Genomic DNA, 72089 nt, shown 5'->3' with positions numbered 1-72089 from the left:
GATATACAACATTAGCTTGTTCTACAATCAATTCTAGTGTGTACTAATTGTAACAGGATTGACTTGTCTTGTCGAATAGACACATACAGCACGGTAACTACTATGTTTGCGTTATAAGTTTTTCTGTTTAATAGTCAACATGCTTCTCTTCCTGGATGAAGACATACAGCATTTGCTTGTTCTACAATCAAATCTAGTGTGTGCTAATTATAACAGGATTGAACTTGTCTTGTCGAATAAAAGCAAACAGCACAGTAACTACTATGCGTTATAAGTTCTTTCCTGTTCAATAGTCAACGTGTTTTCTCTTGCCCTCTTACGCCCCGTCAAAGGAGGAGGAGGAGGAGGAGGAGGAGGAGAAGGCTATAAGACCCTATGTATAGCCAAGATGAGGAGCCCTTTTGCTATACGGATGAGGAAGATGAGGAGGTGGAGGGCGGTTGTGTTCCGTGCCCTTTTGCACTTTTGCTATACGAAGAAAGAGGAGGAGGGGGAGGGCGGCTGTGGCTTAAATGTAAGCAATGTATTTCTTATAGTGCTACGCGAACTGTTTATTTCACCTCCTGCTTGAGCTACGTGCTTATAACCCATACCAACAGATTCAAATAATATATTTCCGAACCGAAATTTCAAGTTACATGTTTATACGACAATTTGTTCGACTGCTAGGGGCTTAAATGTAACCAATGTATTTCTTATAGCACTAGATGTTCTGTTTAATTTTGCTCCTGCATGAGCTACAAGCTTATAACCTATGTCAACAGATTGAAATAATACGTTTCCGAACAGATATTTCATGATAAATGTTTATACGATAATTTGTTCGACTGCTAGGGGCTTAAATGTAACCAATGTATATCTTATACTACTAGGCGTTCTCTTTAATTTCACTTTCCGCATGAGCTACATGATTATAACCCATGTCAACAGATTCAAATAGTATATTTTCGAACCGAAATTTCAAGTTACATATTTATCCGATAGTATGTTCGATTACCAGGATCTTAAATGAAACCAATGTTTTTCTTATAGCACTAGGCGTTCTGTTTAATTTTACTTTCCGCATGAGCTACATGCTTATAACCGATGCCAACAGATTCAAATAGTATATTTTCGAACCAAAATTTCAAGTTACATATTTATCCGATAATTTGTTCGACTGCTAGGGGCCTAAATGTATCCAATGTATTTCTTATAGCACTAGGTGTCCTCATAAGAGCCCATCAATAGCTGCCATCTTGTGCAATCGCCCATGGCTGGCACCTTTCTCCATAAGAGTCCATGTACAGCCGCCATCTTGCGCAATCGCCAATAGCTGTCATCTTTCTCCACAAGAGCCCGCATGTAGCCGACATCTTGTACAATCGCCCATGGCCGGCATCTTTATCCATAAGAAGACGTGTATAGCCGCCATCTTGCGCAAGCGCCCATGGCCGTCATCGTTCTTCATAAGAGCCTATGTATAGCCGCCATCTTGTACAATAGCTCACGGCCGTCATCTTTCTCCATAAGAGCCCATGTTTAGCCGCCATCTTGTGCAACTGCCCATGGCCGGCATCTTTCTCCATAAGAGTCTATGTACAGTCGCCATCTTGCCCAATCGCCTATAGCCATCATCTTTCTCCATAAGAGGCCATGTTAGCCGCCATCTTGTGCAATCACCCATGGCCGGTATCTTTCTCTATAAAAGCTTATGTGTAGACGCGATCTTACGCAAGCAGCCCATAAGCCGTCTCATGACAGCAGCCACCAACTTGCGCAATCGCACATAGCCGTCATCTTTCTCCATAAGCGCCTATGTACAGTCGCCATCTTGCGCAAGCGCCCTTAAGCCGTCTCATAACAGCAGCCGCCATCTTGCGCGGTAGCCTCTAAGCTAGCTTTCTCCATATAAGCTTGTGAATAGTCGCCATCTTGCACAAGCACCCTTGGCGGTCATCTTTTTCTATAAGAGACCATGTATAGCCGCCATCTTGTGCAATCACCCATGGCCGGCATCTCTCTCCATAAGAGCCTATGTATAGCCGCCATCTCGCGCAATTGCCCATAGTCGTCATCTTTCTCTGTCAGAGCCCATATATAGCCGCCATCTTGCACAATCGCCCATGGCCGGCATCTCTCTCTATAAGAGCCCATATATAGCCGCCATCTTGCGCAATCGCCCATAGCCGTCCTCTTTCTCCATAAGAAGCCGTATATAGCCGGCATCTTGCGCAAGCAACCCTAGGCACTCTCAGAAGAGCAGCTGCCATCTTGCGCAAACGCCCATGGCCGGCATCTTTCTCTATAAGAGCCTATGTATAGCCGCTGTCTTGCGCAATCGTCCATAGCCGTCATCTTTCTGTATAAGAGCCCATGCATAGCCACCATCTTGCACAATATAATAATATGTTTTATTTATCCTGGCAAAGTTAGGGATGTACTCCCAGTCTTAACCTAGAACACTTGACAATAACTACTGATGACAATAATATGATAATATTAACAATAATAACAGTAATAGTATTGACAAAATTAATCACACTTTAAAAAATCATATCATCTATATAATACAAATCGTACGCAGAGTACATTCAAACTATATGAATAATGAGTACTATAACTAGTACTTAAGAGAAAGTTTAGAAAATATATACATTTCTGCAGTACACTGAAATATCGCCTTCAGTTGAGAGGGGAAGAGAAAGATTAGTAAGAAGAAGACAGTGATGAAGAAAAATAAGATGATCTGTGAAAGGGAGAGAGAAATAATGATGGAGAGGCAGTAGGAGGAGGTGTTTTCAGGTCATAATTTAATGATTCATGCATGTTTACCTAGTATTTAGACACAGGTATCTTTAAAACCTGAGCTGCTGGACATGCTTCTGACGTCCAGTGGTAAGAGATTTCATTGTCGGGCTGCGGTAACGGTGAATGATTTCGTGTAGATTGCTGTTCTGTGTACAGGAAGGGATAAACACATGGTGCAGCAGGATGTTATGGTCTGTGCAGATGAGCTTCATCGATCACGGAGATAGGCTGGTTGAGAAGTTTTAAGAATATTATGCAAAAAGCAAAGAGTGTGAAGTGTGCGTCGTTTTTGCAGGCGAAGCCACCCGAGCCGCGTGTAAGACGGTGTGACATGGTCAGCGTAACGAAGTCCACAGATAAATCTTACACAAGCATTCTGAGCACACTGTAATTTTCTTCCCCAGTCTACTCCTAGGTTGTTATAAACTATATCGCAATAATCAAAATGAGGTAATGCGAGTTATTAAAAAAGAATTTTCTTTAGTTTAAAAGGGAAAGTGAATTTGAATTTATTGAGACAGTGTAGCGTTCCGTATATTTTTCTACACACAGATATACTCTGGGCAGACCAGGACAGATGTTCGTCAAGTATTATACCAAGCTTTCTTACATTTTAGCTATACTGTATGGGAGTACCAGTTATGGACAACTGTGGTAACGCTGTTCGATTGAGTTTGCAAAGTAATTTAGGGTAACCAATAATTATTGCCTGGGATTTTGATGGGTTTAATCCGTGATTTCTGGCCCATATGTCTATGGTCATCAAGTCTTCATTCAGGTGACGTGTTTCTTAGTGTTTGCTGTGTGTATATATCTGTAGGTCATCAGCGTATATGTGGTATTTACATTGTTTTAATCCGGAAGCTATGCCATTTATATACAAAGAGAAAAATAGGGGGCCCGGTACAGATCCTTGCTGTATTCCTACGTCAACCGTACGCCAATTTGAATATTCATTGTTATTATTAAGTACATACTGCCGGCGACCGGTGAGATAGGATCTGATCCACTGGAGTGCACTCGCGGAGAAATTTAACTATTTAATTTGGATATAAGTATGTCTCTATCAACGGTGTCGAAAGCTTTACTTAAGTCCAATAACGCTAGGACTGTCAGTTGTTTGTTGTCCATAGCTTGCCTTATGTCATCGGTCACGTCCTAATGCACTGCAAGGGCTGTGTCTCGGTCTAAAGCCGGACTGGTGGATATCGAGGAGGTTGTGTTGAGTAAGATAGTTGGTAATTTGCTTGTGAACTATGAATTCTAACGCTTTTGACAATATGCACAAGATGCTAATCGGTCTATAGTCACCGAAGTCCTTCGCCAATCTAATTTTCGGAAGCGGGCGAACTATGGCCATTTTCCATATTTCCTGATAAGTCCCCTGGTGCAGTGAGTAATTAAAGATATTCAGCAATGGATAAATGATGTGGTGGAGAATTTTCATGAGCATTTCATGCCCTATATTATCTACGCCCCTAGCCCTGGTCTTGATGCATTTTATTGAGACAATCACTTCTTGCGATGTGACGTGACTGAAGTAAAATTGATCTCTCTGTAGAGGTCGGCATCTCTCTCTATAAGAGCCCATGTATAGCCGCCATCTTGCGCAATCGCCCATAGCCGTCCACTTTCTCCATAAGAAGCCGTATATAGCCGCCATCTTGCGCAAGCGACCCTAGGCCGTTTCATAAGAGCAGCCACCAACTTTCGCAAGCGCCCATGGCCGGCATTCTTCTCCATAAGAATCCGTATATAACCGCCATCTTGCGCAAGCAGCCCTAGGCCGACTCATAAGGAGCTGTGTATAGCAGCCATCTGGTGCAATTGGCGTCGGAAAGGGCATCTTGTCGTAAAACTAAGGGTAGCCCCTTCAAGATGGCGGATGTGAGGTTAGGCTCGCTGCCTTAGGTGTCGGGAAGGGCAACTAGCCGTTAAAGTAAGGTTAAGCCCCTGAAGATATCGACTGTGATATTAGGCTCACTCTCTTATGCAAAATTTGCAAATCGGCTTAGCTATACTACTATACTAGGGGTAAATGACCTCTGGTCAATGACCTCGGAGTCGGAACCGGCCTAGGTATACTACTAGGGGTCAATGACCTCGATGCTGACTCAGCAGAAAAAGTGCTGACACAGCGTATTTAGAACCGGCAGAGCCCTACTACTCATCCTGTATAGAGAAAAACAAATGCTACTTGGATTGTTTGATATATGCGGAGGAGAGTATTGTCTGACTCATTCGCTGAATGGTCAGCGTTGAGGCCTTCGGTTCAGAGGGTCCCGGGTTCGATTCCAGGCTGGGTCGGAGATTTTAATCGCATCTGATTAATTCTCCAGGTCTGGGGACTGGGTATTTGTGTTTGTCCAAACTCTCTCCTCTTCATATTCATACAATATACTACACTACCAACCACCACAGAAACACGCAATAGTAATTACATCCCTCCATAATGGGTTGTCGTCAGGAAGGGCATCCGGCCGTAAAACATGGCCAAATCCACATGTGCTACGCAGTTCGCACGCGCGACCCCACAGACATGAGAAACGTGGTGGAAGAAGAAGAAGAAGAAGAAGAAGAAGAAGAAGAAGAAGAAGAAGAAGAATGCGTAGGACAGTATTCCCTAGTACTTCTTTTCATTTTTTGCTATTTCTTGTGATCGGCACTTTGAGTGGATTTGACTCAGTTTTATGGCTGGATGCTCTTCCTCCTGCTTTACGTGAAGGTATGTATTCACCATTGCGTATTTCTCTGGTGGTTGATAGTGTGGTGTGTTGTGTGCAGTTGAAAGTGTGAATTAAGACCAACACAAATTCCTAGTTCTCAGCTAGAGGATATAACTACACGCAGTTAAAATCTGTGATCCGGCCAGGATATAACCCAGAGCCCGCTGAACTAAAATCCCTCTACGCTGACCATTCAGCCAGACAAAAAAACTGAGTACAGTATATAATGCTTTGTCTTATTGTATGATTATTAACAAAATATATCATTCATGTGGCGTAGTAAATGTTAGATCAATCCCTTATCTTCCAATCGAATGTGATCAACCCATTCATATTCCACCCAGAAATATCCCCAAAACTTCCGATACAATTACTACAATTTTACGAAATCAAAACAATTGATTATGTTCCGAGGTTTTGGTGGATCAGCAGAGGTGAAAGAAGGTGCGGGCTGGAATGGGTCTAACTACAAGTCCGAAAGATGACTTTTAAAATTTAAATAAAGGTTATATTTCAACTGATAACAAGATTTAACAATTTTCACTAGGTGAAATAACAAAGAAAAATCAGGTACAATGCAACTTTACAAACGAAAGCACAATTTAAGAGGATATTACAAATTTTGGGCTACGAGCCCCAAGTCTGAGCACTCAGCTCATAACCACAAATTACCAAAGGGCAGAAAACCCCTCATTACATGGAGGACTTGCTCTCAACTTCACATCTCAAGCCTCTCTAAGGCACTTTTACCACAACATCATAAAGAGCTGACCCGCTCTCGATCTTTCGAGCCTATAAACGCAATAACAGACTATTACATTAAACTGCCATCAAGGCACAACTTATAAAGAAACAGGGGTATCTCGTACCCAATCTGCTGGGCCTTAGTGGGCAAATACTAGGTTAATTTAAATGGCCCAAAACACAAAAGGGACGGAGGCGTGAATTAGCACTCCTAAATACACATTTTTAAAACCTAAGTGGCGCTAGGCCGATTACACAGGGGCTAATCCCAAGCTAGGGAGGTGACTCGTATGAGAAAACTTTAATAGATTAAGGAAGAGAAGAAACGAGTATGAAAACGTAGTCACCTCAACTTCAAAATGAAAGGGAACTCGAGAGGGTAAAGCACTCTGTATCCCCGCTTTACAGTTAAAGAGATTTGTAGTTTTTACATAGACTGAAATGGGATTTACATTTTAAAACGGTTGGTTACATATTAAAGGTTTCGAACCTTTCCCGCGAGTTAAACTGCTGAGCTAGCAAGAAAAGATGTTAAACAGCCATTACCTTGATGAAGATCTGTTGCCGGAAGAAAGAGGTGCTTCCCGCCCCCTGCTACATATCCACACGCGAAGCTAGATGTTATTGAAGTGGCCCGGAGACAAGAAAATCAGCAGTTTTTATACCCTCGCGGAAAATTCGAGACCTTTCATGAATGATTAAGACCCGCCCACAAAAGTTTATTGGCTAACCGCAAAAGTTACACACAAATCGATGAAGAAACACCTTATTGGTGGGAAATTAATTACAGAAATTTAGGATTGGTTAAATTCAAAACAGGCGGAAAGAATGCTTAATATTGCCAACCCTCAAATGAAAGAACAAAATTTAGTAAAGACAAAACATATGAATACAAAATTTCTCCGAGGAAGTTCATTCCTTCGCACCAGAGTGCATTATCATAGTTTTTTAGTAGAGACACCTGTTAGAGAATGTCCACACTTCTTGATCAACAAAAGCAATTAAAACACACCCGGTGACATCTTCTGATAAACAGTTGAGTTGATTCCGTTTTTATAGTTCAGAGTTTCTCCTGTAGAGGAGTTTCAATTGGCGCAAGATTTGAACTTGCGTCGTAGAGATGTACCGCCCGGTACAGATTAGATTCTCAAAAAATAAAGGAGATTTTCAGGGGACTGATTACGTCACGTATGGGAGAGGGAAGAGGATTATTATTTGTGAATGGTTGATTTTTGGGCTGTGCATTGTTTTTCCTTAAGAAGAAATGACCGAGATCGATAGCTGCAATCACCTAAGTGCGGCCAGTATCCAGTATTTGGGAGATAGTGGGTTCGAACCTCACTGCCGACAGCCCTGAAGATGGTTTTCCATAGTTTCCCATTTTCACACCAGGCAAATACTGGGGCTGTACCTTAATTAAGGCCACGGCCGCTGCTTTCCCAGTCCTAGTTCTTTCCTGTCCCAACGTCGCCATAAGACCTATCTGTGTCGGTGCAACGTAAAGCAAAAAAAAAAAAAAAAAAAAAAAAAAAAAGGAGGAAATGAAAATAGCCCGGCCATTCAACGATATAAACTTCAGCAAAGGAAAAGAAAGAGACATAAAGGACGTGGAAATTAAAGGCTACCTAGGCCTCGCAAATCCTTTTCCCGACGGAGCTCAAGGGAGAAACACTAAATCATCGAGGAAGTGGGACTAAATGAGTTAAACACGTCTAATCTAATTTTACAATACGAGTTACTAGCAGAAAGGGCTTTTATCTCCTAAATGGGAAAAGTTAATTCTTCCCACTTATTTGTCCATTATCAGAAACCTTTCTGGACAGTAATAAAGAATCTTAGGAAGGGAGGGAAAAAGGAAATGAACAGTGTTTTGAGTAATTCAGGTGAACTCATAACAGATCCCAGGGAATCACTGGAGAGGTGGAGGAAATATTTTGAACATCTTCTCAATGTTAAAGGAAATCATCATGGTGGTGTTGCAAACAGTCAAGCTCATGGGGAGGAGGAAAATGATGTTGGTGACATTATGCTTGAGGAAGTGGAAAGGATAGTAAATAAACTCCATTGTCATAAGGCAGCAGGAATAGATGAAATTAGACCTGAAATGGTGAAGTATAGTGGGAAGGCAGGGATGAAATGGCTTCATAGAGTAGTAAAATTAGCGTGAAGTGTTGGTAAGGTACCATCAGATTGGACAAAAGCAGTAATTGCACCTATCTATAAGCAAGGGAACAGGAAGGATTGCAACAAATATCGAGGTATCTCATTGATTAGTATACCAGGGAAAGTACGTATTCACTGGCATCTGGGAAGGGAGGGTGCGATCAGTAGTTGAGAGGAAGTTGGATGAAAACCAGTGTGGTTTCAGACCACAGAGAGGCTGTCAGGATCAGATTTTCAGTATGCGCCAGGTAATTGAAAAATGCTACGAGAGGAATAGGCAGTTGTGTTTATGTTTCGTAGATCTAGAGAAAGCATATGACAGGGTACCGAGGGAAAAGATGTTCGCTATACTGGGGGACTATGGAATTAAAGGTAGATTATTAAAATCAATCAAAGGCATTTATGTTGACAATTGGGCTTCAGTGAGAATTGATGGTAGAGTGAGTTCTTGGTTCAGGGTACTTACAGGAGTTAGACAAGGCTGTAATCTTTCACCTCTGCTGTGTGTAGTTTACATGGATCATATGCTGAAAGGTATAAAATGGCAGGGAGGGATTCAGTTAGGTGGAAATGTAGTAAGCAGCCTGGCCTATGCTGACGACTTGGTCTTACTGGCAGACTGTGCCGAAAGCCTGCAGTCTAACATCTTGGAACTTGAAAATAGGTGCAATGAGTATGGTATGAAAATTAGCCTCCCGAAGACTAAATTGATGTCAGTAGGTAAGAAATCCAACAGAATTGAATGTCAGATCGGTGGTACAAAGCTAGAACAGGTCGATAATTTCAAGTATTTAGGTTGTGTGTTTTCCCAGGATGGTAATATAGTAAGTGAGATTGAATCAAGGTGTAGTAAAGCTAATGCAGTGAGCTCGCAGTTGCGATCAGCAGTATTCTGTAAGAAGGAAGTCAGCTCCCAGACGAAACTATCTTTACATAGGTCTGTTTTCAGACCAACTTTGCTTTATGGGAGCGAAAGCTGGGTGGACACAGGATATCTTATTCATAAGTTAGAAGTAACAGACAAGAAAGTAGCAAGAATGATTGCTGGTACAAACAGGTGGGAACAATGGCTGGAGGGAACTCGGAATGAGGAGATAAAGGCTAATTTAGGAATGAACTCGATGGATGAAGCTGTGCGCATAAACCGGCTTCGGTGGTGGGGTCATGTGAGGCGAATGGAGGAGGATAGGTTACCTAGGAGAATAATGGACTCTGTTATGGAGGGTAAGAGAAGTAGAGGGAGACCAAGACGACGATAGTTAGACTCTGTTTCTAACGATTTAAAGATAAGAGGTATAGAACTAAATGATGCCACAACACTAGTTGCAAATCGAGGATTGTGGCGACGTTTAGTAAATTCTCAGAGGCTTGCAGACTGAACGCTGAAAGGCATAACAGTCTATAATGATAATGTATGTATGTATGGATGTATGTATGTATCAACAAAGTTTTAATTGATAGTTCGCAACTATTTATATAATTTCTACACCTTTTTATTGTGTTCCCAAAACGGTAGCTATCTGGGAGATTGGGTAGTCAACTACGAGACCTCTGACTGTGCCTGGCATTGCTTCGACTTACTTACGACAGGACCATGATTTTTATCTTACCTCTCTGACTTCACTTGGTCAACTCTTCCGATCATGACGGTACTTGGTTTACTAGCACTGATAGGTAAGCGTTATTCTGCCCAAAGGCAGGTCCGAACCTTCGCAGAGGTGTTCCTGAGCCGGAGTTTACGTGCGGTAGGGTGGCCAGTTCCTTTCCGCTCCTCCATTCCCTTACCCCCAACCAACAGCGCGTGGCAACCCATCCAATTCCTGACCACGCGCAATGATGCTTAACTTCGGAGATCTCACGGGATCCGGTGTTTCAACACGGCTACGGCCGCTGGCATTTGCACTGAAGAGTCTTCCATTTTCACGCCCTACATGACACTTCCATTTCCTTGGCCCATGCCTTCATACTTCAAAGGATGGAACCTTATCTTTCACCTTATTAGAGTTAAGATGGCATAGTTACCAAATTTTAGTTCCCCTTAAAACAAAAATCATCGCTAATTGCGTATATCTTAGATAGGTGATTTTAAACCTTCTTTATAGCGAGGCATAAGAAATTCATGTTGTCTTGGCGTTTAGTTTGAATGAAGAGCACAAGATCTTGTCTGCAGAACAAGCAAGTTTTCGCTCCGACCGACGCAGTGCCATCAGCGAGAGGAAATTCATTAGCATGCGGCCACTCCGGTAGGATTTGAATATCTAAACAGACGTGAGGGTTGGTTCACGCTAATGTGTTTCTTCTTCAACAATTACACTTGGGACTTGGAGGCGTCACAATCAGAACGCGTGATAAAATTTCATTAGTTTCCAGATCTCAATATCCATTGCGCAGTTTGAGTCATCCCCTAAAAGAAGAGTTGAAATGCAATGAATACCTAGTACATTACTCACTAACTGTGTCTACGTGCGCACTTTGGAAGTTTACAAGGATTTTTTATAATGATAAAGTGAAGAATTAGGTATATCATTTCAGAGGATTATTCCACAAATATTTCAAAGGATTAGTACGGTTAACTGAAAATAATGTTACCATTATAATGTCTCTTTTAATCTGGGACGGACCCTGTTCTAATATTTACCGCAAACAAGGCTCTTTAGTATGCCAACACATTATTAAAATAATAATAATAATAATAATAATAATAATAATAATAATAATAATAATAATAATAATAATAATAATAATAATAATAATAATAATGTTTTGTTCTTTAACAATTTGCTTTATGTCGCACCGACTCAGAGAGGTATTATGGCGACGATGGGATAGGAAAGTTCTAGGAGTAGGAAGGAAGTGGCCTTGGTCTGAATTAAGGTACACCCCCAGCATATGCCTGGTGTGAAAATGGGAAACCACAGAAAAACATAATCAGGGCTGCCGACAGTGTGGTTCGAACCCACTATATCTCGAATGCAAGCTCACAGCTGCTCGCCCCTAACCGCACGGCCAGCTCGCCTGGTAATAATAATAATAATAATAATAATAATAATAATAATAATAATAATAATAATAATAATAATCATAATAATAATATTTCAGGGGCGTGTTAGCCGAGTGATACTGTCACTGGCTTTCCATCAAGGCGACTGCTGTTTGAATCAAAATCAAATTATGTGGTGTTTTTGAAATGAAAATTCCCATCATTGTGGATCGGATTACACGTAATACTGCAAGTCCCATAACTATTTTTTGGGTTAAATCATTCCTTCAAAGTAAGGACATCACACTTCAATCCTAAAAATTATATGCCAAAACACAGAAAACCATTATTTTATCGGACATTATTACCGTTACGAAGAAAATTCATATACTTTTTTCTGGTAAATTGAATTTTAAGCTTGCATGTTCTGCTCTGCTTTAGTGTTTGAAGGGATTAACCATTCAGGCAGCTTATTCACTTTTAAGGTTCCCAAGCGTACATTTTCCTCTGACTTGTTTCACATTTTCTTTCGTTACATAGTCCACATACAAGGTAGCGTGATATTAAGTAGTCTATATGTAAAAGAAAGGTATCAGCTATAAGCTTGCCAATTTTAGCTCCATCAGTCAAGTAGATTTTACATGAAAAATCACAGATAAACAAACATTATTAATATTATTATTATTATTATTATTATTATTATTATTATTATTATTATTATTATTATTATTATTATTATTTGCAAGTTGCTTTACGTCGCACCGACACAGATAGGTCTTATGGCGACGATGGGACAGGAAGGAGCTAGGAATGGGAAGGAAGCGGTCGTGGCCTTAATTAAGGTACAGCCCCAGCATTTGCCTTGTGTGAAAATGGAACGGAAAACCATCTTCAAGGCTGCCGACAGTGGGGTTAGAACCCACTATCTCCCGAATACTGGATACTGGCCGCACTTGAGCGACTGCAACTATCGAGCTCGGTCAGATTTATTATGGCTAATTTTTTCTCTCTCAGGAATCCTTGATATTCCGGGATGATACATAGGCTATGTTACGCGGAATGATATTATCTTTGAGATGGTGAAAGAAATGTCCAAATCGGACCAGTAGGTTCCCAGATTACCCATTACATAAAAATAAACTCACAGCACCTTTTTATATATTAGTAATATTTATTTATTTATTTATTTTATTTATTTATTTATATATTTATTTATTTATTTATTTAAGAGTTTTCACTTGAAGTCGCTGTAGATGGTAGGGCTGTTAGAAATTTAATTGGCAGCATTTAAACACGCTGGCATTTCTCGCCAGTTGAGTACTGTTAAAAGACATACATTAATATTAACAATACTATTACTATTAATAATAATAAGTATTATTATAATTATTTAAAGGCGAACGAGTCACTACATGGTTTACGTCTCGTAGCTCTCAGCTTGCATTCGGGAGATAGTGGATTCCACCCCCCCCCCCCCATTGTCGGCAGCATTTATGATACTTTTCTGTGGTTTCCTATTTTCACACCAGGCAAATGTTGGTGCTGTACCCATATGACGGTCGTGGTCGCTTCCTACCCAGTAATATCCCTTTCTAATTCCATGGTCATTATAAGACCCGTATGTGTTGGTGCTACGTAAATCAAATTGTTAAAAAAGTAAGTACAATTATTTTAGCACACATAACGCCTCTTAAGAACCAGGGTCACATTATGAGTTCATATTTGAAATCTATAGGTACGGATTTAGAACGAAAGATTTACAGCTTGCAATACTGCCCTTACTTATCTTTTTGTGGGAGGTAAATAACTTGTCTATCAGCATGCTAGCAGGATGCAAGAGACGGAAGATGATTTAAGCCGGAGGTGGAGGGGCTATTAGAGATGTCATTGCCAGTCGAAATCGCTATTTCTTTACGGGCTATATTTTCTGCAGGCTGAGAGAAGGACCTGTACTGATAAATCCGTTAAGATATTGAAGTGAAGGCCAGACTTGCAGGTGAAACTTGACTTTGCATGCTATAAAGGAATACGACTGTAAGAATGTGAGAACAAGTAGGGTTGTATTGTGTTTTATCGCTGTTGCTTGAGTACCTGCGATTCAAGTAAGCTCCCAAGAGAGCTCTTCAAGCCAACTAACAGTTTATGACATCACGTACGGTACATACGAGTTGATGAAACTCTACTCAATCCCTTGGAGAACATTTGACAACTTAAAACACTTTACCCATTGCCAGACATGTCGAAAAATAGGACTTAATAGCTCCATTTTAGAGGATAAATTTGATAAAATTAAAGCTTATTGGGAATATGACATAAACGTTTATTTTAAGGGTGTAGGTTTTAGCTTAGCTAGATAAAATTTATTATACCATAGCTCGTTCCACGTTAAGAAAACAGTATCGCTCTTATGGACCTACAAGCAGTGAACACACCCACTTTGAGACACCCATAACTTCTCGTGTTTAAGGGATATTATACTGTACTTTGTAATATATTGAATACCTACAACCTGTTTTCCAGTCATTGACCGGGTCAGGGATGTGATGAATGAAGCAGATATAGGCTATTAGTACGATGGGGTCGCCACTCCCAAAGTGATATATTAATGACTGATAAATGCTATGAAATGAGAATGGAGAGTGTTGCTGGAATGAAAGATGACAAGGAAAACCGGAGTACCCGGAGAAAAACCTGTCCCGCCTCCGCTTTGTCCAGCACAAATCTCACATGGAGTGACCGGGATTTGAACCACGGTATCCAGCGGTGAAAGGCCGACGTGCTGCCGTCTGAGCCACGGAGGCTCTCTTGTAATATATTATGAAAGATTATTAAGAAGGATGAGGCGCTTTTGCCCGTGAGTAATTTAAATAACTACATAACATTTTCTTTTTCATAAATATATTTGGTGGTTCATGATATGGGTTACTGTAGTCACGTCCTAGTTCGTGAACCATGGGCAACGGCTGAGTGGCCTAGTAAGTGGTCCTGAGTGTCGGGATACCCGTTGCTACGGAATGGGAGTGGGCATCTCGGACATATTCTGAGTCATGGCCCTCCTTGTGCTCAGGCGGCTAGGACTATACAATTCACCGGTGGTCCATAACCCGTTAGAGAAGACATCCTCACTTGGACTATGTGCAAGTGGGTAGCATCCTATTTCATGAATTTACCGAGCTCAGGACATTTTAAGCAGGCCTCGGACCTATGGGAGTAACAGAGTCCCACTCCCATTTGACAGGCGAGGGACTCCTTAGAAACAACTTGGCGAACGAAATGGAAAGCTATCAATATTAATGGGGCTTGTGGAAGAAAGAAAGTAGAACTGGCTGAGTAAGCAAAGAAGATGGATCTGGATGTGCTAGGAGTAAGTGATATTCGGATAAGGGGTGATAACGAGGAAGAGATTATAAAGTGTACTTGACGGATGTTAGAAAGGGAAGGGCAGAGTCTGGGGTAGGGCTGTTTATCAGGAATACCGTTGCACGCAACATAGTTTCTGTTAGGCACTTAAATGAGCAAATGATGTGGGTAGAATTGGCAGTTGGAGGAATTAGGACTAGAATTGCCTCCGTGTATTCACCATGTGAGGATGCAGATGAGAAAGAAGTTGACAAGTTTTATGAAGCATTGAGTGACATCGTGGTCAAGGTCAACAGCAAGGATGGACTAGTGCTAATTGGCGATTTCAATGCGAGAGTTGGAAATAGAACTGAAGGATACGAAAGGGTGATTGGTAAATGTGGGGAAGATATGGAAGCTAATGGAAATGGGAAGCATTCGTTGGACTTTTGTGCTAGTATGGGTCTAGCAGTCACGAATACATTCTTCAAGCATAAGGCTATTCACCGCTACACATGGGAGGCTAGGGGTACCAGATTCATAATAGACTATATCTTAACCGACTTCGAATTCAGGAAATCTGTTAGGAATATACGAGTTTCGATGATACAGACCACTATCTGATCTGTAGTGAACTAAGTATCTCCAGGCCTAGGGTAGAGGAAGTAAAATCTGTCTGAAAACGAATAAGGGTAGAAAATCTCCAGGACGAGAAAATTAGACGGAAATACATGGATATGATTAGTGAGAAGTTTCGAATAGTAGACAGTAAGCTGGTTCAGGGTATAGAAAGAGAATGGGTGGCATACAGGGATGCTGCAGTACAAACAGCAAGGGAATGCCTAGGAACAACTGTTTATAAAGATGGGAAAAGGCGAACGTCTTGGTGGAATAATGAAGTGAGAGCAGCATGTAAACTTAAAAAGAAGGCTTCTCAAAAATGGCTCCAAACAAGGGCCGAGGCAGACAGGGATGTGTACGTAGATGAAAGAAACAGAGCGAAACAAATAGTTGCTGAATCCAAAAAGAAGTCGTGGGATGATTTTGGTAATAACCTGGAAAGGCTAGGCCAAGCCGCAGGGAAACCTTTCTGGACAGTAATAAAGAATCTTAGGAAGGGAGGGGAAAAGGAAATGAACAGTGCTCTGAGTAATTCAAGTGAACTCATAAAAGATCCCAGGGAATCACTGGAGAGATGGAGGGAATATTTTGAACGTCTTCTCAATCATCCTGGTGGTGTTGCGAACAGCCAAGCTCATGGGGAGGATGAAAATGATGTTGGTGAAATTACGCTTGAGGAAGTGGAAAGGATGGTAAATAAACTCCATTGTCATAAGGCAGCAGGAATAGATGAAATAAGACCTGAAATGGTGAAGTATAGTGGGAAGGCAGGGATGAAATGGCTTTATAGAGTAGTAAGATTAGCATGGAGTGTTGGTAAGTTACCTTCAGATTGGACAAAAGCAGTAATTGCACCTATCTATAAGCAATGGAACAGGAAGGATTGCAACAAATATCGAGGTATCTCATTGATTAGTATACCAGGGAAAGTACGTATTCACTGGCATCTGGGAAGGGAGGGTGCGATCAGTAGTTGAGAGGAAGTTGGATGAAAACCAGTGTGGTTTCAGACCACAGAGAGGCTGTCTAGATCAGATTTTCAGTATGCGCCAGGTAATTGAAAAATACTACGAGAGGAATAGGCAGTCATGTTTATGTTTCGTATATCTAGAGAAAGCATATGACAGGGTAGCGGGGGACAAGATGTTCGCTATACTGGGGGACTATGGAATTAAAGGTAGGTTATTAAAATAAATCAAAGGCATTTATGTTGACAATTGGGCTTCAGTGAGAATTGATGGTAGAATGCTTTTTTTTTTTTTTTTTTTTTTTGCTACTTGCTTTACGTCGCACCGACACAGACAGGTCTTATGGCAACGATGGGACGGGGAAGTGCTAGGAGTGGGAAGGAAGCCGCCGTGGCCTTAATTAAGGTACAGCCCCAGCATTTGCCTGGTATGAAAATGGGAAACCACGGAAAACCATCTTCAGGGCTGCCGACAGTGGGGTTCGAACCTACTATCTCCCGAATACTGGATACTGGCCGCACTTAAGCGACTGCAGTTATCGAGCTCGGTGATGGTAGAATGAGTTCTTGGTTCAGGGTACTTACAGGGGTTAGACAAGGCTGTAATCTTTCACCTTTGCTGTTCGTAGTTTACGTCGATCATCTGCTGAAAGGTATAAAATGGCAGGGAGGGATTCAGTTAGGTGGAAATGTAGTAAGCAGTCTGGCCTATGCTGACGACTTGGTCTTAATGGCAGATTGTGCCGAAAACCTGCAGTCTAAAATCTGGGAACTTGAAAATAGATGCAATGAGTATGGTATGAAAATTAGCCTTTCAAAGACTAAATTGTCGTCAGTAGGTGAGAAATTCAACAGAACTGAATGTCAGATTGGTGATACAAAGCTAGAACAGGTCGATAATTTCAAGTATTTAGGTTGTGTGTTCTCCCAGGATGGTAATATAGTAAGTGAGATTGAATCAAGGTGTCTTAAATCTAATGCAGTGAGCTCGCAGTTGCGATCAGCAGTATTCTGTAAGAAGGAAGTCAGCTCTCAGACGAAACTATCTTTACATCGGTCTGTTTTCAGACCAACTTTGCTTTACGGGAGCGAAAGCTGGGTGGACTCAGGATATCTTATTCATAAGTTAGATGTAACAGACATTAAAGTAGCGAGAATGATTGCTGGTACAAGCAGGTGGGAACAATGGCAGGAGGGTACCCGGAATGAAGAGATAATGGCTAATTTAGGAATGTAGTCGATGGATGTAGCTGTATGCATAAACCGGCTTTGGTGGTGGGGTCATGTGAGGCGAATGGAGGAGGATTGGTTACCTAGGAGAATCATGGACTCTGTTATGGAGGGTAAGACAAGTAGAGGTAGACCAAGACGACAATGGTTAGACTCGGTTTCTAATGATTTAAATATAAGAGGTATAGAACTAAATGAGGCCACAACACTAGTTGCAAATCGAGGATTGTGGCGACGTTTAGTAAATTCTGAGAGGCTTGCAGACTGAACGCTGAAAGGCATAACAGTCTATAATTATAATGTATGTATGTATGTATAAATACATTTGTAGGGAGGAAGCACAATGGTAGCTTCGTTGCCTTCGTTCATTTTCCTTCTTCTGTGTTGCTCTGGTACAAGCATCCTGTCTTCCCTCACTCTATAAACAGAAGTTCACTTCTGTAGTGAAGTCACCTACAGTATTTATTTGTTGCGAGTGGGTTTTAGGCTTTAAATCAGTGCGCACTTATCTTGTGTTCAGTGAGAGTTATTTGATAAGCCTACGTGTGTGATTTCTTGTTTTTAAACATTAATGTTGTGGTCTTCTGTAGAGTCATGAACAGTATTTATTTGTTGGGTCGGTTTTCTAGCCTTTACTGCCTGGAGAAATTTATTAATTGCAATCAAATGCACCCCTCAGCCCTCGAGCCCATAAAAGTTATTATTTGTCTATTTTCTCCCCCAATTTGCCTTACACGTCAATGCTGAGGTTTTTATGTGCCTTAGTTTACCTCTGATTCTGTACAAACTAAAAATAGCCCCTGTAAAACCCCCGTCCCTCTTAATTCATGACAATAATTTGTAGCTTAGTTTCTTCCGCTTTTTGTCTTGAACTTAAATGCTGATTTTCACACATGTATGTGCCGCCATTTTCCCTTGATGGTGCTTAGCAGAGCCTTTCGATATGATAACCCTGCTGTCATTCGAGAACTACTGTTTGCTTAACATTGAGTGAGAGGTAATAACAAGTGCTTCTAGTCATGTTTTCTAAATCATGGTGATGCATTTGGACAATATATGAACATTCATTTAAGTGCAATGAAACTTAAAGTAATAATGTTGTTTCTTTAAACACGTGACCAAGAGAGAGTGAGGTATAGAATACATGACAAAAAAGTGATGAAGTGTCACTAAAAGAACAGAAAGAATGAGCGCTTAATATTATTTAAGTTTTGCGCAGCCACACATTTCTCAGAACTCAGAAACAATTGAATCTATAGATATAATATTTGTTCTCTGTATCCACGGGGTTTCTATCTACGTGAAAGGTGAATTTCATTTTGACAATAATTAAAATTGTCCACCTCTGTGGTGTAAAGGTTAGTACAATTAGCTGCCACTCCCAGAGGCTCGGGTTCGATTCCCGGTCTGCCACAAAATGTGTTAAGTAGTACGAGGGTTGGAACGTGGTCCACGCAGCAACGGGAGGTCAACTGAGTAGAGGGGGTTTGATTCCCTCCTCACCAGCTATCCTCGAAGTGGTTTTCCGTGGTTTCCCACTTTTGCTCCAGGCAAATGCCGGGATGGTAAATAACTTAAGGCCACGGCTTCTTCCTTCCCTCCCACCACCGAGCTCGATAGCTGCAGTCGCTTAAGCGCGGCCAGTATCCAGTATTCGGGAGATAGTAGGTTCGAGCCCCACTGTCGACAGCCCTGAAAATGGTTTTCCGTGGTTTCCCCATTTTCACACCAAGCAAATGCTGGGGCTGTACCTTAATTAAGGCCACGGCCGCTTCCTTCCCACTCCTAGCCCTTCCCTGTCCCATCGTCGCCATAAGACCTGTCTGTGTCTGTGCGACGTAAAGCAAGTAGCAAAAAAAAAATCTTCCTTCCCTCTTCCTTGTCTATCCCTTCCAATCTTCCCATACCCCACAAGGTCCCTGTTCAGTATAGCAGGTGAAGCCGCCTGGTTGAAGTACTGGTCCTCCTCCACAGTTGTATCCCTCGACCCAAAGATCACGCTCCAGGACACTGCCCTTGAGGTGGTAGAGGTGGGATACCTCGCTCAGTCTGTGGGAAAAACCAACCCTGAAGCGTAAGAGGTTTTTTTTTTTGCTATTGGCTTTACGTCGCACCGACACAGATAGGTCTTATGGCGACGATGGGGTAGGAAAGGGCTAGGAATGGGAAGGAAGCGGCCTTGGCCTTAATTAAGGTACACACCGGGCGAGTTGGCCGTGCGCGTAGAGGCGCGCGGCTGTGAGCTTGCATCCGGGAGATAGTAGGTTCGAATCCCACTATCGGCAGCCCTGAAGATGGTTTTCCGCGGTTTCCCATTTTCACACCGGGCAAATGCTGGGGCTGTACCTTAATTAACGCCACGGCCGCTTCCTTCCAACTCCTAGGCCTTTCCTCTCCCATCGTCGCCATAAGACCTATCTGTGTCGGTACGACGTAAAGCCCCTAGCAAAAAAAAATTAGGTACAGCCCCAGCATTTGACTGGTGTGAAAATGGGAAACCACGGAAAACCATCTTCAGGGCTGCCAACAGTGGGGTTTGAACCCACTATCTCCCGAATACTGGATTCTGGCCGCAATTGTAAATGGATTAAGAAAGAAAGAAAGAATAATATATTAGAATTAAGACTAATAAAATATTAAATAAAATAATTAAATAGTTACAATAAATAAAATAACAAAATAAATAAATAAATAAATAAATAAATAAATAAATAAATAAATAAATAAATAAATAATTAATATAGGTAATAAATAATTAAAATAAATTAAAATAATTAAATCTTTATAAATAAAGTTGTAGGGGGTCCGCTGTCTGTAATTTCGTTTGTTTGGCCAATTTTTCAGATATCTATCCGTTTTAGATCAACTCAAGATCGAATCGGTGGTTTTTATTTTTCGTGTCTGTTTGTTTGTTCCACCATCACGGCGAAACGGCTGGATAGATCTCAACCAAACTTCATATTTAGATTTTACTCATCCCGATGAAGGTTTCGATATGCATATGATTTATAATCTTTGAATAGACGGGGGGTTTATAGGAAAACTAGAACGGTTTCCCTCCATTTTCTCTTATACTATTGTTTTTCTGTAAATTCCGTGGACCGTATGTGATACGCATCTTTAGTATAAACAACTTTCGTTATGTTCGTAATTTACCTTACTCTTCAAATAACGGAGAAATTTACTATTTTCCGCTGGTATCATGCTCTACATTGAGTGACCGACAGACCGACACCGAACCTTTAGGTTACCATGGCAACGTCTCTGACTGCTTGCCAGCAGGGAAGTAACGTATTGCCACTTTCCTCATCATGCCTTTAAATTCGTGGTTGTTCCTTGAGTAGAAGGCAGGAGAGGCGTCAATCGGCCATTCTGCGGGATATTGGCGGAATATCGTTGGAGGTTATAACCATCCTCGAATAGCTTAAGTAATAACACCATTAGTCATCTTCTTATCTGTTTACCTAAGAATCCCTGCGCCTAAATTTCTCGTCTGTTACCGCTTCCTTATATCCATAACTCAAACCAGCATAATTTATTCACGGGCATTTGATTTTCCAATACATTAACTTGGTATTTACATATTTGTCGTCATCCGGCTATCCTCAGTTATAATCCATTTTCTATTAATGTCAGCTTTCTTAACTGTATTATTTTCTTCCTTAATTACTCCGTATGTATGCGAGTGCTAATCCCGAAAGCTGGACACTCTTTTCTTTGAGGAAATATTCTAAGCTATGCAAATGTATAACTTTTGGCCCCGGAAAATATCGAAATATGGATGCAATTTTAACGACGGTGCAGACCTTCGTTTCGGGATAATTGGTGGGTAATTGGTAATTCGTATCAAAAATCAGAAAGCACAATCGCCTTTCATTTTGGAGAGATCTACAACTTTGGTCCTATGACTTTTTGTCGTATTTCTATCCCTTATACGTTAAATAGAGCTATATTTCTCGATTTCAAGTTAATTTTGTACTTTTACACGTATAAGTTATCATTTGGCACACATATATGAAAGATAGAATCATGACATTCGGCACGCACATTGACATGACCAGTGGCCATGTTATAGCCAAATTTTATGATTCTAGTTGTCACATGAGTATCAAAAATATAAAGTAGTATGTGAAAACCGTAAAAACTTTCACCTCTTTCAATGACTCTAACTCAATCCGACCATAAATATAGGAGATACGAGAAGATGTCATGGGACCATCCATGTAGAACACTGAACGAGGCGTCTGATGGTGAAGTCCGTTTGTAGATATGTCGTACAGTTTCAATGCAGTAACTCTCGGAGTAAAGGTCTGCACTTCGAGAGTGTATCTGTACATTGACTATTTTGGCGACATTTCCGTACAGTTATCCGTTTCAATTGTAATAATGACCATCTGGTTATTTTTAGTCTTGGTGTCTGTGTGTCTGTCTGTTTGTCTGTCCACCAAACTTCATAATTTGGAATTCACCTGTCCATGGGTAGGTTTTAGTTCAAATATTGTCCGTTCCATGGCTAAAATGTTAGCATGCTGGCCTTTGGGCGCAGGGTTCCCGGGTTCGATTCCCGGCAGGGTCGGGAATTTTAACCATCATTGGTTAATTTCTCTGGCACGGGGACTGGGTGTATGTGTCGTCTTTATCATCATTTCATCCTCATCATGATGAGCTGGTCGCCTAAGGGCGTCAAATCCAAAGACCTGCACCTGGCGAGCCGAACATATTCTCGGACACTTCCGGCACTAGAAGCAGTACGCCATTGCATTTCATTTCAGGGCAAATATTGTTTCTAAATCCCTGAACTGACTGGGGGTTTATACGAAACCGAAACCGTGATTTTGCACTTCCACAAAATATACACAACCAAACTTAATAGAAATCTACCTGCCTTAATAGAAATTAATTACTAAACTTTTTTCTCATGCGCATCATTTCGATACGAAAATCAATAAGGGAGATATCATTAACCGACCGTTTTTCGGTACGAGTCCCACCGGACTTAACTCAAGAGCGGGTGCGTGTTAAGCGTATTACTTACAACTTACTGAAGATATTTGGATCAAACTTTATATTTAGCAGCCACCTGTCCAAAGGTAGGATTTAAAGGTCAATAATATTTCATGTTCCCTCAATGGACCGACGCTTTATAGAGAACCGAAGTGATGATTTTACTCTTCCACAACATATACCGCACAAGACCAAGCTGATTGAAAATCGACCCAACTTGATGGAAATCCATTTCTAAAACTTTTCATTTTCATGTGCATTTTATCAACAGGAGGATTAATTAGGGAGATATCATGAACGGTCGGTTTTGCAGGTTAAATGCAGCGGACATAGCCCAAAATGTGTTGTTCGTGGAGCAGATTCCTTATCTATCTATATAAATAAAATCGTAACGACTGTGTGCTTGTACATTGACTATTTTGGCGAAATTTTCTCACAGCTACCCGTTTAAGGGGTAATAATGACCATCGGCATATTTTTTGTTTAGTTTCCTGAAAGTCCTAATTTTTACCCGCCTCGCCCAAAATCAAGATTGCGGCATAATCTGCCAGACGAAAAAGAAAATTGAAATTTGGAAATATTATACGTTTTATCCTGTAACGGTCGGAAAACTTCCAAGATCTTTAAATTTATCACTCTTTAGGCCTATTCCCGAAGAATATCGAAATAAGGAGGCAAATTTAATGATAGTGCAGTTCTTCGGGAAGTATTGTCACATAACGGATGGCACAATCTCCGTTCAATTTGGAGTGATCTACAACCTTGGTCTTATGACTTTTTTTCGTATCTGTATCCATTTTACGTTTGATTTTTGTCTATTTCTCGATGTTAAGTAAATTTGGACGTTTCACATGCATAATTCATACTTTCAATCACTTATAGGAAAGATAGAATCATCAAACTCTACACGAAGATTGGTCCACCCAGTAGCCGTATGTGAGCCAAATGCTATGTATGTAGCTGTCACATAATTATACGAAAAGTAATGAAATGTGAGATAATCTTACAAAAATTTTACCCTATTCAACGTTTCTAGCTCAATCTGACCCATGAATAGATGAGATATCATTGGACCAGCCATTTAGGCCGCTAAATCTTGCGCTGAAGTCGGCGTGATCATCATCGAGGTCATCCTGGCTGGCCGGGGTGTCGGCACTTCCGGGGTGCCCGGTCGGGTGTCATCGCTACGTCCGCCTTCGGACATAATATCCGAAGGAGAAGACCTCTGTCGCAACTCTTGAGGATAAATGGGTTGGAGTGGCGGGGCTGCCCACAAGTTATCGGCTTCTTCTAGGTCCAAGCTCACTCAGTAGTCGCGGAGCGTATCCTCGATCGTCGGCTGGGGCGCGTAGGCGATGTACCTCCTCGTCGAAGGCGAGGGGAATCGCTCTATACGACTTAGCCCAGGCTCCTCCTCCGACCAGAGAACCCTACGCGCCCGTGATGTGGACGTCTCATGCTGACTCACGGTGGTATCCACAGAAGGTGACGGCCCATCGCTCCGCCAACATCCAACGAAGCTGATTTATGCGTACAGCTTAGCCTTTATTTCTTCATTCCGACTACACTCCTCCATTGTTCCCACCTGTTTGTACTAGCGATCATTTTCGCTACTTTCATGTCGGTTACTTTTTTTGTTTTTTTTTTGCTAGTGGCTTTACGGCACACCGACACACATAGGTCTTATGGCGACGATGGGATAGGAAAGGCGTAGGAGTTGGAAGGAAGCGGCCGTAGCCTTAATTAAGGTACATCCCAGCATTTGCCTGGTGTGAAAATGGGAAACGACGGAAAACCATCTTCAGGGCTGCCGACAGTGGGATTCGAACCCACTATTTCCCGGATGTAAGCTCACAGGCGCGCGTCCCTAACCGCATGGGCAACTCGCCCGGTCTGTTACTTCTAGCTTATAAATAAGATATCATGTTCACCCAGCTCTTGCTCCCATAAAGCAAAGTTGGTCTGAAAACAGACCGATGTAAAGATGCTAAATAATAATAATAATAATAATAATAATAATAATAATAATAATAATAATAATAATAATAATAATAATAATAATAATAATAATAATAATAATAATAATAATAATAATCGTAACAAAACATTGAGGATTAATAGTAGGCTTAAATTGCCGGCATAAAGCAAAGTTGGTCTGAAAACAGGCCGATGTAAAGATGCTAAATAATAATAATAATAATAATAATAATAATAATAATAATAATAATAATAATAATAATAATAATAATAATAATAATAATCGTAACAAAACATTGAGGATTAATAGTAGGCTTAAATTGCCGGCATTCGAATAACAAGACAGAAGGTGTGTGAATCTGATAGAAGGGTATTTTAGAAGAGTAAAGCTACTCAGCTCCATCTGGGTGGAATGAGCGGAATAAATATGTTAGTAGGTGCTGTTCCCAGTCCCAAGCCTGGACAGAGGGGAAGATAGGGCGTTGGTCTGGCTACCTGTCCCCATAAAGCAATAACCAGTAAAGGAAAGACGATTTCGCACCTAGTATTGACAGTACGATAATAAGAATAAGAATAAGAATAAGAATAAGAATAAGAATAAGAATAAGAATAAGAATAAGAATAAGAATAAGAATAAGAATAAGAATAAGAATAAGAATAAGAATAAGAATAAGAATAATACATTTCCTGTCCTGTAGATTTCGCGCGTATTACTTCCAGCAAACGTTTCTAAATATCGGTATGCCATCGTTACAAAGGCATTCCATATGATAAAATGTCTGGTGAAAATTAGGTAGCCTAATGATTTTACATACATTTATTGAGTATACAGTCTCTTCAATACATTATATTTCTATAAAATGACGTCATATTTTTAAAAGTATGATTTCTGCCCATGCCAGTAGGTTCTTTGATTAGTGATATCTCTCCACCCAGACGGACGACGTTCGAATCGCGGTAGATACCGAGGCGAAATTGTCGCCTAAAACATCTCGCGGTGTCAGGAAGGATGTCTGTCCAAAACTGTAATGAACCCTGGTGACTCCAGTGACACCAAAATAACTGCGATATGTTAAAGACATTTCCATTTTTCGATTGTATTTATACTGCAGTTGTTTGTGTATGTTGGGTATTCAGTCCGAAGGCTGGTTTGATCCTCTGCAGCTTCGCCAACAGCTGTCATCAATAGCCTAGGCGTCACTGAAGAGGCGTACTAGGGAAATGAGGGGTGAGGTAGTTTCCCGTTGCTTTCCTCACCGAGCCAGCCGTTGCTATTACATATCAGTCTGCCAAGCCTACTGAAATGCATGCACCAACCGACCCTATGAGCGATATTTTCACACCATTCATAACAGGGACTGGCTGCATAAGGAATGGTATTACTAGCATCACTCATACCTCAGTCACTTTCATAAAAAAATAATTAATTTCCTTTTCTAAAGCTGATGGAGTGTAATTAATTTATTCCATTGATGGTCTCTGAACTATTTGTCAAGGAATTAACAACAACGATAATAATAATAATAATAATAATAATAATAATAATAATAATAATAATAATAATAATAATAATAATAATAATAATAACCTACAACAGACCGACACTGAACCACTGATCTACAGACTGAGCTATGTAATCCATTCTACTATCACAGAATAGAAATAGCATTGTCTTGTTATGAGACGCTGAGTCAAGGAGGTGGCATGTCCGATACTCATTGTTCCATTCTCGAGTCTTACAGTCACTTGCGTTTCTCTTTTTTTGTCGCAATTCTTCTCCATCTTCTGAGCTGGCAGGTGGGATAACGCTTTCCGAAAGGTCGCTGTGCAGTGCAATATACTACTTCCGGAAGCTTTACTGCTCACCAAGTGACCTGTGGAGGAAAATAAAAATACAAGACCCTCGGAGATTGCTCTTTCTAAGCGTACAATTTCAGGTGGAATAGTGCCAGGAGGAATAGACGCAATGAAGCTTTTGCTCAGAGCTTCAGGATATTTTACTTTTAAAGGAGCGAATAAATATGGACTTGAGCAACCCTTTTTTCTTTAAGAATACCGTTGATTGCAAATGCAAATTCACTGCACTAGGTCTGTTGCATTTCGCTGAATATATTTTCATCATAAGAGATTACAAATCCTAAGTATTTGAAATGATCCACCTGTTCCAATTTGTTATTCACTACCCGGCATTCAGTCCTCTTAGGTTTCTCCCCAGCTGGCATCGCTTTAGTGTTGGAAGTGTTAATTTGCATATTATACTCTGCACTTCTTTTCAAACTCAAAGACAGTAGATCGTACGCTTCAAGCACACTCGGCCAGTAAGATTAAATATTCGGAATAGGCCAAACTTGTAATAAAAATACAAATAAAACACTTGTCTAATAAACATAAAATAAATAGAATTGTTAACTGAAATGTCCGGAATTTGGGCATCAGTGTTCTCCAAATTGGATCCCTTGAGTTTTACTAAGCTTGTTTTAATTGATGTGGTAGGACAATTTTTTTTTATTCTGGGTCATTTTATATACGTTTCGGTTTTCTTTCCTTTAACGTGCTTATATAATTATATGTGTATAGTTTAGTATTATAGTGTGTGTGTGTGTGTGTGTGTGTGTGTGTGTGTAATATATCGTCGTTGTCGGGGTAAAACCTCCTATGTGATAATATTTTTGGAGATATACTGACCCGCAGCACATACATTATGAAGAGCGAAAATGCCTTGACGATATTCACACGATATTGCACCTTAGATGACAGAACCTTACCGGCCAAAGTTCTAAGCTAAAATATTTTACATAGGAGGTTTTGTCCCGGCAGCGACGATATGTTAAACCGTATGTACATTACAAGACATGGTTTGGCGTAATAATAATAATAATAATAATAATAATAATAATAATAATAATAATAATAATAATAATAGAGGTCCCGAAATATCAACTTCACGTACAACAGTTCGTGGCTAAAGGTAAAACCGCCACTCTATAACGGATTCTAGGACACGGCGTAATAATTTTTCTTGCTATTGGCTTTACGTCGCACCGACACAGATAGGTCATATGGCGACGATGGGACAGGAAAGGGCTAGAACTGGGAAGGAAGCGGCCTTGGCCTTAATTAAGGTACAGGCTCAGCACTTGCATGGTGTGTAAATGGGAAACCACGGAAAACCATCTTCAAGGCTGCCGACAGTGGGGGGTCGAACCCACTATCTCCCGAATACTGAATACTGGCCGCACTTAAGCGACTGCAGCTATCGAGCTCGGTACGACGTAATCTAAAAGGTGATGAATGAGCTCATGCACTTGCCAAGAAGGATGCTTAGGTTTCAGGAATTGTCATTGTAAAGATCTCTTACCAATCTGCCAAAGTGACTGTCAAGCCATTATTTAACCCTAGAATTGGTAATGTTAAATATTGTCTAAATAGAATACAAAATATCCACGAGGTATGAAATAAATCTACGAAGTTTTATATATCTACGTAAAGCTACTGAGGATTATTGTGTTGACGCGAAATTGCATAAATATTTTGACTAGAAATATGTGCAGCCTGTTAAAGAAGGGGAATTCAAAAATTCAAAATAATAATAAAACATTTGATCGTATGTACACGAAACTGTAACACGTCGCAAACAAAATGAGATAAAAGAATTTTCAATATTATACCTGTAATGCATTAGCGAACGTTTCATCACTCTGAGGGGTGTGTTCTTAAAACTATTAGGGGAAATGTATTGCCATGTCTTGCTCAGGAGGCGTGACCTTAGACCACTTTGTTGCGATAGGTTGCTGTATTGCAGGCTCGTCATCACTTTAACTTTGCAATATTTGATGGCAAGAAATAGCTGATACAAATTCCAAATCCGACTCAGAATCTGTTGGTTCATTCTCTGTATCCTCAAAGTCAGATCCGTGGCCATACCACGTAATTAGTAAGTAGTGTAGCTCTGATTCGTCTTAGTGAGTTATACAAGCATACGTCTAACAAATAATCAAATAGTTGAGAAAATTGTGGTGAGAAAAATTGCGGTAAATGTCCTTCTTTAGCAAGTTATCTCTGCATACTCACTCTCACTGTCCTTGCGCTGCAACCCATGAAGGGACCTGGCCTCTTCAATAGCACTCGCCCACTTCTTACGGTCCAGAGCTCTCCTTCTCCAGCCCTGGATCCCTAACAACTCCAGATCTCTCGAGACGTTGTCCAGTATCTTGTCCTTGGCCTCCCCCGTCTCCGTTGGCCGCCAAGATGTTGGTCGAGGACCTTCTTTGTTGCTCGGTCCGGGTCCATCCTTACGATGCCCCCGAGATACCGAGGTCCCCTCTTTTCAACCTTTGCGATTATCTGGAGGTCACCGTATAAGGGATAGTCCTCTTAATTGGTCCAGTAATCGGGAGATAGTGGGTTAGAGCCCCACTGTAGGCAGCCCTGAAGATGGTTTTCCGTGGTTCCCCATTTTCACACCAGGCAAATGCCAGGGATGTGCCTTAATTAAGGCAACGGCCGCTTCTTTCCTATCCCATCGTCGCCATTAGACCTATCTGTGTCGGTGCGACTTAAAGCAAATAGCCAAAAAAAATAAAAAAAAGGTCCTGAGGCGCACTATCCTCAGTTCAGAACTGCGCCGATGATCTTCCTCAAATTCTTCTTCTCCCTCACCCGTAGAAAGTCCTTACCGCGCTCGATTTTTACGGTCCACATCTCGCACGCATACAGCCCCACTTGACAGATTATAACCCGATATACGGTGAGTTTCAACCTTCTGGTCAGCGTTTCAGTCCTCAGTAACTTCTAGAAGGTGAAGTAACACCTATTCCCAGCTGCCACCCTCACCTTTCTCTTATCGATGACCTGGTTGTCTTCAGTCATGAGGGCTCCCAGGTACCTAAACTGCGCCACTCTCTCGTACGTGTCACCTGCAAATTCCTCACCTCTCACGCCGTGAATTCTTGCTTTGTCTCGGGTGGTCACTATGTACTTGGCTTTGTCCTTGTCGATCTGCAAGCCCAGGTGTTGTGATCCCCCGCTCATATGCTGCGGAGTTTCAGTCAGGTCGTTCGCGCTTCCCCCGAGCAGGACAGCATCGTCCGCGAGGGCCAGGTACTGGAGGGTTCTGTTGCAAATTGTACCCCTGAGTTCAGTGGTATTCTACGCATAACATGCTCCAGACAGAGTTTAAACCGAGAGGTTGACAACTCGTCGCCTTGCCTAAACTCTTTCTGCACTTTGAACTCCATGGAGAGCTGCCGCTGGATTTTCACTTTGGCTCTGGTACTTCTCACAGTCACCGGAACAAGATTAGTGATCTTCGTCGGCACCCGCGTCTCTTCCAACACCTGCCGCAACCTTAACCTGGACACTGTCGTAAGCCTCTTTGTATTCAACGTAGAGTTGGTGAATGTTCACAGTGAACTCATAACAACTTTCAAGGATGAGCCGTAATTAGTATGTGGTCTCTTGTTGATCCACACTGATAGTGTCGTAGTTGCTCTCTGCGAAGGGCTCGAGTCTCCTAGTCAGCACCTTCGAAAAGATCTTGTAGGCCACACTTATTTGTTAGATTCCTCGTTAGTTGCGACTCACTGTCTTGTCAACCTTCTTGTAGATGAAACAGATACGGGCCGAGCTGCAGTCCCTTGGCATCTCCTCGCTCCCTCGTCCAGGTCGGATCAGGGCGTGCAAGCTATCTACAAGCTATTCTGCTCCATAGCTGAATAGCTCTGCTGGTAGGCCGACCTCTCCTGGCGGTCTGTTATTGCGCACAAGGTCTTTCACCTCCTTCACCTCATTCCGCGTCACTTCGGGAACTGGTTCATGCTCGTTGTCAGCAGCTGGGTGGTCAGCTGTCGGCTCATCAGGCACCTTGCTTCTGACTTCTCAGTGTTCAGGAGCTCTTTGAAGGGCTCTGTCCATTGTGACAGGATCTTCTCCTCCTCTTCAACCAAAATACCCTAGTCTATGAACATTAAATGGGTTCGAAATTATCGAGAACTCATTCAATAAGATAGAGCGGATCATCAGAATTCTATAAAAGTTCAAAAGTCAACAGGTTTATCGGGGCGTCTCAATGTTGAGGTGACCGATCGTCGTGAGACGAGTTTTAGACTCCTGAAGCCCCCCCCCCCCCCAACCGAGCACATCTACTGCCCCAGTGGTAAAAATATTGCACACTTGTACTAACTAGATACCTTACATGGTACGTAATCTACGTCAAAATTTGACGTCGTGGCACTGGCACAGGCCCACCTCAGGCCTATTCATTTTCCTTCTGATTTGAGTCAAGACGATATGGCTATCTCAGTAAACTTTCTCTTAAGTCCATGTTCACCGCCACCACGACCGCTAGCAGCAGCAGTAGACATGATGTGTCTTACCAGATGAACGAATGAAGGCCAGCAAATTTCCTTTATTAACTTTCCTAATTATATAGTGACAGTAACTTCCTCGCAGAGAGAGTTGTAAATTTGCCCTACTTAGCCTTGTCAATTGAGAAGGTGGACACGAACTCGATATTGATCTGCTCAGCTCGGTGAAAGCACTCACTGTGGCTTAAGGCTGGCACGTCACAACAGATAAATATCGCCGCAAATCCACCTCGCTGTCCAGGCCATCTCCAGAGGTCAGCACTTTGACAGGTGTCGCAGCTAAACATGACAGAGAAGGAAACCCAAGGGAGGTCTTCCGCTCAAATCAATAACCTCCTGGTAATTCAAGAGATATACCCTTTGGATCATTCGAACTGTCCACACTCACTTGATGTAAATACAACACGACAAGTCTGTCCATCCCTAACACTTAATTTCTCTGTCGTACAAAACTGAATGAATAGCATATGATATTGGACTCATAAAGTGTCCTATGATCTGCGCTTTGCCTTAAATGGTTGAAATCAATGGCTCAGTCGATAAGTCATAGCCCTTCTCTTTCCAAGAAAGCAGGTTGTACCCCGGTTGAGGTCGGTGGATTTAAGGACGTTTCTGTACAACAATTCCGTATAATAGGTTTCCAGAACGTTTAGGAACTCCTGTAGAATGAAATACCAACAATCTGGAATGTCTTAAAATTTACGGAATTTTGAAGAGACGTTAAATGGTTATGGATTGTCCTGTCTGTATACTATAGATCATGTATGGTCCATGTACCTCCTCTCAGGAATTATCCATGACATTTATCAAATTGTTACGTGTTGTAGATTGTAGATATATATCTTGGCTATCAGCAGCCGCAGCTGCATTGCTAAAAAAGCTATCTTCATGTATAATAGTATATTTGTTTAATTTTACGAAATTCTTCACTTCACCATACACTGTGTAATACTCCCGAAGTTGCCAATATCATCAGTACACTTATGACATATGTATGAACAAGCTGTGAAAATTGAGGGATACTACATGAAATGGGAAGTGAGATAAGTCACAACAACAACAACAAATAAAGATCTCCGTTGTTAGAATGTCAAAAGAAGCCTGCCTCATTGCTATGCTCTTTTTCTCCTCTTCAAATTGGTCCAGAAATTGTCTTTTGGCAGCCCTTCTTTGTGATATGGTTTCCTTCGATACAGAAGTGCTATAGTTGAATATCTTACCTTGAAACTTCAGATAACTTTGTGCATGGCGCAGCCATGATGACTATCAGCAGACGATATCCTGTGCGTAAACTATTTGTAAAATGAATAAAAGATAGTTCTACTTATAGTAGACACCCAAACCATACTGTACATGTCGTTATGAAAAAAATTTCAAGAATAATTTTGAATGAAAGGAAAAGTGACCCAAATATCTAGGATATCATCCCATATCACCTAAAATAAAATTATTATTATTATTATTATTATTATTATTATTATTATTATTATTATTATTATTATTATTATTATCATATTCAAATGGGGTAATGTGTACGACATACTCTGATAATGCTGTGTCTCTATGCTTAAAACTCTGACAAATCAATCAATCAATCAATCAATCAATCAATCAATCAATCAATCAATCAATCAATCAATCAATCAATCAATCAATCAATCAATCAATCAATCAATCAATCAATCAATCAATCAATCAATCAATCAATCCTGATCTGCAATCAGGGCAGTCGCCCAGGTGGCAGATTCCCTATCTGTTGTTTTCCTAGCCTTTTCTTAAATGATTGCAATGAAATTGGAAATTTATTGAACATCTCCCTTGGTAAGTTATTATAATCCCTAACTCCCCTTCTTATAAACGAATATTTGCCCCAATTTGTCCTCTTGAATTCCAACTTTATCTTCATATTGTGATCTTTCCTACTTTTAAAGACACCAGTCAATCTCATTCGTCTAGAGATGTCCTCCCACACCATCTCTCCACTGACAGCTCGGAACATACCACTTAGTCGAGAAGCTCGTCTCCTTTCTCCCAAGTCTTCCCAGCCCAAACTTTGCAACACTGGAACCATCCTCTAGTTGGGGTCACACCGGAGACAAATATGCTCTCTCCTTTACATCCTTACTACAACCCCTAAATACCCTCATTACCATGTGCAGAGATCTGTACCCTTTGTTTACAATCATATTTATATGATTACCCCAATGAAGATCTTTCCTTGTATTAATACCTAGGTATTTATAATGATCCCAAAAGGGAACTTTCACCCCATCAACGCAGTAACTGAGAGGACTTTTCCTATTTGTGAAACTCACAACCTGACTTTTATCCCCGTTTATCATCATACCCTTGCCTACTATACATCTCACAACATTATCGAGGTCATTATGCAGTTGCTCACAGTGTAACTTATTTATTATTCTGTACAGAATAACATCATCTACAAAAAGCCTTATCTCTGATTCCACTTCTTTACACATATCATTGATATGTATAAGAAAACATAAAGGTCCAATAATACTGCCTTGAGAAATTCTCCTCTTAATTATTACAGGGACAGATAAAGCTTCACCTACTATAATTCTTTGAGTTCTATTTTTTAGAAACAGAGCCACCCATTCAGTCACTCTTTTGTCAAGTCCAATTACACTCATTTTTGCCAGTAGTCTCCCATGATCTACCCTATCAAATGTCTTAGACAGGTCAATCGCGATACAGTCCAATTGACTTCCTGAATCCAGGATATCTGCTATATCTTGCTGGAATCCTACAAGTTGGGCTTCAGTGGAATAACCTTTCCTAAACCCAAACTGCCTTCTATCAAACCAGTTTAATTTCGCACACATGTCTTATATAATCAGAAAGAATGCTTTTCCAAAGCTTACATGCAATGCATGTCAAACGTACTGGCCTGTAATTTTCAGTTTTATGTCTATCAACCTTTCCGTTATATACAGGGACTACTATAGCAACTCTCCATTCATTTGGTAAAGTTTCTTCATGCATATAATACCCATATTTCCTATACAATACCTATAGCTCGACTAGAATAATACTAACAAAAATACCACCGTACTTAGCTGGGATGAAACTCGCAATCATGGGTTCAGAAAGCCAGTATTCTACCATCTCTACCGGCACCCAATATAGTACCGTATTTCTGCCGTCTGGTAGAGTAACGTAGAACGTCAAAACGACTGTGTGGGCAACTTAAATGGCGACAATCAAAACACGTGCACAATGTATCTAATAATAATTATTATAATAATTGGATGACCTCAGCTCTCGCGGTGCGACCTCCTGAAGTGGAGGTATCTTGGCGACCTGCGCATCAATTTCGACATTCCGAATGTTTTCTATCAACGAAAGAGGAATTCTATGGGGCGGTTCCTATGGTTCAGTCAATTTAAATGTATCGAGTGGCACTGAAGGCATCTCAGAGATTTTAAGCATGGCAAGAACCAAAAGAAAATTGCTAATATTCTTGGTCGTCTTTTAAAAAGAAAAGCACTACTTCAGCATGCATCGAGACCGCGAAGCTGGGATCATACTCTACCACCGATCCACAGTATCTGAATCCAAGCGATTACCGTACTTAATAGAATAAATAAATGTTTCGGTATTGGGTTTCACATATATTTCACCACACAGATGCTCCATTGCAAGCATTTATTTCGTGTATGACATTTAGTGCCGGGATTTTGACCGAGTGCGTGTTCGGCCCGCTTGGTGCAGGTACACTGGCGAAAAATGAAATTCCAACGCAAGAAGAAGTTTTGCGAGACAAACGAAATTCGGGAAGCGTATTTCCACATCTGAAAGATGACGCCCATTCACATTTGCGCGCTAGTCAATGAAAAGTGGTGCTAGTAACACCACTATGACCTTGCAAAGCAATTTTACTTTACATACGCACAGTACACTTCGTGAGCGTTAGTCATCGTCCGGCGTTGACGTTGAGAATTAGGTGTGAGTCGAACACACCTTTAAGGATACAAAGAAAGCAATTTCTTTTTATTTATTCGTATCAGAAGCATTAATACTATAAATACATGTTGTTGTTTGAGTCATCAGTCCATAGACTGGTTTGATGCAGCTCTCCATGCCACCCTATCCTGTGCTAACCTTTTCATTTCTACGTAACTACTGCATCCTACATCTGCTCTAATCTGCTTGTCATATTCATACCTTGGTCTACCCCTACCGTTCTTACCCCCTACACTTCCTTCAAAAACCAACTGAACAAGTCCTGGGTGTCTTAAGATGTGTCCTATCATTCTATCTCTTCTTCTCGTCAAATTTAGCCAAATCGATCTCCTCTCACCAACTCGATTCAGTATCTCTTCATTCGTGATTCGATCTATCCATCTCACCTTCAGCATTCTTCTGTAACACCACATTTCAAAAGCTTCTATTCTCTTTCTTTCTGAGCTAGTTATCGTCCATGTTTCACTTCCATACAATGCCACGCTCCATACGAAAGTCTTCAAAAACATCTTTCTAATTCCGATATCAATGTTTGAAGTGAGCAAATTTCTTTTCTTAAGAAAGCTCTTCCTTGCTTGTGCTAGTCTGCATTTTATGTCCTCCTTACTTCTGCCATCGTTAGTTATTTTACTACCCAAGTAACAATATTCATCTACTTCCTTTAAGACTTCATTTCCTAATCTAATATTTCCTGCATCACCTGCCTTCGTTCGACTGCACTCCATTACTTTTGTTTTGGACTTATTTATTTTCATCTTGTACTCCTTACCCAAGACTTCATCCATACCATTCAGCAACTTCTCGAGATCTTCTGCAGTCTCAGATAAAATAACAATATCATCGGCAAATCTCAAGGTTTTGATTTCCTCTCCTTGGACTGTGATTCCCTTTCCAAATTTCTCTTTGATTTCCTTTACTGCCTGTTCTATGTAAACATTGAAAAGGAGAGGGGACAAACTGCAGCCTTGCCTCACTCCTTTCAGGATTGCTGCTTCTTTTTCAAAGCCCTCGATTCTTATCACTGCAGACTGATTTTTATACAGATTGTAGATAATTCTTCGTTCTCGGTATCTGATCCCTATCATCTTCAGAATCATAAATAGCTTGGTCCAATCAACATTATCGAATGCCTTTTCTAGATCTACGAATGCCATGTACGTGGGCTTGTCCTTCTTGATTCGATCCTCTAAGATCAGACGTAAAGTCAGGATAGCTTCACGTGTTCCTACATTTCTTCTGAAGCCAAATTGATCTTCTCCCAACTCAGCTTCAACTTGTTTTTCCATTCTTCTGTAAATAATACGTGTTAAAATTTTGCAGGCATGAGATACTAAACTAATCGTGCGGTAGTTTTCACACCTGTCAGCACCGGCTTTCTTGGGAATAGGTATAACAACATTCTGCTGAAAATCGGATGGGACTTCTCCTGTCTCATACATCTTGCACACTAAATGAAATAACCTTGCCATGCTGGTTTCTCCTAAGGCAGTCAGTAATTCAGAGGGAATGTCATCAATTCCAGGTGCCTTGTTCCTATTCAGGTCACTCACAGCTCTGTCAAACTCTGACCTCAAAATTGGGTCTCCCATTTCATCAGCATCAACAGCCTCTTCATGTTCCAGAACCAAATTATCTACATCTTTACCTTGATACAACTGTTGGATATGCTCCTGCCATCTTTCTGCTTTGTCTTCTTTCCCTAGAAGTGGTTTTCCATCTGAGCTCTTAATATTCATACACCTAGATTTCCTTTCTCCAAAGGTTTCCTTGATTTTCCTGTATGCAGCATCTACCTTTCCCAGGACCATACAGCCTTCGACATCCTTGCATTTCTCCTTCAGCCATTCTTCCTTATCTGCCTTGCACTTTCTATCCACTTGATTCTTTAATCGCCTGTATTCTTTTCTGCCCTCTTCATTTCTAGCATTCTTGTATTTTCGTCGTTCATCAATCAGGTCTAGTATCTCCTGAGTTATCCACTGATTCTTAGTTGATCTTTTCTTCCTTCCTAACATTTCTTCAGCAGCCCTACTGACTTCATTTTTCATGACTCTCCACTCTTCCTCTATACTGTTTCCTTCAGCCTTTTCATTTAGTCCTTGTGCAACATGTTCCTTGAAACAATCCCTCACATTCTTTTCTTTCAACTTGTCTAGATCCCATCTTTTTGCATTCTTTCCTTTCTTCAATTTCTTCAACTTCAGATGACATTTCATGACCAACAAGTTGTGGTCAGAGTCCACGTCTGCTCCTGGGAAAGTTTTGCAATCCAACACCTGGTTTCTGAATCTCTGCCTAATCATAATGAAGTCTATTTGATACCTTCCAGTGTCTCCAGGTCTCGTCCACGTATACAGCCGTCGTTTGTGGTGTTTGAACCAAGTATTGGCAAGGACTAAATTATGATCAGTGCAGAATTCAACCAGACGACTTCCTCTTTTGTTCCTTCGTCCCAATCCAAATTCTCCTACTGTACTACCTTCTCTTCCTTGGCCCACCACTGCATTCCAGTCTCCCATCACAATTAGATTCTCGTCACCTTTTACATATTGTATTAAGTCTTCTATCTCCTCATATATTCTTTCGATTTCATCATCATCCGCTGAACTAGTAGGCATATAGACCTGCACTATTGTGGTGGGCATTGGTTTGGTGTCTATCTTGACGACAATAATTCTTTCACTATGCTGGTCGTAGTAGTTTACCCGCTGCCCTATTTTCTTATTCATTATTAAACCAACTCCTGCATTTCCTCTGTTTGATTTTGTGTTGATAATTCGGTAGTCGCCTGACCAAAAATCTTGCTCTTCCTGCCAACGTACTTCACTTATGCCAACTACATCTAACTTTAGCCTATCCATCTCCCTTTTCAGATTCTCTAACCTACCACAACGATTCAAACTTCTAACATTCCACGCTCCGACTCGCAGAATGTCAGTATCCATCTTCCTGATGATCGCCCCCTCTCGTGTAGTCCCCATCCGGAGATCCGAATGGGGGACTAGTTTACCTCCGGAATATTTTACCCGGGAGGAAGCCATCATCAGTACATCATTCATACAGAGAGAGCTGCATGTCCTCGGGAGTTAGTTACGGCTGTAGTTTCCCGTTGCTTTCAGCCGTGTAGCAGTATCAACACAGCTAAGCCATGTTGAGTATTATTACAAGGCCGTATCAGTCAATCATCCAGACTGCCGCCCTTGCAACTACCGAAAGGCTGCTACCGCCCTTTCGATGAACCATTCGTTAGTCTGGTCTCTCAACAGATACCCATCCGATATGGTTGCACCTGCGGCTCGGCTATCTGCATCATTGGGACACGTAAGCCTCCCCACCGCGGCAAGGTCACATGGTTCACAGAGGAGGACTATAAATACATATATACTGTTAATGAATTATATACATTATATACAAAGTCACACTTATAAGAAAACGTCTATACTACTTTTGCCCAGAAATTGGCGACATCCAGAGCATTTTCTGTTGCCTGGAGTAGATCTTGTACTGTGCATGTTTTAGGGCACTTACTACACTGCAACAAATTAGACGTCGTCTGGATTGCACCACACTCACACAATGATGACTCGATGTTAAAACCCCACTTCTGCAGGTTGCTTTTACATCTTGTCACGCCTGCCGTAATCTGTTCAGTGATCTCCAAGTACTCCATTTCTCCATGTGACCAGGTGGTAATTCTTCACTTGGTGTCAACCATTCTTCGGAGCGAGTGCAGCTTGCGCGCTACATATCAATTCGGGATTGCTGAGGTGTCCCATTAAGAGCCTCTGTTGTTCTGAGAAAACTTTTTCTTGATTTGAGTCTTGGAGTAATTGGCCTGTATCCATACAGAGGGTGAGCTTCAGATGTTTCCGCCTTCTTCCTTTCGTTTTTTGCTGCAACCTCTCGACGGATATCAGGAGGGGCAATACCAGCAAGACTATATAATTTGTTCAAAGGAGCACGTTTTAGACAGCCGGTAATGATGCGACAGGTATCGTTTAGAGCAACATCTACCTTCCTGGCATGACTTGACTTATACCATACTGGGGATGCACATTCAGCTGCAGAGTAACATAGAGCAATGGAAGAGGTTCTCACAGTATTATTTCTGGCTGCCACTTTTTGCTTGGTGTTCGAGCAGTGTTTCTGGTAAGTGAAAGCGCGATAAAGGGTAACTCCAAGATATTTTGGTGTGATGCAATGTTCTAATGTGGTTCCTTCCCAAGTGATTTTGAGAGTTCTGTTTGCCATTTAATTTTGAGGTGGAAGGCACAAGTCTGAGTATAACTTGGGTTCGGTCTCAGATGATTCTCCTTGTAATAAGCAGACAGCACTGAAAGTGCATTAGATAATTTCTGCTCAATAGCGTCAAAGCAGGTGTCTTGAGTGGTAATGGCACAGTCATCTGCATAGATAAAGCTCTGTGTTCCTTCCGGTAGCGGCTGGTCATTGGTGTAGATGTTGAACAATGACGGAGAGAGCACACTTCCCTGATGTAATCCATTCCTCTGTGTTCTCCACCTGCTTCTTTCCCCTTGAAATTCAACAAAAAATCTTCTATTTTCAAGGAGGTTCCTAATGAAGCATGTAAGCTGGTAGTCATCAGTAGCATAGTATAGTTTCATAAGGAGTCGTCTATGGTTGACGGTATCATATGCAGCTGTAAGGTTGACAAATACAGATCCAGTGATCTGTTTCCTTTCAAAACCATCTTCGATATGCTGCGTTAGCTTCAACACTTGAGATGTACAGCTCTTCCCAGTTCTGAATCCAGCTTGCTGTGGTATGAAGATTGCCTCTAACTTCTCCGTTAGCCTATGGAGTATGAGTCTTTCTAGGATCTTGTACAGATGACAAAGGAGCGAGATATGCCGATAGTCTTTGGATCATTTGGATCCTTACCTGGCTTACGAATAGCTATAACTCTGGCTTTACTCCATAATTTCGGGATCTTGCATGAATGGATGCAGTTGTTCATGAGCTCTATTAGCCAGTGCTTTGTGGCTGGACCGAAGTTCTTAATTTGCTCAACTCTTATGTAGTCAAGGCCAGCAGTTTTACCTTTCTTGGTTTTGCTCAATGCATAATGAAGCTCAGCCTGAGTGAAAGGTTGATATAGAATGCTGGTTTCTTGATCAGGTTTTCTCTCAAATGTCTTATTACTAGTCTTGATGATTCTAGTAGTTTTTCCATTTTCGATGAGCTGGTCTGCAATTTCATCAGCTTTGACATTTGCATGTGTATTTGTTTGAAAACGGTCATTATTTAGGCGCCGTAACAATCTCCAAGCCCTTTGGCTGCTTCTACTCATATCACAGACTGCCATCAGTTTCTCCCATTGGTCTCTCTTTGCCTCAGAGATTGAAGAGAGAATACGCGTTGCAACGTTGGAGGTTTCTTCACTAAATGGGTTTTCGTTGTATAATTTGTAATATTCATCTAGTAATACTGCTGTCTCTGCAGTTACCCCTTGGGGATAGTTTGTCCTACAGCCTCTTGGAATACATGTCCGAGAGCATAGATTCACAACATCAACAAAACGTTCATATTCTTCAGGTACAGCTGGGATAGTCCGAACTTTCTCATCCAACATTTCGGAACACTTAGACCAATTAGCCTTTCTAAAGTTGTATCGTCGCCTGAAGCGAGTTTCTTGAGGTCTTATTACAGGAAGAAGCTGACACATTATTGGCCTATGTTGTGTTTTGGGGATCGGTGAGCACACAGATTTATGAAGAGGAGGTCTGGATTAAATCCTCGTTGCCATCTTCCACAATTGAAGGATGGAGGTAGTTTGCTGTTATGGATGAGAGAGAGGTGGTTACTTTCAGCCCAAGAAAGAACAGCTTCTCCGTTTTCATCTTGATGTGTGTATCCCCACACAGGGCTGTGACTATTGAAATCTCCTATTACCACAGATGTCTTAAGGAGGCTTATAGACGATTTTTAGGTGGGAAAAGGAGAATCTTTCTGAAGGAGACTTATAGACGGAGGTGATTACACAATTGCTGAGTTCTAGGGAGATTATGTCAATGTTGTGGTTGATTGTACAGTGGGCACTCTCAACTTGGATCTCTGGTTTGACAAAAACGGCACTACCATGTTTAGGGTGTGGTATTTCTGAAACTAACTTCAAGCCTGGTATACATGGTCGATTCTGATGGTTATCTTTATGAGTTTCCTGAATGCATAAAACATCGCATTTCAGTTCTTGACATAGTTCATGTAGCAATTGTTGTTTCGGTGATGACAAGCCTTCGATGTTCACTGATATTACAGTCAGAGTATTTACTGAAAAGAACCGTTTATTAGGTCCCATGATTGGATCTGTATATCTTTAGTTTAGTGCTTCTGGAATGCTGACGTTCAGTTCAGTAATGGAAATTTAATTCCAACTACCTTAGCAAGGGCACCACGAGCAGGAATCACCTTCACCCTCGAAGAAAGCAATATCAACAGCTTACTGAGTTTGAACGAACCGTGTAATAAGCCTACGAGAAAGTGGATGTTCTTTAAATGACATTGCATAAATACATGGCAGGGATGTATTGTTGGCAACAGTGGTCACGGGAAGGCACTATCTCTAGAAGACCGGGGTTCAGACCTACACGGGGAGAGGGAAGACGGGCGTATTTTCCGCATTGCTGTGGCGCACCGTACTGCATCTGCAGCAGCATTAGAACTTCAGTTAGCACCAGAATGACACAGCTAACTGTAACAAATTGATTACTTGTGGAGAGGTCAGAGCCAGTCCTCCTATAGCGTTCATGTTACAAACTCCGAATCATTGCCATCTGCGACTTCAGTGGTGTCAAGCTAGAGTTCAATGGAGGCCGGAGTGGAGATCTGTTGTGTTCTCAGACGGGAGCCATTTGTTTCTTGTTGCCAGTGATGGCCGTAGTTTAGTAAGTAGGAGGCCAGGTGGTTGCTTGGAACCAGGATGTCTGCGGTGTCGTCACACTGGACCTACACCAGGAGGTATGGTCTGGGGAGTGATGTTCTTTGACGCTGGAGCACTCTCGTCGTCACTGCAAGAAAATTGACAGAGGATTTGTATGACACAACTGGTGATTGAACCGGTTGTGCTGACATTTATTCGCAGTATGCAGGAGGGTTTTTTCCAACAGGATAAGACTCGTGCTCATACCGCCGCTGTGACCCAACGTGCTCTTCAGATGGTCGGCCAGTTGCCTTGGCCTACGAAATCGCCAGACTTTAATCCCTTTGAGCACGTATGGACATTATGACATTATGGGACGTCAAATCCAGCGTCCTCAAATACAAACATTAATAGTTGCTGATTTGACTGGGCAAGTCCATCAGGCGTAGAACTTCATGTCACAAAATGGCATTCGGCACCTGTAGGACATATTGCATTCACGTTTACATACTTGTATTCAAAATCATGGTGACTACAGCTGTTATTAATGTACCACCATGCCACATGTCTTCTCTCGCATAATTGAACCTGTGAGCAGGAGAATTTAATCAAATAAACTTGTTACCTAGACAATTGCTTAGCCTAAATTGCATTACTCTAAACTAATGTTTTTTTATTGTAGGGATTTCATTTTCTGCCAGAGTATTTATCTTTGACACCCAAGGTCGACCTGCGTGTTTGGGTGTGAGATGATGAAAGTGTGGTAGGGATGTCGGCACATAGCCTACTCCTGTCTGATAACACCAAGGGGTCTGCACAAGGCTTAACGTCCGAATCGATCGGACGAATCACCGCCCAATTCGAAATTGTGATATTTCCCACCACTCAACCTTGTTAATCTATTAATGTCATTCCACGCTATCCCTCCACTTATAGCTCGAAACACATCGCTTAGTCGAGCAGCTTCTTTCCTTAATCCCAAGTCTTCCCAGCCCAAAGTTTAAAACATCTTCGTAACTCAACTCTCTTGTCGGAAATCACCCAAAACAAAACATGCTTTTCATTGGATTTGTTTCCAATTCTTTAATCAAATAATCCTGACGACAGTCCAATATTCTGGATCCTTACTATAATTGTGGTACTGACAGTGATTTATATGTCTTCTCCTTTACCCCTAAATATCTTCATAAGCACAAGAGTATATCTATAACCTTTATTTACATTCCCGTTTATGTGGTTATCCTAATGAAGATCTTTCCCTATATTAACACATAGGTACTTACAGTGATCTCCATGAGGTACTTTAACCCCATCAGCATGGTAAATAAAAGAGGAATTTTCCTCTTGATGAAACTCACAACCTGCCTTTTTCACCTGCTACACTTGCTGCATTGCCTGCTTTAGCACTTACACAATTCTTCCCTTCACTTGAGGTAACGTTCTGCTGGTGACTGTACTATTATCCTAGCCCTCTCAAGCCAGTTGTGCAGTCCCTCTCTTGTTAGTATTGGATCTCATTAAAAATGAGAGGAAATCTAGTATACTTTTGTTGCTGAAATCATTATTTCGGATTGCTCTGTAGATGCATGTTCAACAATCTCAGATATATCCCCGGAGTGGAGTAGTCCACGGTTCCTTATTTGAGTCTGGTATTGATTCTTCATCAAACACTTCCCTCTCAGCTTTTCTGTACCGAATAGACTTTTTCCGCTGTAGGTGAGAGACATAGAAAGCTTCAATGTAGACTCCAAATAAATGGGGAAAATGCAAGGTAAATAAGGATGATCCTCATTTAAATATATTTATTCTGTCCATGCTTCTTCACCTTAGAAAGTAATGGAATCTGGAGTATGGGAGGCTCTGCTAACTCCATTGAACGGTTGATTCCGCAAAAACATTACTTTGTCTTTACCCCAGCGTGAAAAAGTCTGATCGGCTTATTACGCCCTATAAACCTATTTTTATTCCGATGGTAAAGGTTGTAATTTGTACAGAGGATTCCTTTTGCGATAGCACCAAGAAAATTCAATACTTTCGTGCTTAATAGATTTGGTAGACACCCTTGTTTAACGTGAGTAATTCTACTACATTTCTTACTACTTTCAAGTAGCATTGCTTACTGTGTTATTGGCGATTAATTTATGGACTATTGTTTAATTACCCAGACTAATATCGATTTAGTCAAGATATTATGACTACAATTAAGTGAATTAAATAAAAATAGTAAATCATAATATCATTTTTAAATAATGAATGCAGTAAATAGAACATAATTGATTGTTTTAGTAGATGCATATGATTTTAATAATCATTCTTAATATGTGTTGTATTTCTAATGTTTCTTACTGATAATTTAACCGAGTCTTTCCTATGTAAAGCGAACTTTATTTCAAAATGAAACGTAGTATCATTTAATAGATTTTCTTGAATGATAATAGGACTACTGTTATTGTGGCATGGTAATAGAAAGTATGAAGAAAACAAAGACAACGCTAATGCCTTGAAAATATCAAATTCTGAGAATCACGAAAACAAACGATACAGTTGCTAGAAATAGGATTGAAATTACCGAAGAAATTGTGATTGTTTATAAGTCTTTGCACAGCGGTAATGAATCTGTAGAAACAGACTTTTCAAATCGTATGTACTAGCAATCCTTCCAAAAGAAGTTGGGAACTTGTTGAACACATGAAAAAGGGCAAACATTTCAGGTGGAGTTGGCATAAGAGTTGAAATTTAAAAATTAGGAGGGACTAGTGTTTTCAACGTACTTGCTAAAATGTTTGCCAAATGCGGACTAAGTGCACACATACAAAAAACTGGAATAATAAAATCATCAGCTTTGTTAAACGTCATAAGCCAGTTAGTATGCTGTCAGTTTATGCAAAATTTACTACAAATCGTCTGGAAAATTCCTTCGATCTTTCATAAAAGACGGAACAAGCAGGATTTTGAAATGGTTGAATGTTAAATGTCGGCGTTGCCACAGAGAGTTCGAAACTCTTTCACACGTCCTGGGGGCCTGTCCACATGGTCCACTTTACATCAGCTGTTTACTTTTGTGTTAGCAGCGGAAAGAACTATCTGACTTGGTAAGATGTATCATTCAAAAACAGCATTATTACAGAGTAGCCACACATACCAGAGCATGGTCGATTCTCGGGAAGTGTCAAACACTTCAAGCTGTGCCTACATTTATTGAATGCAAGATATGTGACAAAAACTTTACAAAGAGGGGAATTAACATACACGTAGCAAGAGCTCACGAGTCACTATCTCCGGGCTCATCATTTGTAGATAATGAAAAATTCCACATTAATTTAGGAATTCCTCAGTCATCTCAAATTATTCATCCAAGTCTACCAGCTAACCAAACTGCGAATTCTTCAAATCAGGTATTTGACAAAATAAATTCTCAGTGTCCACACTGCGGATGTCATTACTCCAGTTCCCATGGGGTCAGAATAAACATGAGCAGAGCTCATCCTGACATTCACCGTCAAATTTTAGTTTCGACAGGGGGTTGATTCCTTTCAAAATGTCGAAACAATCGCTCAAGAACGTGACCCACATGCTAACACGGAAATTGAAGGTGTCAACACTTTACCCCATGAATTTAAGCAGAAAATGATGCAGTGGCGAAGCAGATTTTTAAATAATTTGACAGACGAGCAATTTAACCATGATATTAACATTTGTTGTGAGTTCTTGAATTCAGCGATTGATTTACTCCCTGGCCGCAAACATCCGTCACGGAAATCCTACCAGTACAGGAAAAATAAGCAAACTACGGACAACCAAAGGTAATACTAAAAGTAAACCAATCCTGAACGGGCAACAAAACGGGACCGAATAAAGACGCCGCGAAAGATACAGCTTACACAGTACCACTTTTGCAACGAGTGCAGAAAGGCTATTAGATATGTTTTAAATTACAATGAGAAAATTGTAAAGTTCCTTCGGATGAAATATTCTATCATTTCTCTGAAATTCTCCGGCAACGTGATGACATGATTCGATTCGAATACCCATCTCATACAAGTGGTATTGATAGGGAACAAATTAACATTTTATTTAACGACACTATAAGCCCAGATTTGCTGTTAATCATTTAGCTGTAGATACATCACCCAGTCCAGACCACGTCCTCGTCAGAGTTATCAAAGACAGTATTGCAGTCGACATAATATCTCACACTGCCACACGTATGTTGAAACTGGGGTTGCACCTTCCATCTTCAAAAACGCCAGGACTGTTTGTGGAGATACACTCAATACTGGCGACTATCACAATCTGATCGGATCCTTGACAGGCGTCCCCGTGAACATATTGTCTTAAACTCCAGTTAACGAGGATTTACCAACTCTTCTGGAACGCGTGTCAACACTACGATACTCGACTCTCTTCTCCGTGAAGCCAAAAACAAACAGCCAATCTGAATACTATATGCTTAGAAATACAGAGAGCATTTGACAACGAGGTAATGCTAATTTAAATGAGACACAAAAGGCGTCACCAATTCCAACCAAACTTGCGAATTTAATCATGAATTTCCATACAGGAAATGTCACACAAATTCCGACTCAGGGAAGCAAAACAAGAACTCTCTTGATAACTATGGGAGTTTTGCAAGATTCTCCCCCGTCGCCAATCCTGTTTAGTCTCACCATTAATCACATTCTAGATAACCTTAGCTGAACGTCGATATCTAGCCAATATGGCTCTCAATTGAGTCCAGATCATGAAGCTCTAATAATATTAAATTTTGCTGATGATGTAGTTATTATTGGAAAAGATATTGAGTCAGATTTATTACTTGCTCATGAGGCCATACATCAATTACAAGAAACTGTACTTAATATAAATATTGGAAAATGTAAACGAATATGCATCAAACATGGTCACGTATCAGAAGAAAAACTATCCACGGCGTATGAAAAACGGATACAACGTCTGAAGAAAGGATAATCTATTAAGTATTTGGGTGTAAATTTCTCCAAGAAATTACTTTCCAATCCGTCGAGGTCCTAAATAATCTCAAATTCACCATAGAAATCCTCATTTCTCCACCGCTTTTACATTCCGATCCAAAAAGTGTAATCATAAACACTTCAATCTGTCCCAGTTTGGTGTATAGACCTACATTTCAGACAGTACCACCACAAAGTATTCCAGTCAAATATATAAATGACACCAATATTATGGTTAGAGGAGCATTAAATGATATTTTTAAATTTACCACGGATGTCCCAAATGATATGATATACGCTGAAATGAAATTTAAAGGTCCGGGTTTATTTCGTACAGCGTGGAAAATATATCTGCAACATGTTAACGAATGACAAATGTTGAAATCATCCAATAACGTTTTCTACACTCAACGAGGAACTTATGTCAAGAAATCAACACTATCCTCGCCGCATTGAATGTAGCAGAAACAGAATCTATTCGAGACAAAAGGCATGGATTTTTAGATACAAAGAAAATTCGACTCGAATTGAGAAGATCAACTTGTGAAAATTTAAATTTATAACCCCACCTTTACAATACTGTAATCGTCTTTATTAATAAGACTGCATTAAACTATATTGGTGACGCATGTTTCGTCCTCTTATGGGACATCTTAAGTCACACATAAAATCATTGGAAATATGGTAAGGCCACATTAAAATAATGAATAAATTATTTATGAATCTTGTGACGCGGCGTAATAGCGTCTTGGCAATCTTGAATCTTAAAATACCGAGCTCGATAGCTGCAGTCGCTTAAGTGCGGCCAGTATCCAGTATTCGGGAGATAGTGGGTTCGAATCCCACTGTCGGCAGCCCTGAAGGTGGTTTTCCGTGGTTTCCCATGTTCACACCAGGCAAAAGCTGGGGCTGTTCCTTAATTAAGGCCACGGCCGCTTCCTTCCCAGTCCTAGCCCTTTCCTGTTCAATCGTCGCCATAAGACCTATCTGTGCCGGTGCGACGTAAAACAAATAGCAAAGAAAAAAGAATCTGAAAATAGCACAACATGAACATGACGTGAACCATGAAGTCCAGTTACTGCACAGGTTAAAATGTCCTTACATGCGTGGAATTGCACAAATGTAATACAACATGAGTGGCTATGCGAATTAAATTAACTATATGGTTATTCATTACTTTAATATGTACTTACCATATTTCCAATGATTTTATGTGTGACGGAAAATGTCCCATAAGAGGACGAAACATGTATCACCAATATAGTTTAATGTAGTCTTATTATTAAGGACGATTGCAGTATTGTAAAGGTGGGATTATGCATTTAAAATTTCACAAGTTGATAATTTTGACAAATTGGGCTCAAATATGAAATTTATCATGTGCAAAATTTAAAAAGGAGCTTTTGACAACTGGAGCAAGAAAGAGCATAAATGCAAAAGTGTAGTCCTATTTAAACAGTATACTCCGGCAAATATACGGGTTCGTTATCATAAAGGATTGTCTTGCAATTAATGGCGTGAGGCAATAAAAATTCTGTTTGCTTTACGTCGTACCAACACAGATAGATCTTATGGCGACGATGGGACAGGAAAGGCCTAGGAATGGGAAGGGAGTGGCCGTGGCGTTAATTAAGGTACAGCCCCAGCATTTTCCCGGTGTGAAAATGGGAAACCACGGAAAACCACCTTCAAGGCGTCCGACAGTGGGATTCAAACCCACTGTCTCCCGGACGTAAGCTCACTGTTGCGTGCTTCTAACCGCACGGCCAACTCGCCCGGTGCAATAGAAATAAATGCCAATGTCTCTGCTATGCGTCCTGTACCTTGAGCCCTTATTGAAGTGCTCATTTAATTGCTCACTCAGTTATTGAGAGTACAGTGAATATTTCATTTTATTAAGTCTCAGTAGCTTGCAGTGACCAAGGCATATGTTTCACAATTTCGACTGGAAGTTCGGGACCGAGGGTCCATTGTCCGCAAGCTAAATTAAGAAAGTGGGGTTGCTACATGGCGCGCGTACGACCTTCATGTGCATCCTTGAGAAAAAGGAAATGGCAGGAGTCAATGGGAGAGTCCAACGATCCACATTTCGGAAACCCGACACGAGGCTAGAATGTCTTACGACATGAGTTTAAAAGCAAGCGTAGGTGACGCGATGATTTGAACCAATGAAAGTGTAGCATCATTCCTATATTGGCAATACATTGGTTAAAAAGAGAGATATGCCCTGAACGAGCATAGGGTAACATCTGTGGAGGCGAATTAATAAAAGTGACCAGTGCGTGGGTTAGCTATTCTATTTGGCAGGGGTCTTCGGAGTAATCGAGTCGACGAGAGGAAGTGCCTACTTACCACGTGCGCGGCGTTGGATAAGTCAGGTATTATACGTCTCGATCGTGTATTGGGGTATTCTAACACTAGCTCATTATGCTCAGATTTTAAAATAATGAAATAAATGTGTTAACTGGATTAAAGCCACATACATATTTATTTAACAAAGCCAAGCTTTCCGCTAACTTGCATTGGCACTGTCGGAGGCAAAACTTCAAATAACCTGAAGAAGGCCAATGCAATTTGGCGGAAAGCTTGGCTTTGTGAAATAAATATGTATGTGGCTTTAATCCAGTTAACACATTTATTTCTTTTAATAAAGTAAGCCACGAAAACCTACGTTCATTAATGCTTAGACTTTATTTCGTTATTCATAATTTTGGAGCGAGCTAAGCATATTTGTAGGCATGGAGGCCTGTACGAACAATGCGGAGACAACAACTTAATATTTACGCTCTAACATTTCTGGGTGGAAGTGAACTTGAAAATTTCGACATTTTAGTGTCTGCAGAATTTAGACGGAAAGAACATTTCGACAAGAACATTTACGCGCATAGTTGCCTGCCTATTTCAAGTTTATACCTGGGTGGAGTGAAGTAGATCTTCCTAGGACACGAACGCCTGCTAGCCTGATAAACACAGTTTCAAGTCCAGTATTGTGTACTGTTAGCAGATGTAGAGCTGTGGCATAATACGGGTGAAGTGTTGAAAGAGAGGGAAAATTGATAGAGTTACGGGGTTAGATAAGACGAAAGTTGTCGCGCGGCCGAATGAGAACTGGTTTTCACAGTCACGAGAAACTACGCCCGACTATTGTCAATAGTAACTGGCAGATTGCATTGACCCAGCTGTAATACCGCGAATGAACGGAATGTTGTAGTCAGGTTCCGAACCAGCGGATGCAGAAAGACGTCGCGAGCGTGATTTCTACGCCAGGATGGAGATCCACGGACTACACGAGTTTCAACTTGAAGACATCACAGTGAAAATGGCTAGGTAGAAGGATTGGGAGCCGGCTGGCTGTGGAATCGACAAAATTATGAGTATTAGATTTGCATTGTCATAATTTACTTGTGCACGTGTTTTAATATAGCAAAGGGGATAGGTTAGGACTTATTACTTAATTTCAGTAGGTTCAGCTGTTCGTTGGGAGGACTGCGTCCTATCTGAGTAAAGTGTAAGGAAGCTTGCATATTTAAATGTAAATAAATGTAAAGTACATGTGAATCGATTGTGTGAGGCCACAACTAGCATTTATTTTTCTTTTATCGTGACTCCATAGCTGAGTGGTTAATGCCATTTTATATGTCAGTTTCTTGTTTTATTAGTCACGTTTCATAATTTTGTTTTTCTGTGATGTTCGAGACGCGATGGACATCTCGGGGCTTTAATAGGGGTTTAAATTAAAATCAGGAAAGACTAAATTAATTAGATAATGAGATTTCAAAGTGTGCGAGAATATGCCGTCACGTTTTTCCGATTTATTGCATGAAGTGTGGATGAGAATGTATGCATTGGTGTTGCTTGGATCTACGACCTTTGTTAGCTCCATCTTCATGATTATTTGAATGTAAATAAGTGTGTAATTTGTGGCGTCAAGAGCCTGTTGTCATTATTGGTGTGAATTTGTGATTGGTTCACAATTTCTTCGATCGCAGTTTCGTATTTCAAGTTTCGAATATTAGAATCAGATTTCTTCAAACCTTATTATTATTATTATTATTATTATTATTATTATTATTATTATTATTATTATTATTATTATTATTAGTACGATTTTCTCGAGTTGAACGTGTAAGATATTTCAGTAACTTTCAGATTTCCAGACATGAATCATGTCTATGGTGGTAATATCTCAGTTTTTCTAGTTACGTTATTATTGCAGAGATGGCCATTTGATTTAAAGTTTGACTTTACGAGCGCTAGTGCTCTTGTGTGTGACCAGCGCGGTAATGTATATTTTTGTGAGCGAAAGTAAGACGACGTCAATTATATTTGTATCAGTTTTGGTATCTTTAGGACATGCGATATATTATGTGTTGATGAGTAAGGGGACGCGTTCCTCATTCTTCAAGGCCTGCATTTTCATGTTTGAGTAACTTGCCTCGGGTAGACTTTTGAACAGCGTGTGTGAACTGAGAATTTACCACCATAGACATGATTCATGCCAAGAAATCTGAAAATTAAATATCTTACACGTTCAACTCGAGAAAATCGCAATAATAATAATAATAATAATAATAATAATAATCTGATTCTAGTATTCGGAACTTGAAATACGAAACTGCGAACTTTTGTATTTGCTGCAATTTTTGGAGACTGAATCTCCGCTTTTGAGTCATTCGGCCGTATGGTAGGCGAGGATGATTTGTGTTTCTACCGAGGAGAATAATTGTGTATAGCGGCCTAATTTGTTGATTTATTTTTTATTTGTCCATGCCACTACGGTTGACGCTGTAGACGAGACTTTTATAGCGCGAAGCTTAGCTTTGACTTGTTTTTTATGATATGACCATGCTGAGGATTATTTGTATCATGTAATCTTTTCCAGAGGCCAACTTTGAGTTATGTGATGAAGGTCAAAGTCCACTATGTTTACTTTCTTGAATTTCGTGGCATGTAATTTATTTCAGGAAACTGCGTTGATTTATGCTTGACGTCGTAAGGTCCACCAGATGATTCGTTTTGTGTCATGTAGTCTATTTCAGGAACCTACGCTGAATAGGAAGTGATTGTTCAAAATGCGAAATTTATTTAATTAACATTTTCCATCGAGAATGTGTGAGTGAAAGTTGCCTGAATGCGGCATGCTTTTTTTCTTGGTAATGTCTTGTGAAAAGATGACAACATGTTTTTGTTCTTTGTTACCCCTCAGCGTAATTTTATGTGTTCAGTTATATTATTCTCCCCCCCCCCCCGAAGCGCATTTAAACACGTTTATCTTTTTAGGTTAGGGACGCCACTGCAATTTCAAGTTTTCAGGAAAGGGGATATACTCATCTAAAGTGGAAAGAATTAACAAACCAGCCAGAAGCGTGGTGCGTGCACGCAGGTCACAGTGTTAAAGTTCAGGAAATTTTTGCTAAATGTTAAGTGTACTGTATGTGTCGGCATACACTTGATTAATTGATTAATTGTAATAGTATATTTTGATCCTCAATATGAACTCTATAACTATCGAGAAAGATCTGAGTCATGTATTTCTTGTCACTTTTGATGTTTTTGCTGTACATTTCGTTTTCCTCAAAACTAACGTAATGCCTCGACTTGTATCATATATAGCTATTAGTTGACCCCGTCTTGTCCATATTAGATATAAGTTCACCAATGAATCGACATTGCTCTAGAAAAGGTATCAGAATAAATTCAGTACCGGTATTTAAAGATTCAGTTGATCAACATGTAAATCAAGGCCAGTTGAAGTATTCAGCAAGTAAGGGCTTCAAAAACGAATAAAATCGAATAGTCAAGTCACATGGAGCTCATTCGGAAGGTAGGATCATCAAAATTAATCTATCAGTAAGCCTAGGAAGAATGTTCAATCAGTTCCTGTAATGGCATGCGGTTGTGAGACTAGTAGCCTGGACACAAAAATTATCCAAAACCACAAAGTAGCTAAGAGAGCTATGGAAAGGATCATGTTGTGTATTTTCTGGAAAGACGAATACACTAGACCAATGTTTGAATGTTTGGATTAGATCCCAAACATCTGCAAAATATATCATCGCTACTGTGAAGAAGAGGTAGTGGAGCTGTTAAGGTCACATCGTATGTCCAATAGTGCACCCGTCCACCTCCCGAGTCCCAGACTAGCATTTATCTCAGGGGTGTCGGTTCATTATTTAAGTCATCAAATATAAATATAGCGGCATAAATGAACACGGGAATGAACGGAGCAATTAAAAATTAAAAATGGGGAAGGCTCGATTGTAAACTTGAATTTAAGGACTCCATGATAGGACTAGGAAGTGACTGTTAACTTTAAAAAGGGTACCATCTAACTAGAATAAAAAGATTATGAGAATGGTTTCCTTTGAAATAATTGCCAGAAGGAGCAGTTTATTACGCCATCCGACGTACGAAACTTTGATACATTTGGCAACGATATTTAAATTCCCACACATGTTACATAAATAAATCACTTGCTATACCGCAAGTGGTATCAATATGTTGCTGGGTTGCTTCTGAAAGAAATTACAAGTGGAGTATAACTTATGGGTCGATTCCATTTGAATCGAACCGTTGTTCAAGGATATAGCTTCCTTCTATCGGGAGCCCGAGCATAACCCATGTTACGGTCGGCTTCCCGATTTAACTAAGATGATGTACCCCGGCTATATACATTTTTCCGAGACCGGTACTCGGACTGGGTAATGTTTCTCGTGAATTACGAAAAATGGATTACACGGACAGTTCCTATCTTACAATGTCCAGCTGATGCCATACCACTGAATTAGCATTTATATTTTATTTACACACGATCTGAAATGGTACAAAGTAGCCTCAGTAGACTACTGCCACAGATGAGATAACGAGAAGCGGTGGGAAATACCGTGCGGAAACCGTACGATAACGAGGTAACAAATGACTATAATATTTATCATTCTTATTATTCAAACATAAGAGTAGAGGGATGTTGTCACCAATTAATTAATTAATTCACTATCGTCAGAATATTATTTATCATGAAATTATCATCCTTGAAATAATAATAATAATAATAATAATAATAATAATAATAATAATAATAATAATAATAATAATAATATTATTCAACGGTTCCTGGCACTGCCACGTTTGATTAATATCGTCATTATTATGCGGGATGCAAACACAAATGGTTATTACTGTTATTATTAGTATATCCCTCTTGTGGTTATTATTATTAATGAATAGGTGACTCCAGATATTATTATTATTATTATTCACGTCACTCAAGAGGTTATTATTATTATTATTATTATTATTATTATTATTATTATTATTATTATTATTATTAATGAACCGGTCACTTCCGCCAACATATATTAAGATATCGGTCGCAATTACAAATATTTCACTGATCAACCAACGGCATCATTACTGTTATTATTATGACAATTATTATTAATCTGACCGCGATGATTTAACATCGTCCTTACATTGTTATTATTATTATTATTATTATTATTATCGGTTGCATATTATCATTTAGATTCCCGTTTGACATCTTTATCAACGCTCAATTAATTAAGGCGGTCCAATCCTTTATCTGCAATATTTATTATTATTATTATCACGACATCATGATTGTCATCGCTCGTCATTACAATGATTACACTATACGATCATTTCTGTGGACTCTGAACTCTCATTATCCTTAGATCCGTAGTATCTCAACGAATAGCGGTGCAGTCTATTTATTTCGTACATGCTGTCACGGGTTCGAATTCTACCCGCTACGTAACTCAGTATTTCTCTGTGACACTGCCTGTACATTTTACACTCATTTACATCCTGAGTGTCTCTCGTACGGAATTTATATCCCTTTCTATCTCAATATTCCTTGATTCATTTATTTCTCACAGAATTATCAACTGACTTATTTATTCCACTTCTGACATCGTACGACCTTTTATTATCTGACTGCAGATTCTTTAACATTTTTCTATCTCATTTTGATCTACGCCTTAGTTCGTTCTCCACAAATAATCGTAACATCTTGAAATTATATTTACCAAAATTTGACAATCATGGTTTCGTAATATTAGTCCTACGTGTTCCGGCTAATGAATTGCAACTTTATGACACGACATTTATACGTAAAAAAGTATTGGACCGTAATTTAAACCACACGTTCATTAATATGTACGGATTATTAGCACCGGTCTACATTTCAATATTATTAATTTATCAAGTTAAATTACCACACACTTTAATTCCGAATTAAAAACGACATCCCATCATTAAATGATTCCCGACAAACTCAACACTTGATCACTTGACTTTTATTATTACGCACGGCTCACTAAATATTCCAATATCACATGAATTATTATATCCAAATATATAAAAAAAGTAAATTCTTCTTCAAAAAAAAGTAGTTTTATTTTATTTATTATTATTATTAATTAAAAAAAATTAATTTCGCCTGTTACACGGTAGTCCACTCTTAATATGTTTAACGCATAACCCCTCTTACAATTTCGATTTATTCTGGCACTAATCAATCCAGATATGATTTACTTGGAATATTTTTATTATAATCGCTTCTCACAAATTTAACAACTTCACTTTGAAACTGTGAACATACTAATCAACAACAAAACACAACTGGTATGACGAAGCTGGACCTTCCTTCAATGTCATTACATAGCTCGTTAAAATGACAAACAGAAAAACACATATCGGGTCTATTTAACTATCATAACCAAAATCAAATGTAAAGAAAATATTCTTGACTACAAAGAAAATATGAATGCATGCATGACTTAACGTACTATCCTATATCTACAAAATTTACATCTCCAACAAACTGAATACATAAGAAGACCCGATTATTTACATTGTTATTATTTACTACTGTCCGTGCTACAAATTTACGATGGGGTCGTTAAGCGACTCATCTTGTTACAGAAGGTAACCAAGTCTAATCAAATTATTCCCATTTTTCCCATCACGATAACATTTCCCAAATATTTTTTACATTATGTACTCATCTTAGTTTCTCGGTATTCCATTACAGCTTTGCAGATGAGAGGCTCCTTTCGGCCCCTCTCTGCATTTTACTCCTCCATTCTTGATGGCGTAGTTCCACAAAAGATTTCCTGGCACATTACCATTTTACACTAATACCTTAATTATCACAAAACTTCACCATTGACAACGTTAACACTGAACACTTTAACTTTTATACAACAAATTAATATCCTAGACCCAAAAATTTAATATTTACACTATTTTAATCTTCGTCCAATTACCGCACAATGGACCTGGACACGTACGACGAGGTGTCAAATCTTTCGCCCGTCGCGATTTATGTCGTCCGACGTGATACGCCCGTTTCATACGGCACTCTTGAAGTGTTCATGATAGCGGTTCGATATTGCAAAGTACAGGCTATTATTCCCTTAAAGTACTGTTCGTCACACGGTCTGTTATTTACGTACTTATTGTGGTACAATTTATATTACTCTCTTACAGTGCAATTACTTTACTTCACTGATATTTATAACTGACAAACACTGTCCTACGTTAACTATTTCCAGTTCATGTTGCTTGAGCGCGATCACATTTTCTAAACACTGGCGGATGCTCGCGCCATTAAATGTTGAGTTACTGTACGCCCGTAGAATTCTAAGTTAGCTGCGACCGACTGTTCAGCTCCAGAGATTCATTTCAAGTGTGTGTGTGGCGAGTATCCCTTGTCCCGTATATATGGATGAAGCTTTCCCTCGCGGATTCATTGACGTCATACCCCTGAGGGAGGGGGTGGATTTTTAATATCGGTACTTGCACTCCGAATTGGACGTTAAAATTTACATCAAATTAATCCACTCCGCTAGCATATTTGCTGCATTAAATATGAACTCCTGGCGATCACAGATTTAGGAGATACGGGTGGATTTAGCTCCTCACATTTCGCGCCTTCGGAAGCGTCCCTCACAACGTGGTCTTCGTCCAGCCAATGACATTCAAGCTGTCTGGTTTCCAAGAAATCCAGCCTTCAATTTATTTAATTTGCCAATAATTATTGATTATTTTTCCATGCATGACATCTAATAAATTCATTACATTGCTCCGTGTACTCACAATAATTTATTACTGATTACTTTTGAAGTTACGAGAATATCTCATCCATCATTCCTTAAGATGGTATCCCTGAGTCTTCCATCAAATATTTGCGATTGGCCGGCAAGCGGTCACGTGATTTAAATTTCCACCTGCCCGAACCTAGGCTAGCGAATGTCCTCGTAACCGCTGTAGCTTTCCATGACGTCACGGAATTTCCGTCCTGCCAAAAATATCCCAGCGCATTACTCATGTTGCGAGCTTCCTTTGTGTCACCTACCCCTTCTCTTTCTGACCAAGACTTATTTGTGGACTTGTATTTCCTTGTTCGCCAACTAATGAGATCCCCTGCTGTGAAGTAGCTAAATGTTGTTGTGTCGAGCTAATCCTTCAGGCTCCAGTCTGTCGTCCTTCCTCGCTCGTATTTCGACATTACACAGATGAAATATTTTCAACTACACTTCTGTATTTCAATAAATGTACCATATATTATTTTATCAATCAAATCATGACTGACTATGGACCTATGTCACTCGGGTTCAATAGATGGAAGATGGACACTGAAGTCCTACACTAGATCCCTCTTGACCATAAACGACTGGAGTCAGATCTCTCATGATATGGGTCCAGGAGATCAGATCATTCGCGGGGACTAAATAGCTACAGCTGTCCGTGGATCGTGAACTAAGGAAGTGGTTGAAATAGGCCTTGATCCAGGAGTGAACAGACAGCGGCTGATTAGGATGATTTTAATGAACTGAAAGAACTAGGGAGGAGATTATGACTTAACGAAAAGTCGAGCATTGTTAGCCAAAATTGCTGCAACCTTGGCTCTAATACACAGTTTCCATGAGTGGACATCATATTGGAGACTTACCTACCAAGGTCCGCGTTTACTAACCCATCCTGTTATAGTTAATTGCAGTCAGTGCTCCTCGTTGTAAAACAAGAACTCTGGGTAAGCGGATTAGAGTAGCAAGTATCTTTTAACAAATGACTACCTCATTTGTTCCTCAGGGTTCAATTACATCCCGTCATGAACAGCATCATAAACGAAGGAATTTTCCAGTTTCGGATGTCCAACGAACTCGCCAGAGACTGAAACAGCAATCTGTAGCGCAGGAACGGACAAGTCATGGTATAGACGAGTGACCAGCGGCAGTCCTTTAGTGATTGACGTCAACAAAACTTTGGACGCAGTAGATTATGAGATGCTCTTGCCAGAATGTTGCAACCAGATTTTCTCGAGGAAAAAAAATAATAAAGAGAGGGGCTATCTATGTGGGCACCAAAAAAATTTCATCTCCACCTTCAGCTAGTGTGCACCTTGTTAACTTGAATTTCGCCTTGGCACACCCTTTAATGTAGAGTAAATCTCTGAGACTAACCAATGCTAGTCACTCAACCACCGGGAACTCAAAAAATTAAAAATAAATAGCGAAGTTATCTCCGTTTAGGTTACGAAAACTCTTCGAGAAGTGGGAGGTAAAGGTTTCGACATCCCCTAACCTGCGTTATAAATGGAAGAGAATATTGTTAGTCCATATTTAGTCAGTCATTTTTTCCTTCAAGAATTACGCTAAGATTCATTTCTGGCGTAGGCTGAGTAATTCCTTGAAGCGTGTACCAGTCCAGAACTGGAAGTTCCGTTTCGAAATGTTTCGACTTCCTGGTGGGAATCGAACCCACCTTCTTTCAGCTGAACGGAGTACTTCATTACAATCTCGACTAGGCAGCCCTAGTGCGCTCAGTAATATTAAATAAAATTATTGACACCTTAATTCTGTCACCAATATTCAATATTCGTACGATGTCGGCATGTAGATGATCTCTGGTGACACTTGCTGCTTACCCGACAAAATTAATTAAAACTTAGCCATAAATCACCAACAAAGACCTATTTCTCTGCCATTTGGTAGAGGAAAACGAAACGTAGGAATTGATAAGCAGGCAGCCGAAATGATATGCAATTGAATTGTTCGCTCACGGTAGCTGAGGCCAGGCGATGATGGCGATTATTATTATTATTATTATTATTATTATTATTATTATTATTATTATTTAATATTTCAATATTTATTGTAAGATGGGACAAGTCATGGTATAGACGAGACACCAGTGTCAGTCCTTTAGTGATTTACGTCAACAAAACTTTGGACGCAGTAGATTATGAGATGCTCTTGCCAGAATTTTCTAAAAAGAAAAAAAAGTGAAAAAGAGAGACTATCTATTAGGGCACCAAAATAAAATACCATATTCTCCTTCAGCTAGTGCGCACCTTGGTAACTTGAATTTCGCCTTCGCACACCCCTTAATGTAGTGTAAATCTCTGAGACTAACCAATGTTTACAGACCCATTAACGTTCTTTTAATAATGCTTAAGTACTTGAGCATTCAACGACACCATAACACGCTGGAGCTTACTTACTAGTTACTCACCTCTCTTCGCGGCCGGGAAAAGTACAACGGTGCTGATATCATAGAAAGCAACAACATGGAATCTAGTTCACACACTCAGTATTATATGCTAAGTGAAAACCTTGCCCACAGGAGAACGATGGAAATTTACATTTGACTGATCCTGAAAGCATCCGCATCTGACTGGAAATACTATCTGGCTCATGGCACCAATGACCAATTCGGTATAAGTGTATCAGGAACTTCAACCATTGAACAACCGTCTACAGCCACAGTATTCCGTTAGATTTATCTCATCCGTATTATCCGACCTACCTTCCCCACTTTCTTTATGGCTTCTTTGCTTCTCTATCAAGCATCATTTACTTCAGGAAAAATACATTTACGTAATGGCACGCAGTAGAACACAATAATAATAATAATAATAATAATAATAATAATAATAATAATAATAATAATAATAATAATAATAATAATAATTGTACCGGGTGGTACACCTCCACGCCGCTAATTTAAATGCGCGCCAGTTAAAACTCCTCTGCTGGAGGAAGTCTGAACTTTATTGACGTTATTAATTTTCTACCTTCTCAGAAGATGTCACTACCTGTAAATTTTGGAGTTTTAGAACTGTGTCACTTTTGATGTGTTTTTGTTTCGCTTGAAGTAAGAAGTGTGAACTTTCTCTTCTAGAGGACACTACTGAAGATCTACAATAGTGCAACCTAGTGCGGAGTCAAAGAACTACTTTTTTGGAGAAAATTTAATTTCAAGAGTTTGTTCTTTGTTAAATTTCTTTCTGTCATTGTTTAAGTTGGCAATATTCACCCCTTCTTTCCCCTTGTGTTGAACCTAACCAATCCCGAATTTCTTAAATTAATTTCTATCCAATCAGATGTATCTTCCCCCAACTTGAATCTGTTGCGGGGTCCTACCCAATAAAGAGTTTGTGGGAGGGTGTTTTCTTTCCCCTAACGCCTAGAACCTTCCGCGAGAGGATATAAACTGCTGATTTTCGGGTCTCCGGGCCACTTGTGTTCCATCTTTCAGTGTGTTAAGTACATTGCAGGGGGCGGGAAGCGCCTCTTTCTTCGGCAGCGGTCAACAACAAGGTAATGGCCGATTAATAACTTCTTTCTTTGCTAGCTCAGCAGTTTAACTTTCGGGGCGGGTTCTAAGCGTTCAACCATGTAACCTTTTCCTAAAATGTAACTACTCTTTTCATATATTCTCTTTTAAAACGACATATCGGGATAGAGAGTGCTTAACCCTCTCGAGCTCCCACTCACATCGTCCTGAGGTGAACTTATTTTTCTCAACCAATTCTTCCGTAATGTAATGTAAATTGCTATTAAGTCACCTCTGTAGTATGGGATTAGCCCTTGTATTAACGGCCTAGTGCCAAGTAGGTCTTAAGCAAAGTGTACTAGGAGTGCAAGTTCGCCTCCTCTCAAATTGTATTTTAGAGGTCATGTATTAATCTTCTTGTTATTTAACAGACCTCAGTAGGTTGGGTATTTTGCCCCTGTGTATATGTCCTTTGAGGACGGCTTAAAGGTGGAGTTCGGAGTGGCCTATGATAGGCTTGTATTTTAGGGGGAAGTTGCCCTTTTGAAAATTGTGTTTCTGCCTCAAGGAGGCTTTTGGATGTAATTGGAAGCAGGTGTTTCTGGCATGTTTGGGGGTTTTCGGCCCCTTTGTTGTATGGTATTCATTGTAAGGTTGGGCTCATTGCTCAAGAATTATGTTTCTGACTTTTGAAGCCCCAAATGGGGTACCTATGTAAATGTATTTGTCAATCGTGTTTCGGCTACTAAGTACCTGTTCTATTTGTCGTTACCTAATTTTGAAAAGAAAATATAACCTTGTTAAATTTTAAAATTAATTTCACTTTAGTAGCTTGAGACCCCTTCACCACCCAGCACCTTCTTTCATGCATAACTACCACCAAAACTCGGTAACAAGTGGTAGCAGAGCGTGGTTGAATGGGTCTCAATTTAGCCCCTTTTGACGGCTAAATATTGTTTGTTCCGAACTCTAACCATTTTCTCAGTTGCTGGAATTTTTTGACCTTTTCAAAATTGGTCTGTCATCATGCCCGGCCCTCGCGATGTTCTCCTTCTTAACTATTTGCGCAAGGAGGAGTTGATCTATGAATTAACTATCAGAAATGTGCAATCTGGAGGCACGGTTGCAATAGACACTAACAAGCTTAGAGAGTCCCTGGATTTGCCCATTTCCATCCCCAATTTGGGAGAGAAAGAAATTGACGATTCTCTTTCCACGATCACGGAGAATGTTACTGGGCTAGCTTCTGTAGTTAGTTTTTTGATGAAAATGATCCGTCTCCTAATCAAATTAAGCGTGTGCAAGGCAGGCTATATCATTTTTCGAATAGGGTTAACGATCTGTTGTCTCTAAAACTGAATGACGTTCAGAGGAAGGAAGCTAGTAAGCTCCTGGAAAATATTTCCGAATTATCTAGTAAGGTCACTCAATTGTTAACTGGGGAAGTTCCTCCCAAATCTGATCAGCCCACCATAGTGAATGTAGGTAGCGAGGAAGAACCTGCTAAGGGAGAAGTAAATAGGAAAACCATCGCTGCTCAAACTATCTCTGCCCCATTGGACAACGAGTCTGAACGCCGTGCATCGCTGAGTAATATCCGTTCTGAATTAACTTCTTTGCCATTGAAACCTTTACCTACTATGTCACCCGGGTTTAGTAGCTTGCCTCATCCATTGGCAATGTTGCTCAGAGGTATTTCTAAGTTTTCCGTTAATACCACCAGTGACGTAATTTCATTTTTAAGATTTCTAGTGGAATTTCAGGATCATGCCCTTGATTTTCTCTTTCTCCATGTCAAATCTTGCAAATTATCTATCCGTATGCTATTGGTATTCTCTCTGACAAAATAGTTAGAGCCATTTCCGAGCAATCTTCTATTGAGGATTTCCATGCCCATTTGCTAGCTAACTTCATCCCGGCTAGGGCCAGGTCCTCCCTTATTCAGAAGTACTATTATCGTGTACAGCGCTTGGATGAAAACTTGGCTGATTTCATACAGGACATTAAGTTTTATACTAGGGTGTTTGCCCTTCATTTTCCTGAAGATCAGATTGTACAGGCTATTGTAGAGGGAATTTCACCTCCCTATAGGTCATATTTGTGTTTCGCGGCGTGCCCGCAAACTTTCTCGGAACTTGAAGCATTGGCCGTCTCAGCGGAAGGAGTTAGATACGCCGATTCTTTGCGTGTCGCGAAAGAACCCCCGCCTTCCTTTAGTAATACTCGCCCTCCTCCTCGCCGATCAGTCACCCCCCGTAAATGTTATGCTTGCGGGTCGCCTGACCATCTGCGCAATAAGTGTCCTCTGATCAAAACTAGTAGGGCAAATAATGGAGCTGGTTCATCACAAGGCTGTTTTAAATGTGGGGCTTTCTCACATATCGCCAAGAATTGTCCCAACTCAAATAGTACCCCCTCCTGCTCAACTTCTGGTGCAAATTCCACCTATGCCAATAATAAAAAGTGACTAGTGGCTCCGGCTGAGTCGACTAATCCATCTTCCCGAGACTCAGCCCCTAGTAAACAGGTTGTAAATGCAGAGAACGATCAGCCTTCAAATTCATCTTTTGAATGCCCTAAAGATTGAGTTAAATAACGAGCCTATAACAGCTCTCTTAGATTCAGGCAGTGTTTGTTCGATTATTTCGGCTGAATGGTATTCTAAATTGAAAGCCGTTTGTAAACTACCTGACTACGTCTCATCTCCTATTCAATATGTTTCGGCTAATTCATCTCCATTAGAAATTCTAGGTTCCGTACTGGTCAAAATTCGTATTTTTAAATTTACATGGAAAATTAAATTGTTTGTGGCTAAGCACTTGTCTTGCCCCATCATACTGGGAGCGGACTTTATTTCTCACACTGGTCTTGTGCTCGATCTCCAGTCTAGGTCGTGCACATTCAAATTTGCTTCTAGTTGTTAAATACCACTATTAAAGTGTAATTCTGTGTCATGTTCATCTATTTCGCCTACCCAGGATGAGATGTTGTTAGACCTTAGACATCTACCTGAGGAGCAGGCTGATAGTATTCGTAAATTATGTCAGTCATTTCCAGAGGTGTTCTCTGATACTCTTGGTGTTACTGACCTTATTGAATACAAAATTGAGGTCACGGATTCGATTCCTGTCCGTTTTCCACCTTATAGGCTATCTCCACCTAAAATGAAGGCTCTGAAAGAAATTATCGATCAGATGTTGAAGGATGGTATTATTAGGCCCTCTAAGTCGGCGTATTCATCGCCTATTTTTCTAGTCCCGAAACCCCAAGGAGGCTTCAGGCCTGTCATTGATTACAGGGCTCTCAATCGGAAGGTGGTGTTGCAATCTGTGCCCCTTCCTGACCTTCATTCTTGTTTTTCATGGTTTCGTAAGGCCAAGTTCTTCACCATCTTGGACTTGAATCAGGCCTATAATCAAATTCCCCTTGCCGAAGAGTCTAAACACCTTACAGCGTTTGCCACGGACTGGAATTTATATGAATACAACCGCGTGCCTTTCGGGCTCCCCACGGGGGCAGCTGTGCTCACTACCACCAAAACACGGTAACAAATGGTAGCAGAGCGTGGTTGTCCGAAAGGGCGTGGGTTCGGATCCCACCGGTCTGTACCGGGTGGTACACCTCCACGCCGCTAATTTAAATGCGCGCCAGTTAAAACTCCTCTGCTGGAGGAAGTCTGAACTTTATTGACGTTATTAATTTTCTACCTTCTCAGAAGATGTCACTACCTGTAAATTTTGGAGTTTTAGAACTGTGTCACTTTTGATGTGTTTTTGTTTCGCTTGAAGTAAGAAGTGTGAACTTTCTCTTCTAGAGGACACTACTGAAGATCTACAATAGTGCAACCTAGTGCGGAGTCAAAGAACTATTTTTTCGGAGAAAATTTAATTTCAAGAGTTTGTTCTTTGTTAAATTTCTTTCTGTCATTGTTTAAGTTGGCAATATTTACCCCTTTCTTCCCCTTGTTATGAATGTATCCAATCCCGAATTTTTCTATTAATTTCTGACCAATCTGGTGTATCTTCCCCCAACTTGAATCTGTTGCGGGGTCCTACCCAATAAAGAGTTTGTGGGAGGGTGTTTTCTTTCCCCTAACGCCTAGAACCTTCCGCGAGAGGATATAAACTGCTGATTTTCGGGTCTCCGGGCCACTTGTGTTCCATCTTTCAGTGTGTTAAGTACATAGCAGGGGGCGGGAAGCGCCTCTTTCTTCGGCAGCGGTCAACAACAAGGTAATGGCCGATTAATAACTTCTTTCTTTGCTAGCTCAGCAGTTTAACTTTCGGGGCGGGTTCTAAGCGTTCAACCATGTAACCGTTATCCGTGGAAGGCAGAGGTGAAAGAAGGTGCGGGCTGGAATGGGTCTAACTACAAGGCCGAAAGATTAATTAAAATTTAAATAAAGGTTATTTATTATTTATCGTATGGTTTACAATCACATCACAATAAAAGTGTTTTAAAATTATTTTCACGTCTGAACACATTAAGTCAAAATATCAGATTGGTATCTCTAATATAATTTACACCGTTTTGAGTAGCCATCAGGAACTCGGCTGGATCTCCTGAGAAGGTTGATAGTGGGCATTCCTGGATAATATGCTGAACAGTTTGTCTTTCAGCACCACAACTACACTCTGGAGATGGAATTTTCTTCCATTTATAAAGGGAGTCTGCACATCTACCACAATTAGTTCTGATTCGGTTTAGAGTACACCAAATTTTTCTGGCGAGCTCAAAACCTGGTGGCTTAGATGTGATGCATGGCATAGCTTGCTGTTCTGGTGTTGCAGAGGTCTTCCATAATTGCTTCCAGCTGTCATTCATGTTGAAATTACTTTCAGCAAGCTTCCTTGCAGTATTCAATGGAGGGTGGCGAGAGCGAAGTATCTTCCTGCCAATAACAGGGAGGTCAAGATGTACAGGAAGAGAAGAATTGTTGCACGTATTATTGTACACCTTGATAAGTGCTTGTTCTCTTCTCACGGATGGAGGTGGTATGTGACTTAATGATGGCAACCAGTATGTTGGAGTACATCTGATCGTCCCTGATATTAAACGCATGGTTTGGTTGAGCTGAGTATCAACAAGCTTAACACGAGCGCTCTTTATCCAGATTGGAGCACAATATTCAGCCACGGGATAAACTAGTTCAAGGGCAGAAGTCCGAAGTGTAGAAGCTGTTGACCCCCACGTAGTGCTGCACAGTTTCTGCAGGATATTATTTCTGGTTCTGAGTTTGGCGGCAGTTCTGCTAAGATGTTCTTTGAAACTTAGAGTCCTATCTAGAATGACTCCTAGAAATTTTGGATACTTGGTATGTGAGAGTAATCTGCCATCAAAGTGAACTTTCAGTTCTCTATTCGCTTGTTTATTGTTGAGATGGAACGAAGCAACTGCTGTCCTTGCTGCGCTTGGCTGTAACCTCCAGTCACGAAAGTATCGTCCCATAGTAGATAGGTCTCTGGTTAGAATATCCTCGGTAACTTCGAAGTCTATATGGCTAACAGCAAGGGCCCAGTCATCTGCGTACCCAAACTTCCTAGATGTAGTCTCTGGCATATCTGCTATATATAAACAGAACAAAAGGGGAGCCAGCACAGAACCTTGTGGGAGACCATTATTAAGATTCCTCAGTGAGCTCATACTATAGCCAATTTGAACCAGGAAGTTTCTGTTACTGAGCATGTTGTTAATAAGGTTCCCAATGTGCAGGCATGGAATGATTCGTAGAAGTTTGAGAATCAATCCTTTCAATAGTCAACAAGATTTAACTAATTTTCACTAGGTGAAATAACAATAAAAAACACAGGTACACTGATAACTTTACAAACGAAAGCACATGTTTCGGGGTTTTTACAAGTTCTGGCTTCGAGCCTCAGTTACACAACCCTTGAGCAACTAGCCCAACATTACCAAGGTACACTCATTTATTCAAAGGGCAGAAAACCCCTTCATTCAAGGAGCACTTGCTCCCACTTTTAACCTCAAGCCTCTCAGAGGCACTTTTCAAACACAAGAAAGAGCTGATCCGCTCTCAATTTTTCAAGCGTATTAAAGGCAATACCAGACTTTACAAAAACTTGTCATCGAGGCACAACTTACAAAAATTAAACAGGGGTATCTCGTACCCAGCCTACAGGGCCCTAAAAGAAAAATAATAGGTTAATTAAATGGCCCAAAATACCAAGATGAATGATGCTGATGATGCTTGTTGTTTAAAGGGGCCTAACATCGAAGGTCATCGGCCCCACAAGTTGAATAGAGGCGTTGCTTGCACTCCTACATGAAACTTTATAAAACCTAAGGGGCACTAGGCCGATAATAAAGGGGCAATTCCCAAACTAGGGAGGTGACTCGTATAAGAAAATTTTAATAAATTAAGAGTAGAAAATCGGTTATAAAAACGTAGTCACCTCAACTCAAAATGAAGGGGAGCTCGAGAGGGTAAAGCACTCTCTATCCCCGATTTACAGTTAAATAATAAGAAACTTTTACATAAGCCGGCACTAAGTTACATTTTTTGAATGGTAGGTTACATTGAAAAAGTTTCGGACCTTCCCCGAGGGCTAAACTGCTGAGCTAGCAAGAAATAAAGAGTTAAAAGGCCATTACCTTGTAGAAGAGCTGCTGGCGGATGAAAGAGGCGCTTCCCGCCTCCTGCTGTACTTCCATACACTAAGGTAAATGTTGTACGAGTGGCGGAGAGCCAGGAAAATCAGCAGTTTTTATACTCTCGGGGAAGATTCGAGACCTTTCATGAATGATTAAGACACACCCACAGATATTTATTGGGTAGCTTACAGTTACACATCAACATTGGAGAAGAAAGACGCCATTGGCTGAAAATTAATGACAGAAGTTTACGATTGGCTAATTTTAAGACTGGCGGAAAGGAAGATTAATATTGCCAACCCACAAATGAAAGAACAACATTTAGTAAAGAACAAACTTATGAATACAAAATATCTTCAAGAAAAGTTTCTTCACTTCGCACCAGGGTGCATGATCATAGTTTTTGGTAGAGACATCTGTGAGAGAATGTCCACACTTCTTGATAATTAGTAAACAAAAACAATTCGAAATTAACACAGTGGCATCTTCTGATAAACGGTTGAATTAATTCAGTTTTAAAGTTCAGAGATTCAGCTGTAGAGGAGTACTTTAAGGCGGGAAATTCAAACGTGCGGCGTATAGGTGTATCAACCGGTACAATAGTAATAATATGTCTCAATGTATTTAGTTTTAACTACGGTACATTGGACCAGTTATATTGTTTTTATTATTTTATCATTTCAATACGTGTGAGTAGAATTTTAGTGTGGTTATTTTATTCGTATCTTGCTTAATTTATTGTCATGTAATCCTTGTGTAGTGTAGAGTGTTTCTTCCCACTGACTTTTTTGTATTATTTACAGAATACGTTATTTTAATCGTGTTGATATTTTCATAACATTTCATATTTCTGTGGAAGAAGATTAAAGAGTAATTTTGGGATACAAGTGTAGGGACTGCATGAGTGGACATTAAGGAGCATTAGGGAAGAATTAGATATTTTAAGGGAGATAATCAGGCTTCTAATGGAGGACAAGAATGAAGGTGAGTCTTATTCAAACAATACACGGGTTTGGGTAGGTAGACAAGAGGGAGAGGAAGTTGTAGAAGACAGGTGGGCTAATACTTTAAAGGGTTGAAAATTTTAGAAAGGGGTCTACTCAGAGGAAGTGTTTAGGAGAAATATGGGCGAGAAATCGGTGTGTGTCACCGTTAGTAGAGCAGAAGAGGGAACATGGAGAAAAAGGAACTATTACAGAGGAGTGAGGAGGTGAGAGGAGAAGGAAATGCAAGAAAGGGAAACGTAGGAGGAAGCAGGGAAGATAAGGGAGACAAGGAGTGAGCAGGAAATAAAACGTTGGGAGAGGTTGATGCTCTGGGCATAGGGGACTCTATTGTTAGGCATGTGGGAAATACGTGTGAGGGAAAGGGAAACAGGTTAGGGTGTAATCGAAGAATTAGGTACCGATGGTGAAGAAAGTAGAACGGGAGGGGGAAGGTTCGGGACACGTGATAGTTTCCATGTTAGTACCAACAATACAAGGCAAGCTTTCTGTGTGTGGCGGCTTTTAGAGTCGCTAAGCTCAGTGTATCACGTGGTGGAGCAGAGGATGTAGAAAACAAGTGTAGTTTAGATTTTAGTCTGGTAGTATAGTGTAGTTCACTTCCGGTAGAGGGAGAGAAACATACGCCTCAAAAACCAGTAAATAAAAAATTAAAGCTTTGTTTGGAATTTTATACCATGCTTGTACGCTGCGATCAGTTCATATATTAAAATGCCAAGCGCTCGTCCTTATGGATTAAATAGGTTAGAAGTTATAGGTCTGATACTGATGGAAAATTAAAACAGGTCATTACCACTTTTCAAAAGAAACTCCTGATGAGTTCCAAGTATTATGATTTCTAACATATTTAACTATGTATTAATTTATTCTTATTTACTCCATCGCATTTCAATAGTTGCCTGATAACCAGCGGTCTTCTTTATTTCTAAATGACAGTGCACAACTCTACATAAAGCAGTGGGGCTCCTCTTTCACCGAAACGCTTGCCCAAAGGGACAGCTTCCAGCCTTGAGGCCACTGTGGCATACTGACTGGAGCGTGACTGGGGATTTCAATAAGACTATGGAGTGGATATGTGGGAAACTGCGAGTGAGATTTGGATAGAAGATAGAGATCTTCCCTCAGGTGGCCTTTACGTGAATCGCTCAATTTGGCAGGTTCAATCATGCCTCAGTCCGGTGATATTTGAAGGTGCTCAAATACGTCAACTTCGTGTTGGTAGATTTACCGGCACGTTAAAAAACTCCTTCAAGACATAACTCCGGTACCTCGGCGTCCCCGAAAAACATAAAGTAATTAGTGTGGGACGTAAGACCAATAAGAATTATTTTCCTGCGATGGAGCATATTACATTTTTGTCCAACTTGTGCACAGTTTGCCCACGTTTCGGGAGCATTGCAGTGATCTTTTAGCTGCCTTAGGATAATGATTGCCTAGAATCAGGTAGTAGTACATGTCATCTGAAAAAAAGAATACTGCAGTATGTTCGAGGTGTCGTTGGTCAGTACGTGAGGTACATGGGGGTAGCAACACTGTCAACCCCGGAAAGCGAACTTAAGCGTAATTTAACAGACCGTGTAAGCTTCACATACAAGATACATTTTTCTAGGAAACTTAATTCTAAATACACATTTTTAGACTCCAATTTTAGCATAATTAGCCGTTTATGCAATGTATTCACTTTCAAGGATTTCAAGTGTACAGTTTCTCCTAACTTGCTTGATATTTTGAATGAATGAATGCATTACTTAAGAGATAGCATGATTGTAATCAGCCTAAATGTTAACCGGAGGTACCAGCTATATGCTTCCAAAATTTGAACTCGATGGGTCAAATAGTTTCTATGTGAAAAAAATAAGATACACAGACTAACAAACAGAACAGGATTCAATTTATACCTATACAAGTAGGCTTCGGATTTCTCAAAATATTGTAAGTTCTTCATGGATGTATTATTTGGAAAGGGCTCAATATCTGTGAAATCTGTTATTAGTCGAATTATTTTCGTCGATTCCTACCAGGAAGCTTAGCTGTATCTAACGATTTCTTTTATTTGTCTTTTTCACCGAGTAAGGCACACGTGAAGGATAAAAGCGATGCTTCCTTTCAATCCATACTGAGACTTTAAGAAGTGTAAATAGTAGTATTTACACTTTCATGTCTTCAAAAATGCAGGCTTCACCACTGTTATCACATGATTCAAGTTCGACATCACTGTGACGCAATAGTTATCAACTAAGCTAAGTTTATATGCCCAGCACTGCACATACATAAATTGATCCCTTGTAATCACTCGTAATATTTCGCAAGAGAGGGTCATGTATGGAGCCCTATCACTGACAAACACTTTCCCGGCACCACACGATACATTGCAGGTTTGTACTGCATCCATAATTGCACGGGAGCAGTTTGTAGCATTTCCTGCTTCGTGATATTCCACTGCAGCAACAAACAGCTTCATTACGGATTCGTCTGGAACATGAAAAATAACTAAGAATATATAACGCCCCATTCTGTCTGTTTCCTCGTCACAAAGAATGTTTATTCTCTGCCCAGCTACAGCTTCCGTCAGCAGCGTACGAAGATCGACAGCAACTTTGAGATAAAGTAAAGATCTTCTTTTAGAACTACACAGATTTGTCATTAAAACAAAAAACTAGAGAAATTAATCGATTCACTTACATTTTACTACCTAGTAAATATTTTCCACGCGAAGTTTTCACACATAGCTGATCTTCATTCCAAAACTCGGTAATCCATGCTCGTAAGTCTTGGTTTTCAAGATTTTCCGTTGGCGTGTTTGGGTTTGAACTTCAACGGTTCTGCTTGAGAAGTGGTATTTCGAAATTTTTCGTTGTTTGCACCTGTTCAATCGCTCAATATTAGTTGTTTGGTTTGAGATTGAGATGAACCAGCGCCATCGGCAGGATTTTCTCGTCGTTTCGTCGCGCGTTCTTCACTCTAAATATGTTTTACAACCCTGTCCTTCTTTTTCCATGTAACTCTAGAATTATAAATTTTGCAAAACTCTGTGAATGAATCTGTGGCACGTAATCCTTCATTTGAATATGGCCGAGCCCTCTCATTGACATTTATAGCCGTGAGCCCCATGCCCTCAACGATTAATGCAGATTTATTCTCTTCACCTTGCGAACAATGAGCTTCAAACAGGAATGAGGGGAAAAGGAAACTCACATCTCGTGTCTCGTCCCGTGCCGATCTCTCGTATGAAAATAGAAATGAAGGAAAGAATAACAACACATATCTGGCTCTTGTGTATATCGTTAATAATCGTTAAAAGAAGTCGTATGATCTTTGCATAAATCAATCATTAATCGATTAATTCGGTAAATAAAATACCGATCTATAGTAATGGTTGAGAAATCAAAATTCCTAAAAACATGGTTTTCACAAATAAAATAGCACATTCATTATGTATTAGCCAAATAGTCGCATGCATTTGCTGAATTTGTATTTTGAATCGAAATTCGCATTTTGTCGCATTGTAAATTTAGGTAACACAATGTTTCACTCCACCTTACAACTATAAAAAAACTGATTTTTTAGCTCAAAAACAAAAATTTGCGGTTATCGCAAAACACTCTCCTGTCCCTAATTATAAGTTACCAGAGTAGTCGAAGAAAACACTTCTATTGCTTCTGATAATTTAATCGTTAATCGGCTTCTCGCAAACCAAACTGTTCACTTGCTTCTTTGTATGACCATGCCGAAATTTTCCAGCTGCGAACAAGGCTGATTTTTACACAGCATGAAGTAAGGAAGCAACTAAGTGACACGAGTAAACTAATACGTTTGAGTGGTGTTTCCAAAATGGGAAAGTTCAAGATATAAAGATAGCATTGGAATTCAAGAGGACAAATTGGGGAAAATATTTGTGTATAGGAAGAACCGTTAGGAATTGGAATAATTTATCTAGGGAGTTGTTCAATAAATTTCCAAATTCTTTGCAATTATAGAAAAGGCTAGGTAAATAACAGATAGGTAATCTATCACCTAGACGACTGCCCTAAATGCAGATCAATGGTGATTGACAGAGAGTAGATAGATAGATAGATACATAGATAGATAGATGGATAGATAGATAGATAGATAGATAGATTGATTGATTGATTGATTGATTGATTG

This window comes from Anabrus simplex, chromosome 3, assembly GCF_040414725.1.
Source record: "Anabrus simplex isolate iqAnaSimp1 chromosome 3, ASM4041472v1, whole genome shotgun sequence".
Taxonomy (NCBI): Eukaryota; Metazoa; Arthropoda; class Insecta; order Orthoptera; family Tettigoniidae; genus Anabrus; species Anabrus simplex.
Note: the sequence above shows the minus strand (reverse complement) of the source record.